General features: G+C 41.6%; 2 protein-coding genes across 8 annotated transcripts; one reads left to right on the top strand and one right to left on the bottom strand.

Moving 5' to 3' along the window:
- The first annotated feature begins 4,671 nt into the window (after positions 1 to 4,671).
- Positions 4,672 to 8,151, top strand: CUNH15orf48 (chromosome unknown C15orf48 homolog). The gene is made up of 4 exons (XM_037151799.2): positions 4,672 to 4,922; positions 5,067 to 5,152; positions 6,510 to 6,570; positions 7,781 to 8,151. The coding sequence occupies exons 1-4, from the start codon at positions 4,887 to 4,889 to the stop codon at positions 7,847 to 7,849; spliced, it is 252 nt and encodes an 83-aa protein (XP_037007694.1). The 5' UTR covers positions 4,672 to 4,886; the 3' UTR covers positions 7,850 to 8,151.
- Positions 8,152 to 23,390: 15,239 nt separating this feature from the next.
- On the bottom strand, positions 23,391 to 62,014 carry SLC30A4 (solute carrier family 30 member 4). Of its 7 annotated transcripts, none has more exons than XM_053670069.1 (8): positions 61,197 to 62,003; positions 56,315 to 56,461; positions 40,852 to 41,005; positions 39,014 to 39,215; positions 38,316 to 38,421; positions 37,394 to 37,528; positions 36,449 to 36,517; positions 23,391 to 23,447 (listed from the first exon to the last, which is right to left on the bottom strand). In XM_053670069.1, the coding sequence occupies exons 1-8, from the start codon at positions 61,585 to 61,587 to the stop codon at positions 23,404 to 23,406; spliced, it is 1,248 nt and encodes a 415-aa protein (XP_053526044.1). In that variant the 5' UTR covers positions 61,588 to 62,003; the 3' UTR covers positions 23,391 to 23,403. The 7 variants fall into 7 exon arrangements, with proteins under 7 accessions (XP_053526044.1, XP_037012351.1, XP_037012350.1 ...); XM_037156456.2 differs by lacking the exon at positions 23,391 to 23,447 and adding an exon at positions 32,197 to 32,620 and having other exon boundaries at positions 61,197 to 62,002; XM_037156455.2 differs by lacking the exon at positions 23,391 to 23,447 and having other exon boundaries at positions 32,197 to 36,517; positions 61,197 to 62,001.
- Positions 62,015 to 71,815: the final 9,801 nt, after the last annotated feature.

The following is a 71,815-nucleotide window of genomic DNA, read 5'->3' as shown; positions in this document are numbered from 1 at the left end:
ATTTTTCCCTTTTGTAAGTGTATTTTTTTAGGAGATAGATCACATGTACATTTTAATTTTCCTTTATCACAAAAATAATTAGAGTGCTAAAAAATACAGATAATCACAGAGAAAGCGCTTGGGTGTTGTTTAACCTTCCAGTCCCTTACACAGGTATAGATCAGATGATACTATGTACTTGCTTTTCTCACCTAGCAATACCTGGTAAGCATCTCACTGAGCCTTTCTTCACTCACAAGGTGCCCTAGCAGTTGTTGGAGTTAAGTGAATGAGACAGACAGGACCTACAGGTAAGCTGGAGCACAGGTCTCAGACAGGTCATGCAGTGAATTACATACAACCAGGAGTTGAGGGTATGATCAGACCGTAGTGCGTGAAATATACAAAGCCATAAATATTAAGTCGTTGGAAAGTTGTCTGTTTCTGACTGGAGCCAGGACACATTAGCAAAACCTTATCTTTTGGGGAATAATTATTTATAGATATGACATTGTAATTCATCTAAATTATTCTAACAAGCTGGTCCCTTGCTTTTGAGTAATGAGGCAAATGCCTAGAAAAACTTAGAATTCGACAGCTTTCATTCATCTTCTCTATCAGTTGATTTTGTAGGACAAGGCAGCCTTTAAGCTTTGCCAGCCCTGGGCCTGAGGCACCCTGGCCTGAACCCCTTAACTCTGACTCTAGCTGTAGGCCTCTTGTTTTTTCCCTGAAAAAGTTGAGCATATCAGGCTGGAAATTTAGTATCCACGTTTTGGTTAGAAGCTCAATTTTTATTTGAAAATGTCTGTTAAAATTGTAACTATAACCTCTTATCAAACCTTTGGAAGCCCGCTGAGGACAAAGCCATGTGTTTTCTCTCATTGGAATACTCAATAAGTGAGGAAATGAGATCAAGGATTTCTTTGACTCGGCTTTTTTCCCATTCACTTTTTTAAAGATTTTATTTATTTATCTTTAGAGGGGAAGGGAAGGAGAGAGGGATAGAAATACCAGTGTATGGTTGCCTCTTGTGTGTTCCCCGCTGGGAACTGGCCGGCAACCCAGGCATGTGCTCTGACTGGGAATTGAACTGCAGTTGCTTGGTTCGCAGGCCTGCGCTCAATCCACTGAGCTACACCAGCCAGGGCCCCATTTATTTTTTAAGTTAAGTTTACTGGGGTGACATTGGTCAATAATGAATTTCAGGTGTGCAACCTTACATCTGTATATTGTACTGCGTGCTCACCACCCACAGCTTAGTCTCCAGCCGTCACCACATATTTGACCCCCTTTACCCTCCTCATCCTCCCCCCACCTCAGTTCACCTTTGGTAACCACCTCTCCGTTGGCTCTGACTCAGTTTTCATGTGATTGAGGATGGCTCTGTGCAACTTCCAAAAGCTGTTCTTGGTTGGTGGGAAAACTGAAGCACTTCAGTTTCTAAGCGCCTGGGAAGTATGAATATCTTTCCTGGCACATGCAGCGCAAACTCCTTTCCGAGCCACTCTAAGATCCTTAAACAATAAAGTAGTACACCTCAGATATGCCAGCATTTAGCAGATCCAGTATTTGCTAAACCTGCTAACTAGGTAGCCATTGAAGAGTGGGCAGAAAGAATTTCAACAAAAAATATTTAATAAAAACATTTTTTTTCTCATCAAGCATGAGCTGAGCTGATTGAAGTCTAAGTTTAAATTCCTGGTGTGGGAACCAAGCAGTCATGACTCCATGTTTCTGAAAGCCTGAGTTGCAGCAATTAGAGAAGATTTCAGCAGTTTCTGGCAATTGAGGTGAAGAGGGGAAGCTCCAGGATTATGGGCTTTGGGGCAGCCACAAAGGGTGAAGCGTCCTGAGTGGGTTCCTTTGGTTTTATTTATTTATTTATTTTAGAGATTTTATTTACTTTTAGAGATGGGAAGGGAGGGAGAAAGAGGGAGAAAAACATCCACGTGAGACAGAAACATTGATGGGTTGCTTCTCGTACACTCCTGGTCCTGGGATGGAAACCGCAACTCAGGCATGCACCCTGACTGAGAATCAAATTGGTGACCTTTCTGGGACCACACCCAACCAACTGAGCCACACTGATCAGAGCTGGTTCCTTCTGGGTTCTGTGTGGGAGCTGTGCCTACTAGGCATCTTGGGAAAGACCAGATTATATACTGACCTTGTATCTCCCACAAATTCAGTAATCTGGGCATTAACTGAAGGCGGGGGAGGTGGGTTTCTGGGTGTAACTGCGATAGAAATAAGCAGATTTTAAAGGTTATATGGACACACTACATCTGTAACTATACATGCATCCAGTATGTGGATTTTAAAACACTTCCTGAACATTTTCAAACGCATGTAAAAATGGAATAGACCAGCAAACTCCCACATACTTAACTCTAGATTAAATACTATTTTGCTAAATTTGCTTTATTAGTTTTTTATTAAAGTGATTTAAAGTAAATTTCAGACATCACGTTTCTCTCTTAACTCTTTCCATATACATATATACACTCTTTAAAAAGGATTTTTTTTACATAACCATACCACCATTACCACGCCTAACAAAATTAACAACACTTAATATTTCATATCTAGTCTGTATTTATAGTTGCCCCCAAAATGTCTTTTGACAGTTGGTTTTTCTGTTCAAATAAATACCCTCACCTTTGATATGTTTGGCCAGATCCCCTTAGTCAGAATTAATCATCTGTTATTGGTACTAGATTATGCCTGGGGTTAGAATTCATGGGCACTACATTGTAAGAACCTTGAAGTAAGAGACTTGTGTCTTATTAATCCTTTGAATTTACTGTGCCCCTGTTCTCAGAACAATGCCTAGACTACTACAAAACTGTACTGCATTTCGAAAAGAAATAACATCAACAAAGCAGCACTCTGAATTTAAGGTCATTATACATTCTAAGATTTCTTCCTGTCTCGCACCTACCCTTCCTTCCTAGAAAAACTTACATTTAATTAATAAAACAAAGCTTTTTAAAGAATCTTATGAGAAAAGTGGCTTTAGAAATTCTGCCAAAGGAGCACTTAAAGGCTTCTTTAATTCAATTCAATACACACTAGGGAGAATTAAAGCTGAATTTTCTTAAGTATCTGATATGAATCAGACCAATAGGTAAATGTCTCCAGTTACAGCCCTGGGTTTACACAGTAAGAATCCTTGTCAGAGTAAGTGGGTGAGAAGCTACATTTATAATCTGTTTTATATAAAACATATCTTTGTGAATAATAGTTACTGTTTAATTGAGTATCTATTGTAAGCAATGCAGAATGCCATGTGATTTACTTATACATGTGTAAGTATTCTAACTCCCCCCCCCCCCAAACTTCCCCCTGAACTAGGTTTGTTCCACATTATAGGTATACAACCTGAGACTCATAAAGGTTAGGTAGTTTCTCAAAGTCAGTAGGCTAATTAAGTGGGGCAGGGGTGGGTTCTGACCTTAGGTCACAGGTGGCAAACACAAGGCCCTTGGGCCAAATCCGGCCCTCCACCTTGTTTTATCCTGCCTGGAACGTTGTTTCTACCCCACAGCTGTGCCAAGCTCTCACTTAACTGTTAAGGAGTAGTTACATTTATACAGTCCTAAAATTTCGCTTGGCCCTTTGAAGTTAACCCCCAGGCTGATGTGGATCCCCGTGAAAATGAATTTGACACCCCTGCCTCAGGAAGAATTACAATGGGGTTGAAAGAGAGCGACGTCTGGCTCTTTCCAGTGTACATCAAGATGTTTCCATTTTAACCTTAACTCATAGCTTGAACTTCAGACAGTTTTAAAATAACTGTTTTAAATAACTTTTTAAATTTGAGCTTGCGTGCTTGCTTAATTGCAGTAACTAGGAGTGGGGTGCACAAAGAACAGTGATGAGTGCCAGACAGACCTGGGTTCTGAAGACGGCTCTGCCACTTACTAGCTATGTGACTCGAGCATCTCTGAGCCTTAATAACATACTTTGCCTGCAGAAATGTCGAGATTTTGCCACAGGGCCTGGCACATGGCTCCTGTTTTAATGGAACTGTTGTTAACATTGTTTCCCTGGTTTTGCAGCCTTGCACAGACTGTGCAAGGTGAGGCTGGTAGCTTAGGGGTAAATTAAACAGGGATTTGAAGATGAAGCCAGCAGACTGGGTCGTCTCAGAAATGGACCTTATTCTAGAAACCGTTCCAGCTGATTCTTTTTGTTCTTCTTCACCCTTGACTTTTTTACGGGGAAAAAAATCGGGATAAAAAATTATTCTGGAAGGAACTTTACAACTAATGTGATTGGATTCATTATAATATAGCTGCCTGCACCTGGCAGCCTCCCCCTGTGGGGCCTCCGCTCCGCAGCTTCTTTTCCGGACCCCCTTTTAGCTGTGTTGGTTTTCACATGTGTCTGGTTTGCAGTTCCACTCCCTCGTAGACGCCTGGGATGGCTGGGCACCACCCAGAGGGTCAATGCTCAGCCTGGGCTCCCGCCGGTCGGCGGGTAAGAACCGCGGCAAACGGCAGGGGGCCCCCGGCGCCCGCATTTGGCTGCGCAGCGTCTGATGGGCACAGTGTCCTGTAGGGGGCGCCCTGGAGCAGGAGCCCCGCGAGGAAAGCGAGTCAGGTCCCGCACGTCCCCCACCCGACCCGTGACTGTGACCAGAACGCCCTGGCCAGGCCCTTCCGGCGGGCTGTGGTCAGTATATAAGGAGCGGAGGCCCGGGCTTCTTTTGGCTGTGGCCGTTAGCAGCGTCCGCGCGCGTCGCCCCGCCCCGCCCCGCCGCGCGGGTGAGCCGGCCCCAGGCTGCCCCCTGGAGTTCGTTGGCCTTTTTTGCCCACCAGGTTGGGTTCAAGGGGCTGAAGTTTTGGTCAATATCTTGGATTTTTTTTACTCTAGATTTGGCATTTTACGCTGAGGTCGTCATGAACTTTTTTCGACTCCTGATGAAAAAGAAGGAAGTAAGTATTTAAAGCAACTGAAAATCTTGACTCAGTGTTTTTAATTTTTAAAGACGAACAGGTGGTGCATAGCTATTCTGTGATAGGTCAGATATTTCACACTGAAACATGGGAATATTTACCCTCACCCTGTTCCTCCGCTAGCTTATTCCTTTGGTGATGATCATGACGGCGGCCGCGAGCGGAGCGACGTCTTTTGCTGCATATTCCCTTAAGAAGTCCGATGTGATGTAAGTAGACATTTATTATTAAAACGTTATTAGCAATGTTAGGATGATCACCTTCAGTTTATAAAATGTATGATATCGATTTCCTAGCTTCCCCCCAGGACAAGAATGCCAAACTGCGAAGTTGGAGTCAGGGCTAGAAAGCGTCCCGATAACAGAAGACTATTAAATTATGATATTTGTAAACTTAGTTTGTTCATTAATTCTAAATACTTTTTTATCCATTGTCCCCCCTTCTCCTGCAGCAAAGTTTGTTTTTTTTAACTTAAATTTTGATCATTTAACATTCTTAAATGATCTTTTGGGATATCCATCATAAAACTTATATAATCATTTTAATGATATTTTAAATTAAAAAAACATTTATTTTTTAGAGAGAGGGTAGGGAAAGAGAGAGAGGAGAGAAGCATCTATGTGTGAGAGAAATATGCCTCTCACACATCCCCAACTTGGGACCTGGCATAAAATCCGGGCATGTGCCCTGACAAGGAATTGAACTGGTGACCTTTCCATGGGTAGACCAGCGCTCAACCAACTGAGCCACACCAGCCAGGTATTTTATTTTACTTATTTACTTATTAAAGATTTTACTTATTTATTTTTAGAGAGGGGAGGAGAGGAAGAAAGAGACAGAGAGAGAGAAAGCAATGTGTGGTTACCTCTCATGCACCCATTACTGGGGACCTGGCCCACCACCCAGGCATGTGCCCTGAGTGGGAATCGAACCAGCAACCCTTTTGTTCACAGGCTGGCACTCAAGCCACTGAGCCACACCAGCCAGGGGTCAAATTTTGAAATTTTGATTTGCTAGAAAGATCTTTCCTAATGTGGTAGAGTTTATAGATTCAGTTATTTGCAATGAATCTAATGTCAGCTGTGGATATCAGGTAAAATACCATATATTGTGGAATATGAGGAACAGAGAAACTTGAAATGGAGACTGGCCCAGTGCAGGGCTAGAAAGGGCAGCTTTGGCAAGGGGGCCTAGGGCTCTGCAGTTCACCACCTGCACTGTTCAAGCCCAGCCCTTCCGTTGGTCCCAGAAACCAGGGCAAGGACATTTTTGCTTTCTGTTAGCCTGCATTTCTACCCCTATTGCTATTCAGCTTTTGAGAATATTCTCCAATCTAGCCCAATCAAGGGAATTCAGACCTCCTATGCTGCAGAGGAATTAATCCCTAATGTTTGAGTAAAACCTGTGAAGCCCCTTTAAGGAATCTTCCAGCACTTTCAGTTAACTAACAGATGAATCGCCTCAGTGTGCAGTCTGGGTCTGTCCCCAGCATGTTTATAGACCCAGTATCAGAGTTGGTTGAAATTCACCTACTTTTATGTTTAATCTGCTTTATTTTATTTGTAGCATTGATCGAAAAAATAATCCAGAACCTTGGGAAACTGTGGATCCTAATGTACCTCAAAAGGTATTTCTGAACTTAAAAAAGTTGTTTACATTTAGTCCAAGCCTTAGCATCGTTGCCAGCAAAACAGATTTAATACTTTCCACTTTTGGGGGCCGTTTAGTGTAGAATCAATAAGAATGCTGTAGAGTTGCAGAGATCTAGTTCAAATTCCTACTCTGTTATTCACAGGTGATTTTACAATCACCTCACCTGTGAATAATGGAGCAGGCTCTCAGTCTATAACAGGGGCACAATAATAGGGTTAAGAGGATTAAAGAAGATAAAATACATTGAGTCCTTTAGCATGGTGCCTGGCCTGTAGTAGACACTCAAATATTAACTTTTTTTCATAATCACAATATATTATCTCATTTTATCCTTTTATCTCATTACCTCATTTTATACTTATATAAATTTAATATAAGGTCTTTTGTAACACAGGAGTTCCTGAAAAACAGAAGAAGCATTCACTTCAAGCAAAAGTAGCTAATATTCACTTATTCTTTTGAGACTATTGCAAAGACTTCTTGTGTTTTAAATATTTTGGAAGTAATAAAGTTTAGTCTGTTAGACTGAACAATACTTAGGTCTGTCAGGAAAGCTATTTTTTTTTTAACAAAACTTTCAAATAACACAGTCTGGCTTGGTGAGGACATTTATAATCTTTTAAAGCTGCCTACATCTCATGGGTTCTGGAGGAACAGAGACTTGTGAGGATAAATGAGAATTTCTGAATGTGACTTCTTTGGATGTCGAGGAGTATCCATGGCTCTGTCCTTTTTCCCTTATTGTATCATTTAGATGCTTTGTACTTTTTGTGAGTAATCGGAATGAGGAAATTTTGTGTAGAGCTGCTGTCTGCCACATCCTGCACTCAGAGCATTATACATCCACTCATGGGGAGTGGGCTCGCTTTTTAAACTCAAAGTTCATGTGAAGCCATGGGAAATTTAAAATAAAAAGTTAAAGGAAAGAGGGGCAGAGATATGAGACCTTTCTCTCTGATCCTATAACCCCCAGGAATGCAAGGGGGTTTTGGAGGGATAGGGTGATGGAAACCAGCCTATTTTACTATCTTGTCCACATTTTAGAGATGGGAAGAGGTGATCCTTTGATTACAAATGTTACGGTGATGCCTTTTCTAAAGAGGAGCGTGGACAAACCCCCAAAGGGGATGTGAGGATAAAGGACAGATCCTAATGAATGATTTTATTTTGCTTTTTTATTTAAGCTTATAACAATCAACCAACAATGGAAGTCCATTGAAGAGCTGCAGAAGGTCCGAAGGGCAACCAAATGACCAGTCCTTCTTCTGAGGAGTGCTCGCTGAATCTAGTACTTCCTGTACAAACTACCGGGAGATGATGGACACCAGTATGTGGAAATGCTACCTTTTTAGGGCTTGCCTACATTTTTGGACTCTGGATAAAGAATTATAAAGGTAGTGCAGCGATAACCACATAATCTAAAAATAAGTTTGTTGTTGTACATTGGAATTTTGTATATTGAAATTTTTATGTTTATGATGCCTGGATGTTTTTCTTAAAGTGTGTGAAGATTTATAAATTAGATTATCTATAATAAAATGCCATTTGTGCACGATTTCCTAAAGATTAAATACATATTTAAATGGGGGAAGAAGTCTTGCTGAAGAAAAACACCTTTTAAAGCATAGCACTTTACCAGCCTGTGAACCAAAGAGTTGCCAGTTCAATTCCCAGTCAGGGCACATGCCTGGGTTGTTGGCCAGGTCCCCAGTAGGGGGTGCACAAGAGACAACCACACATTGATGTTTCTCTCCCTTTCTTCCCCTCTCTCTAAAAATAAACAGATTATTTTTTAAAATATTAAAAAATAAAGCATAACCCTTCATATTTTAATTAATATTCAGTACAAATTTCTGGGTACACTTTTCTTCCAAGTTTATTCATCTGCCAGAAAGTTATCGAGCATCTACTGTTAGCTTGGCACTGTTCAGGTGCAGGTAAGATAAAGCAATGAATAAAACCAACTTCTGGAGAGAGAGGAATAAAAAAGGTGGTGAGTGAAGGACAATGAAGAGACGGGGCAGAGACCTGCTGGAGGATTGCACCGGGATTCTGGTGCGAACAGGAATGTGAGGTATGTTGAGATTGGCCCTACAGAGGCTCCTGTGAGGACTGTGCTAAGGAGGATGAACAGCACCCTGCAGAGTCTGGGCCCCTCTCTATTCTGGCTGCTGGTGACCTGGAGACCAGAGGTGCAATCAAACCCAGCATGCCCCTGGGTTCCCCTTGGACTGTTCCATAAAATTGCTTTCTGTTCACTTTTTTAAACAATTGAGATATAATTCCAATACCATAGTATTCATCCACTTAAAGTACACAATTCAGTGGTTTTTAGTATATTCACAAAGTTTTACCACCATTTCTACCATCGAATTCCAGAACATTTTCATCACCTGCAAAGGACCCTGTACCTATTAGCAGTCATTGCCGATTCCTGACCCCAGCTCCAGGCAAACACTAATACAATGTATCTCTATGGATTTGCCCATTCTGCACATTTTATATAAATGAAATTACACATTATGTGGCCTTTGCATCTAGCTTCTTTAACTTAGCATAACGTCTTCAAGATTCATCCTTGTTGTGACATGTATCAGTATTTAATTTCTTTTTATGCTAATGTCCCACTGTATAGATAGAGCATGTTTAGTTTATCCATTGGCCGATGGACATTTGGATTGTTTCTACTTTTTGGCTTTGTGAATAGCCACATACAAGTTTTTGTCTAGCTATATATTTTTCTTTCAGGTACACACCTAGGTTTATTAACTCTTTTAGATAGAGGTGATAAATGCCTTTTTCTTAATTTCCCTCTGAATTTAATAGAAATTTAAGAGAAGGGCTAAACTCCCATTACCTTCACAACAATAAAAATTAACTAGAGGCTTGGCAGTTCTGCAGGGGTTCGGGCCCCAGGTGATCCCATCTGCTGCTTCCTTCTCACCTCACCTTCTCCAGATAAAAATCTCCAGTGGCTGATTTCCAGGAATTACTCACACCAGTTAGGAAGCACACTTCTTTGCTTAATCTCAAGTGCAGTGCATTACCGTTTAGGCAAATCAGAATGAACAGATGTCGTGGCTGGCCAGCTAGGAGAGCAGATTTGTGAAGGGTGACTGTGCCCTTCAACTTGGAAACGCAAACCTGCCTGAAATGCAGTGGCTTTAGGGGCGAGCATGTGACGGAAGGTGCTGTGCTGGCCGTTGGGAGGGACAAAGGCCAAGACACTTTAAGGTCAGAAGGTCAATTTTATTTTTGGTTGTATTCTTAGCATTTTTCCTGAATGTTTTATTTGAAATGTTTTCAAATACGCAGAGTTGAAAAGTGAGTACAAAAATACATTCTTTATCAATTAACATTTTTGCAAATTTGCTGTATCTCTGTATATTATGCTTTCTTAAAATGAATTCTTTGAAAATAAGTGACAGGCATCATAAAACTTTTTATGCCTAAGCGAAAGGACATGCTCACTGGCTGTAGTGCCATTATCATCTCTAAGAAGCTGAACATTCTTTCAGTAATATCACCTCCCATATATCCCATTCACATATTCTCTAACCGTAATGTCCTTTGTGACTACCATTAAGTCCACAATCCAAGGTTCCCCTGTTGTGAATACTTGACACAGGTGTGGTCATGAAAATGACTCCGAAGAAGCTCGTGTTGAACCATTTCCTCTTCAGAGTTTAATCTCTATAAGACTCTCCTGCATGTGCCCCGGGAACGTTAAAAATCTGAAATATGATAACATTCTCATGAAATTTAAATATCTCAAGAAGCTGTACAATTATTGAGCATTCACTATGTGGTGGGCATTGTGCTGGCCTCAAGGATCTGGTGTAGGAAAGGATGCGTTTGAGAGTGGCCGATGGGAAGATCTCAGGGGTAATTGGATGTGGCTGGGGGAAGTCCAAATGGCTCTGAGGTCTCTCACCTGATTGCTGGACCGGTGGTGGTGCCAAGACAGAATGTGGGAGGGAGAGAAATGGGGACTGTTCAAGGGAGGGGTGGATAAGGAAGGAAATGAGTTGGACTTTGGAATAGTTGCGTTGGAGAGCTACCTGGGTAGATTACTTCTGGAGAACTACAAAGAGGCGTGAGCTGTGGACGGTTCAAGGGATGGTGAAACCACAGCTTAAAGGAGATCGCCCACATAGGTGATCTCACTCCAGAAAAGACATAGTAATAATTATATGTTTGGTATACAATATAAAACATATCCTTAGGAAGAGATGTCCATTTCTTAGAAATCACTATATTAACACAAGCATATTGCATATGGTTTCCCATTCAAAAGTGATGGTGTGTGGTTTGAATAAGGAAAAAGGGTAAAGATCGTGACGAGTGGGATGAGTGTTTCTGGTGATTGTCCCTTAGCATGTGTTTCGCCCATGCTTAGAAAGCTGCCTTGGGTAATGACAGAATTTCCAGAAACTAGGGCTTTGGTTTTGCTTTTGTCTTGGCGGTGGCTTACTGTATTATTTGCCTGTGTGCATACTGCCTTAAAGTGAAAATTAGCATAAAATTAAGGAACACCCAAATTTTATAACTATTGCTCGTTCACCTTGTATGCCTAATATAACACACATATAATAAAATGCTACTAATTGGAGAGTGGGCATCCTGTGTAGAGAAATTAAACTCCACTTTTTCGTGTTCACATCAAGTAGCACAGGTGGGTTTTTCCCCAGTTGTGTGTCACCGTGAAGTTCAGAGCGCCCCTCAGCGTTTGGGAAGGCAGGTTAACCTGACGGGCTACTTCACACTGACTTTCTTACCTGACTTCTCCCTCTCAACGCAAGTGAGCGATGGGCTTGTGGCACAGGGCCAATGTGGCCTATTGCTTGCTTGTCATTTCGGAGGCAAGTTCACTGGGCCAACCACTGAACGTCTCTCAAATTTTAACTGTTTCAGACTTTACTGTAGTGGCACCATTGACATTTAAGTTACTTTTTAAATCAAGGTACCATTTATATGTACTAAAGTGAGCAGGTCTTAATTTTCCAGTTAGAAGAGTTTTGATAATTACTATCTGTGCCCATTACACCATGCAGAAGAAGCTACTGAGCATTTCAATCACCCCCGAAGTTTCTCTTGTGGCAACACTTAATTTTTAAATGAAAAACCACTGAATTGTTTATTTATACTTAAAGGGGTGAGTTTTAAGGTATGTGAATTATACTTCAAAAAGAAAAGAAAAAAGAACATGCTCCACATTTACGTGCTATCTCACCTCAACAAATAACAGGCTGGAATAATTTCCCCCCACTGTCTGAAGTAACCCCCACTCCTATGTGTTACAGTTGATTTAAATTTTTCCAAAATCAGGAAATTGGAAGTTGCTGAAGATGGTAAAAAACACACCGACAGGACCAGTTGGGAAGGGCTGACCATTCAGTCTGTTCACGTGGTGCCAACAAGAAGGTTCATTGTGAAGAGAACAAGGAGTGGCCTCCACGCACTGGGCTTACCTCGTGTCTGAGTGATGGGTGGACCACCACCCACAAAGGAAGGCGGAGTGCAGAGTGCCATAGCAACAAGTCTATTCCTGCAGTGAATCCTCCCCAGAGCAAGGGGAAATGCCCGTCCTGGCCGGGCCCTGGCTGCCTGACCTGAGGAGCAGTGGATTTATCAGGTGTGTAGGTAGATCATCTGCATTTGTGAACATCATTTCTCTGCAGAGATGACCCTAGCTCCACCCACACTGGGACAGATGGCGGTGGCTCTGCCAGTAACAAACAAATCTTACATTAATTTAGCTTCAGAGTTGACACATAGGCCAGGAGCAAGTGGACAGGTCAGCACCTGACTCCAGGCTGTCAGTCATGAACTAGGGGGCCTGGGCAAGTTTTCTAACTTCTTGGAATCTTATTTTGCAAAGAAGGTTCATCTCAGGGGCAAACTCTGAGGTAGGTTAATATTAAGAAATATTTGCAGAGATATTTCCCTTCTGCACTACTTCCTCATTGCTCTTCCTCTGGCCAGCTTGAAGCCAGGAGTGCAGCTTGCCTGGGGTGAGGGCTGAGATGCAAGAATGAACGATCCTACCCTAAGTGCAGTTTGGTGGAAGGGCAGTATCAGCACCACCCGGGAGTGATGGGGATTCTGGGACCACACCGAGACCTACTGAGTCAGGATCTCGGGTGTAGCGGGGGTCCAGGATTCTCTGTGTGTGTGTGTGTGTGTTTTGAAATCTTTTTAAAAAAAATTTTGTTGTTCAAGTACAGTTTTCCGCCTTTTCCCCCATCTCTCCCCCAACCCCAGCCATCCCCACCTCCCTCCCCTTATTCCACCCCACCTGGGTTTTGTCCATGTGTCCTTTGTAGTTGTTCCTGAAAACCTTTCACTTTTCCCCCCATTATCTCCTTCCCCCTCCCCTCTGATTATTGTCAGATTGTATTTAATTTCAATGTCTCTGGTTGTATTTTGCTTACTTTTTTGTTTTGTTGAGTAGGTTCCTGTTAAAGGTGAGATCATATGGTATTTGTGCAATACCATAAGCCACCTGGCTTATTTCACTCAGCATAATGCTCTCCAGTTCCATCCATGCTCTTGTGAAGGGTAGGAGCTCCTTCTTTCTTTCTGCTGCATAGAATTCCATTGTGTATATGTACCATAGCTTTTTGACCCATTCATTTACTAATGGGCACTTACATGACCTCTTCAGGTGCACGGCTAAAGTTTGGGAACATCTAGAACAAAGAAGTTTCAACATCGAGGCTTCACATCCCTCGCTGAGGTCACAGCCTGAGAGCATTATGCTCATGTATGCAGTGTGTTGGGAGAGAAAGGGTTTTCCTTTGGAGAACAAAGTTTGGGAAACTGAACACAAGAGTTTATGTTCTAAGCCGTTGGAGTTGGTAAGAATTTGTGATGATATAGTAGGTAACTATTTTTACATCTAAAAGGAAGAACAGTTTGATCAGTAGGAAGGAGAGAGGAGGAGAAGGGGCTGAGATGAGACCTTTGGCAACTTGCAGTGTTTTCAGTCTCCTATCAAAGACCCCAGGTGGCTTCCACTTGATGAGGTTTTACCAGGTCGGTCACTCTCTCCACAGCTTGAGGTGATAGACAACAGGCACAGTCTGAGGCACACACCTGAGGAGAAAAGCCAGGGCTGAGAGGCAGTTGTAGAGTCACTGACACCCCAAGTTATTGAGGGAGTAGAGATGGAAAGAAGCCAGCCAGGAGAGAGAAAGAATAGAGCGAAAAGCCAGAAGGCAGCTGAGGTGAGAGAAACACCAGGCACCCGGGGCCAGAGGGTTATTAAAAGCTAAGAGCCCTGAAAAGGGGAGAAGGTACCAGAGAGGCAAAGTGTCAGAGGGACCAGGGATCCATCGCCTAGTTCCTCATTGTTGACAGTTTTGTTTCTGTGCCTCCTCTGGCTGGTCTGAGGGTCCCTCCTCCAGGTCTGCCCTTGACCTTGCCCTGCACTGACCTGAGGGAGTGTTCTGCCTAGGGTTGCCCCCTGTGGACGGCAGAGGAGGTGGCTCTGAGGAGGGCATCCCCTCAGGGCCCCAAAGTCAGGGAAGGAGGGGGCCTGGGAGGTGCCTGGCTCCAGGGCCCTGCAGCGTTGGGCAATCTGGGTGTGTCTGTCCCTGTGGTCCCTGGAGAGCTGGCTCACTCACTCCGTCCCTCCTGGAAAACCACCTCAGCCACCCTGGGTGAGGTCAGTTTCAGTTTAAGCCGCTTTGTCTAAACAACAAAATTTCTCTTCCTATCTACCGGAAAACTTACACCAAAAAGTTTGTTGAGGTTGGCATTCAGAACTGGGCTGGCAAGAGATGTGAGTTTTCCTCTTGCTCTGAGGGACTGTAAACAACTCAGGCAGCCAAAGGTGCTCTGGGCTCCTTGTCTGTAGTGGACGGTGGATCCACAACATGCCAGCCTCCTCCTCACAGAAGCTTTCCCTGACTGCTCTTGCCTGTACTTCCACAGTCCTGTGGCCTTCTCCCTCACTGACCTCATCACAGTGCAGTTTCCCAAACGCACATCATTTCACGGGCATTTGGGAAATTGATTTCTTCTCCCACGCAGCTGGAGCTCCAGCAGGAGCTCTTTCCTCTCACCATTGAATTGCTAGCAGCTGGCACGTGCCTGGTACTCATATTTGTTGAATGAATGAAAACTTAAAAACCTTGAGATTAAGTATGCTGGTGGTCTATGATGGCACGAGCCTTTGCAAAAGAACTCGTATCTGGGTTTAATCATTCAGAAAATATTTAAGGAGCATCTGCTCTGGGCCTGTAGGTAACATGGGTGTTGCAGAACGCAGGCCCAGCTTCTGCTGCTACAAAAGCCGGTACTTATGAGGCAGGTGCTGATGTAAAGGCAGTGGTTTATTTAGATGGGCGACGCCTGTCTCAAAGCCCGTCTCCCTGGGAAGATGGGGGCGGGTCTCATGTCTCGGAGCCCATCTCCACATCTCAGTGGAGGCAGAGGTTGTTAGAAGGAGGGAAGAGGACACAGAACAGACAGATCAAGGAAGGGAGTTGAAAAGTTCTCTACGTGCAGACAAGCACAGTCCATTCTGATAAGGCAGGTGATGGTTTGTGTGCATCGTCCTGGTTCAGTCATCCTGGCTTCATGTCATCCTGATTTTACCGTTGAAGGCCAGCAAATCCCCCAGAGCTGGGGTGTCTGAGGGTCGGAGTCTGTATCTCTTGCAGTTACTTCATAGGATTCTCATACAACCATGCTGTTCATCTACAAGCCACATATTAGTCAGAGTCAGCACTGACAGAAATAATGTCAAAAGAATGGTGGGGGGGTTACAGTTTCCCACTGGTACATGTTCAAGGGGCTTACACGAAGGTAAAGAAAACAGGGTCTCTGCCCTTCAAAATAAATACGGGCTGTGGCAGCCCTGGTGTCTCATCCCATCCTTCTCCCTGTAAAGGGAGACGCTTCTCATATGGTCTCAGAGTGATGAAACCATAGGACTCATCCTGGCCCCCAAGATTAGAGCAACGGGCACCACCACCCTAAGCGATAGCTCAGGTGGTGAGATGGCTGTGGACTGTCTAGTCTTAGACTTGGGAGGCGGGAGGCTTCGGCACTGGAGGAGGTCTCAGAGCTGGCCGCAGGAGTCCTTCGCCCTGGACACCTACCCCGGGGGCTCAGCTCTGCTGGCTGGGGGAGGAGCCCACGATCTCCGCAGGGGAAAAGCTGGGGAGGATTCAGTGAAATGACACAACACCTCTGTGAGGAACAGGAAGTGCGGGGAATCCAGCCAATGGGGGGAGTGTCCTGCGCACCCCCACCCCCTCACTGCCAGCCTGCATCCCTCTGGGCTCCCCCCACCTTGCCGGCTCTCTGTGCTCCTGAGAGGTCAATGTTCCCCCTGGGCCAGAGAGCTGAGGTCACTGTCTGCTTTCAGTTCTGTCCCTGAGTCACTGGCTCTGGAGATCCTTGCTGTCCCTTGGAGCCTGTGTACGTGTGGGGCCCAGGGCAGCCGCCAGACGGTGAAGCTGGGAGTGTTCTTCCTGCTCTGCTGGCTCTGCCCACTGGGATCTGTAGGGCACGTGGTGGTTTCCGGTCCCTACCTTCTCATGCCAAGTCCAAGGCCTGCAGGCTGCCCACCCAGGACCCTCCTATCAGCTGTCTTCACTGTGACACAGGTGGCTTGGCTCCTCCATAGTGAAAGCTGGGCGGGGTCCTGGAAAACCCATGGCCCCTTGTGTGGAAACCATGGAATTTCCCCAGGAAGGTGTCTGTGGCAACTGCAAGGCCGCAGGAAGGTCACAGCTGGTGAGATGTCAAGAGAATTGGAGGAAGCAAAGCCCTGCCCACACTGTCTGGAGCCCCTCCCCAGGGGACAGGAAAGCTCCGCGACTCCGCCAGCTGGGAGTGTGTCCATGGCAGATGGGTCCCACCTTACACACTGGACCCCGGATTCCGCCGTTGGGAGCAGGCGCTCTCAGCCTTGGCAGCTCATCAGAAGCCCTGGCGCCCAGGCTGCACCCCAGAGTGACTGCATTGGAACCTGGGGGTGGGACCAGGGTGGGCGTCCGTGGCTGTGAAGCCCTCCAGGTGTTTGCAGATGATGCTGAGGGCCACTAATTAAGAAACTAAAACCCTTACACAGGCATACCTCGTATTGTGCGGTAGGTTCTAGACCACCACGATAAAGCGGCTGCCACCACAAAGCGAGCTGCAATCTTTCTGCCGGCGAAGGGTCTTGCCTTCAGTCTGTAAAAAATTGTGAAACACAAACGAGGTGTGCCTGTGGCAGATCTTTCTGTCTGGGCATGTGGGACCTGTCTCTGTTACTTACTAGTTGTGTCATTGCAAGTCTCTCCACTTCTACCAGCGCCAATCTCCTTACCTGTAAAGTGGGAGTAATAATGAAGGGGCCCACCTGTAGGGCCAACGTAGGATTGAAGGCGATGATCTGCTTGCAACAGCTGCAGTCAAGCAGTGCTGGCCATTCGCTTAGAACTCCTACTCTTCACGGCCTTGCCTGTGCCTCCAGAACAGACTCCTTGTGTCTGCTCCAGCTCTCAGCCCCTAGGACTTACGGCACACAGAACTTGCACAGAGCGGCACTCGATAAACATTTGTGGGATAAGTGAATTGGAAGGGGCTCCTTGTGTAATGTTAAGACTTGCTCTAATTTAGCTCTGGAATGAGACCAGAGTCCATATATTGGTTTCATTTGGCAATTATCCCCACCCCCCTTTTTTGGAGTGTCTGTATATCCTGAGAAGTTGAAGAGTTGAGTGTTATGAAGGAGTTGAGGGTCTAGTGGGGACACAGATTCATGGCCTTTTATTATGCTGTGAAGTTGGCACAGAAGCTCTGCAGACCCACCGAGGAGGAGGAGGCTGTTGTGTGGAGAAGCATCGAAGGGCTTCTGAGGCAAAGGAAAGAGACTCTACGAAGCCGGGAGGCTGGGGGGGCCGTGGTACGAAAGGAGGATGGGGCGATGTGGCGGGGGACAGCGTGGGGTCCGGAGAGGTGGGAGGTGGAGCTGGGCAGACAGGTCATATCCAGAACAGAAGAGGCTTTTCAGGGATGGGCTGAAAGCTCCAGGCTTTATCCTGTCAGCAGGGAGAATGCAGTCATGTTTGTGAGCCAGAAAGGTAAACAGAGCACACCTGTGCTTAGTTTCCTTTAAGGCTGGCCTGGCAGACACTCCTCACCCAGGTGAGTCCTGACGCCTGTCACTGTGCCGTCCTCCTCCCCGTCCCCACCTGGGAGAGGCCTGTGGAGCAGGGTCAAGCTCTGTCCCCATTTCTGGGTCAGAAGGGCAGGTAACCGAGAGCCGGTGTACAGGAAGGTGTTTGCTGGAGGCACACCTTTCCGGTTTAAACCAGCTGGAAATTTGGGGCCGCTCAGGAAAAACAGGTGAATAGCAGGGCTGGTGGAAGGGCCCTGGGGCTGACTGAGTCAGGCGACCGGTGTTTTCTAAAGCACTTCATTCCTTCTCAGAACCCCAGTTTCATCAGCTGTAAACTGAAGGGGGTAGACTAGGTGATCTTTCAATTTTATGGTTCCAGGAAATGAGGACCCTCAGGGCAGCAGTGTGGGGTTTTGTGGATCAGCTGCTGAGGGTGGGGCCTCCCAGACAGAATGAAACTCAGATCTGGCCTGTGCTGCAGGCCCAGGCAGCCTCCCCTTGCCCTTGCCCTTGCCCTTGCCCTTGCCCAGGTGAGATTTGTGGACCATGGGAGGTGGGGGAGTAGAGTTCCCCAGACCCAGTGGGGAGAGCTCCAGATTCCTGGCCAGGATGCAGTCCGACTGCTACCAGTACCCCCACGCCCCCCACCAAATGGGCGTGCTGTGCCTCTCTTCCCCAGCAATATGTAGCCCACAGGAGCCAAAGGCAGGAGCAGATACCCGCTCCAGAGGTGGGCGGGAGGTGAGAGTGGGAGGTCAGCCAGGGATTTGGACAGAGGGCCCAGAGGAAAGATGGCAACCCCAGCAAAGACGTGGGGGCAGCTGGGTCCGCTTCACCTGGGCAGCCACACCTTAGCCCTGTGACCTGGAGGCCAGCCCCCTCTAGTCACAGTCACCTGAAAGCCCTCAGGTTCTCACATGCCCTTGTTTTAAGAAACCTTTTCCTGCCTTTATTAGCACTCTGCTCCAGGCTTTTCTGAGTGTATGAAATTGACGTACATACGTTTGTAATTAAAACTTTCAATGCAAATGCATACACATGGATTAAGAGGGCCTAGGGGTGACTCGCACAGCAAACATTCATGGAGGGTTTACAGTGCCAAGGCCCACGCTAGGCCTGGAGGACACAGGGCCTGTCCGCGCTCTCACAGCGGTGAGAGCGGAACCCCACGGGATCACGGAACCCCACGGGATCACGAGGAGGGTCAGGGAAGACCCCAGGAGGAGAGAGACCCCTGAGGGAGACCTGGACGGCGTGGGCGGGGCCAGAAGGCAGGTGCTGGGAGCAGTAGACTGTGGTCAAAACAGGAAGTCCACAAGGAAATGTTCCTGCTGCGCTCAGGGAAGACTCATTTGCATAAACGTCATTAACATACGCATCCTTGCTAGACCCGGAGCTGGAGGACAGGGAACCCTGTGCATTACGCTCTCCCTTGATTCCCGTGCTAGCACAGTACCTAGCACACAGTGAGCATTCCATTCAATTGGTGTTAAGTGTACACATAAATGAGAAGTAATTCTGCGTTAATGTGAGTTCGATCAGAAAGGGCCGTGAAGCCAGGCCAGCGAGCGCGGGTGTTATCCTACGGACAACAGGGACCACGGGAGGTTTCCAGGTCGTGACTTGGTCCGTTTCGGGCTCTGAGACTCCCTTTTTGGCTCCGGTGTGGAGACTGGCGGGAGACAGGGTCCAGGTGGCCGAGGGTGGTGACTTAGACTCCAGCTGTGGCTGTGCACTGAGGGGACCGCACAGATTTGAGAGTTTAAGGAAGTGTACCCGGGGTCCAGGGAGTGGGTGAGTGGAGGCACGAAGGGAGGGAGACTGAGGCACAGGGAGGGTGCACGTGGCCTGGTCCGGCAGGCTTACCACCAGGGTCCTGGAGGGCTGTGCACACGTTCCATCGTGGTCCTCATCTCGGGCCCTCGTTAGGATCCATCCTCTCTACATGTGACTGTCCCCTACTAGGCGTGACCCCCGAGGGCCGGGCCATGGCCACCTTTGTGTTTCTCCTGCCCAGCACAGTGTCTGGCAGGTAGCAACTGCTCATTAGGTGTTTAATGACAAATTCTGGTTGGAAGTTGTATATAAAACTTAAAGTGTGGGTGATATTATTTATGAAATACAATGTCACAGGCATCTTTCAAAACATAGGTCACATGAAAGAAAAATCATTTGTGGTCAGAGACTTGGGAAGTGGGATGTGGGAGGGGAGGGAGGGGAGGGAGGGGAGGGAGGGGCTCCCCTGAGCTGTGAGGCCTGCCCACCAGCAGGCCAGCCTGGCTCAGGGCTGTCTCTCCCTGAGGCGGGAGCCTGTGGGAGCAGCAGGTTTGGAGGACTAGGTGATAAGTTTGGTCACCTATGGGACAACTGCTTGAGACAGAAATTGGTGTGTCACCAGCAACAGAAGATTCTGGAAACCTGAGGTGTGAATAAAAAGATGCAGGGTGAGTGTGTGGCAGGATTTGGGGAGGAGGGCTGGAATGCCCCAGAAAAAAGCGCTTTTGCAGAGAGGCAGAAGAGTGAGTCAGGGAGGACTGTGGACACTTCCAGACAGCGAGGCCTGTGGCTGCCTCTCTCTTCCCTCCTCCCTCCTCATGACCCCATTACTGTCGTCAGAGAGAGGCACCAGCTGGGGAGCCTGCGCTGGAACCCCAGCTTCCCAGGTTCAAGTGCGGGTGCATGGCTCACTTCCCTTTGTGGTCACTAGGATGCGACATTCTGTGGTTCCCCAGTGTCTCCACAGGCTGGCCTCCTGGACTGCTGTGCTCTCTCTTCAGCACCGTCACTTATTTTATTTCTGCTTATTACCTTGTTACCCTCCACACCCTGGCTCTTCTCCCCTGAATTTCTCCAGGTAGTCTTGCCTACCAGTGACTGAGCCAGGCTCTTTCTTCCTGCTGTGCCTATGGGCATGGGCAGTCAAGGGTATTGGCCAGTTTCCTCCCTGCTTCACCTTGCCACTCACCCTCTGGCCTGGCTGAGAAAAAGGTCCAGAGCTGGCCAAAGTGGAGGGTGGAGGACACCGAGGGCTGGCTGTCCTCCCAGCCATTACACGGCCGGGTTCTGTTGGGAACCGCTCTGCCTAGTTTCAGTTGTAACCGCCTTCCTATGGCTAAGGCTGAGTGAGCAACCTCTGGACTTTGAGCCACTAAGGAGATAAAGCTTATCTCTGGCAGCAGCACTGCTTGTGCTTCCTCCCCTGCCCCCAACGCTTGGTGGGTTAGTCAGAGATGGGTAAGACCCCTCAGAGGAGGGGCAACCTAAGCCAGACACGATCACCCGGGAGGCCTTCAAGGAAGGACTTGGGGGGCTGCAACAAAGAGGGGGAGATGGACCCTTGCCTCCTGGGTATTCTGACATAGTCTGAGTCCCCATTTCTGTCTGGGAGAAGTGCTTCCTGGCTCTAATCCACTTAAGCCTAAAAATTTATGACTGGGAAGGCAGTGCAGCTCTTTGGCGGCTAGAGCAGGTTTGGGGTGATCAGGCATGAGAAAGAATTCACAAAGTCCTGTGAAGCCTGCTTTGCTAAGAGTGCTTTCATTCATATGATAAGGGTCCGAGGAAGAAATGAGTATGTCTCCCAAAGTTTCTGCAACTCCCTTACCTGACAGACACTGACTCAGACTAAGCCCTCAGATTTCTTTGAAATGTTATCCATTGTTTGATCCTTAACACCTGACATTGACTGATGAGCTTTACCTGTATTCCTGTGTATTACAACCCAATAAAAGCCATTGAAGAAGAGGTTCTTGGTCCTTCTTCTGTGAGAAATTGACCACCTCTCCTCCCCAAGCAGATCATGTCTTGGCAGTTTTATTTTCATCGGTGGCAGATGGGGGGACTTGCTGGCAAAGTTGCCCCCACAGGGTTCCGTCGCCGGGTAAGGTACAGAGTGCGTTGTTGAAAGTAACAGGAACTTGGGGGCAGAAAGCCCTGATTGGTGGTGTGTATTGATTTCTGTGGTGTGAATGTTCCCATGTGACCACTTTCAGGTGGCTGAGGATGATTCCCTAGTTCAGAACTGGGATAACTTTGGGGTGGCCAAAAAGTCCATTTAGTTTTGTCCATAAAATAAAAGACACATTTTTTCATTTTCACCAATAACTTTATTGATTTGGATATTTGGAGTATGTCAGCTAGTTCCTGCTTTTGGCTTCTAGTGGGTAGAGGCCAGGGGTGCTGCTAAACATCTCCCAATGCATAAGACAGCCCTACAGCAAAGAATTATTTAGCCAAAGTGTCAGTAGTACCAAGAAACTTCACAAACCAGTTTTGACAGGCTTGATGTAACAGTACCTTCTCCACACACTGTGCAAATTTGTTTTTTTTTGCATTGTAGTTGTGTTTTTTACCTTTCTTTGAAATAATAAAACACAATATGCCAAAAATATTGCATATCTTTTCCATCTTCAATATTAAAATGGCTGCAGAAAAAGTCACCAATTTTGATAAGCTTTTAAAAATGCACACTGATGTGACAGCTGTCACAATGCAGTTTAATAAAATTGTTTTGACTGGAGTTACAGACAACTAAGCAGTACCAGAGCCAGCTTATGGAAAAAAACTGAATGAACTTTTTGGCCAACCCAATATTTCCTTCATGCAGAAACAGTACATATAGACAGCCTCAAGACCATATGTAATTATAAAATGTAGTAAAAAAAACGAAGTAGGAAGTGATGCATTTTGAGTATTTGTTGCTTTTTAAAACTATACCTTATTTTCTAACAAGGTTTAATAATTTACATTTTAAAACAATGGCTGCTTAACAACTAACTGCTTTGCAAAGTTCCTAAAACTCTACCAATTAGCTCTTGCAAGCTCTGTGGGCTGTCTCCAGCAGACCGTGGAGTGCACCTGGGCCAGGAGGAAAGGGGAGGTTCCAAACCCCCCAGTTTAGGGGATGACATTTACACTGATGAGCACTCTCACCTGGTGTCCTTTCCTACCTGACTTTGGGCCCTGTCAGTCTGTGCAAGGGATGCGCAGCAAGCCTCAGCATCCCCATCCGTAGTCACACCCAGGAGAAGCAGAGCCTGGCCCCCGGCCCCCCTCCTGCCCAGCAGACATGCACTTCCCTGAGCCTGCCCAGGCCCTGCCTGTAGGTGTCTCCCCTGGCAACCCCCAGAGCCAGGAAGCTTTAGTGGTGCAATGTCTTTCGCCTTTTGAAGATGTGAAATCTTGTGAGGAACTTCCACATAGCGCAGAAAGTGGGTTTACCCAATCACCTCCAATGAAGAAAACAAAAGCAAACAAAGCCTCTTTCTGAGCCTTTATTTCATGGGCTGCAAGGGGGGGGGGCAGTGCTGGGTGTGAACACATGTGGGACAGAAGAGAGCTTCAGGGGTGCAATTCAACCTGGAGTTATTTCTGAACAGTGAGAATGAAAAGCACCAAGAAGTTCATGCGACACATTTTAAATGAGCCAGTCCTTGTGCTAGGTCTTGGGGACGTTGGAAGTGGTGACTCAGAGCAGTGAAGCTCTAGCTTGACATTCTTGTTGATGACCTCGGTGATAATTGCCTTTCACCCACACTCCAAATATACCTCGGGTCCTGGTTTACGTCTTTCCTGCAAGTAGAGGTTCCTTCACTCTGCTCACAATCACAGCTCAGCACGAGCTGACTCTCACACCGGCCCCTCCTCATTCCCTCCTGGGGTCCTTACCTACTGGAGTCGTTACCTCTACCTATAGTACTGGGTTGGCCAAAAAGTCCATTTAGATTTATCTGCAAAACAAAAGACACATTTTTTATTTTCACCAATAACTTTCTTGATTTGGATATTTGGAGTATGTCAGCTATCTCCTGCTATTGGCTTTCAGTGGGTAGAGGCCAGGGGTGCTGCTAAACATCTCCCCAGTCATCAGACAGCCCCATAGTGAGGAATTATTTGGCTAAAGTGTCAATAGTACCAAGAAACTTCACAAACCACTTTTGACATGTTCAATCAGTCACAGCACCTTCTCCATACACTGCACAAATCTTTCTTTTGCATTTCAGCTGCAATTTTACCTTCTTGAAATAATAAAGCACAATAAGTTGAAAATGTTGCTTATTTTCTTCCATCTTCAATATTAAAATGGCTGCACAAAAAACTCACCAATGTGATGTTTTTTAAGAAATGCACTTTGATATATGACAGATGTCACAATACAGTCTAACAAAATTGTTTTGATTGGAGTTAAAGACAACCAAGCATCACCGGAGCCATTGTACAGAAAAGACTAAATGAACTTTTTTGGCCAGCGCAACACATCTGAATTCTCCCCGGAGTCTTCCTTTGAGTGTGGGGTTTATGTGCTCTGATTTCTAAGCTCAAGAAGGCTAAGACCTTGTCACTCATACACTCACTCATTCGGTGGGGAGGAGGTTAGTGGAGGAGGAAGGAGGATGGACCATCTTAGTTGGGGGCCAACTCAGGGGAGCATCCACCCTGAGTCTGTTACAGAGCAGGAGTTCATCCAGCTGGTGCTAGCAGAGCTAAACATTAGACACGAAGAATGCAGTGGAGAAATATTGGCTATTTTATTATGAATGGCACCACCCAGGAGAATGGGAAGTTCTGAGGTCTGTTTCGTTATCCCTCTGTCTAGTTTCATGGGAAAGTAGTCAAGGGGTCGGTCCACCTTAGTGCTCAGGAGCTGAAACAACTTAGGTCAAGGACCCTTGGTCTCCAGCTGAGGCAGGCTGCTTGCTGGTCACCTCAAACATGTTGACCTTACACACACCATTTTTCCATCCCAACAACTGGGGTTGGTTTCCCACTAGTTTTCTAAGGCTCACCAAAATCAGTTTTAAGCAATCACAAAATGTAATTAATGAAAACAAAACCAAAAAGAGGAATCAGGAAAAGGCGGAGGAAAAATAGTTATACCCCCTGACCAAACCCCTGTTCACCTCTCCTTGCAGCCTGTGCTAGTGGGCACCTCACTGTTGTCCAAATGTATGCTAGTTACTCTCTTCTTCCATCCACCTGCAGGTGAGTCTCGGAGGGAATTCCCATGGATTCTGCTTGATGCCCTGTCTACCTTCCCTCACCTGGCTCTCCTGCCTCCAGGTAAAGAAAGACATTTTCATTCCTTCATTCCGAGAAAAAAAAGATTACGTGTTGTTCCCACCAAGAGACCCAGTTCTATGTGTATTCTATCTAGCTACATAATGGTTTAAAGTTTGATTTCTCACTCTTTAATATTGTTTGTTTGCAAACTATTCGGGGAGATTTAGGGGAAATCCAGGCACCACCCATGGTATGGCTAAGGAGCAAGGGTGGGGTGCCATCTTCTGGTCATTTTTGAGTATAACAAAATTGAATTTGTTCGAGCCCCCTGTTTGTAGAAGTGAAAATGAGTTGATATTTAAAGTTAAAGGTGGAAAAGGTGGTGCGTGCAACAACACGGGTAATAAGAAAGGATTTGTGTCAAAATCTAAAGAAATTTTATAAGCTAATATAAAAACTCAGTAAAAAAGAGGAGTATAATAGAGGATATATTGAGTCAGCCAAAATCTGTTTAGTTTTTTCCATAAAAGATGCATTTTTCATTTTCACCAATAACTTTATTAATTTGGGTATTTTGAGCATGTTGGCTATCTCCCACTTTTGGCTTCTAGTGGGTAGAGGCCAGTGGTGCTGCTGAACATCTTCCAATGCATAAGACAGCCTCACAGCAAAGAATTATTTGGCCAAAATGTCAATAGTACCAAGAAACTTCACAAACCACTTTTGACATGTTTAATCAGTCACGGCACCTTCTCCCTACACTGCACAAATTATTTTTTGCATTTCAGTTGTCTTTTTACCTTTCTCAAAATAATAAAGCACAATACACTAAATATTGCTTCTTTTCTTCTATTTTCAATATTAAATGGCATCACAAAAATTCATCAATTTTGATATGGTTTTAAAAAATGCACACTGATATGACAACTGTCACAATACAGTCTAATAAAATTGTTTCTAATGAAGCTATCAAGTACTACTAGAGCCAACGTATGGAAAAAAATAAACAAACCTTTTGGTTATCCTGATACGATGGACAATGAATTTATGGAAGGTGGTCAACTTTTTAATCTTAGAGACTCAGGGGATGAGAAGTAGTGGAGGACTACTAGCTCTTTAAAAAAGTCTCTCAGGTAATTCAGATATTACCCACTAGGGGGAGGTCTTTTGTTTCTTTTTAATTTGCATCAGGGAAATGCAGGTGTAAAACCACAATGAGGTCTGGTCTTTCCTGAATAAAAGACTGACAATGCCAAGTTGGCAAAAATGTCAGGAAATGGGTGTTTTCATATACTGCTGGTGGGGGTACAAATTGATACAACATTGAAAACTCGTTCACCACTATCTAGAGACAGAAATGGGACCTGAAATGAGAAAGACTTCTGAGGCTGGTAATGCTACACTTCTTGACCTGGGTATGTTTACTTTATGATAACTTATCTTTGATTTGACCACTTAAAATATACCTAACAGTTGTAAAGTAAAAAAATTAAAAAGTCAAAGGTGGAAAAATAAAGTGGAATTCCTGAGCAGAACAATAGGTTTAGCGAGTAAACAGAAACTCAGGAAAGGAGAAAAGCAGGTGTGAGCTGAAACATATCGCTACATAGTTCAGATTCTTTCTTCCCCTAAGGGTCTGCCTGTCTTTCTTCACCCTCAGAATTCTTGCCCTGTGTACACATTTCGTTTCAACTTTTTCCCCTGCTTCAATGATCTTCATAGGGAATAATAACTTAAAGGGCTGAAATATGTTCAGGGCTTTTAGGAGAGCACCAGTGACTTTAGGGAAGATAGTTGGGTCAAATGGAGGCAGTGAAATCGAGTACTATTCTGGAGCCTCAATTAAGAAAGAGTAAACTTTGGGCTACTCTTTCACCAAGCACACATGTAATTATGTAAAGTTGAGTGATCCTAAACTATCATACTTCCATTACTTTTACACACCTGTTACTTAAAATGTTGCTTGTAATTTTAACTACATTAGTCTACATTGGTTCCTTTTTGTATTAACACATTTACTAGTTTTACTAACTATACTTAAGAGTTGTCTGTGATCTTCTAGTCCTGTGGTGCAATTCTACCGCTCTGACTTTGGGCAAGTCACTGAACTTCTCCTGGTTCATTTCTTCATTTGCAAATAAAGATTATAATGTTCTCCAGGGTACCATCTCAAGATTAAATAATACATCTAAAGGGCACAGCACAGTATCTGAAATGCAATAGGGCTCAGTAGATTGTAACAATGATTATTTCCTCCCTAAACCAAAAGTGGACTGTAGTTTGAAATGGTTGACACATGGGAGGCAGGATAGTGGTGGTGGAGAGGATGGAACTGTGGGTGGAGAAGCAAGCAGTTCCCAGATTAAAAGGGTTTTGTATGTCATGACCAAGAAAACGGACTTTATCCTACAGGCCACAGCTTCTTAAGCCATCCATGATGTGAGTGTAAGGGTGAGGTTATGGCCCAAGATATTCCCCCCAAACTAATATTGTTTCATTTCCTGTTTAATTTTAAAAACAGATAGGAATTTTGCATTAAATAATATTTTATTGATTATGCCATTACAGTTGTCCTATTCCCCCCTTCATTCCCCTCCACCCTGCACACCCCTCCCCCACCATTCCCCCCCTTTAGTTTATGTCCATGTGTCACAAGTTCTTTAGATTCTATATTTCCCATACTATCTTGCCCTCCCCCTGTCTATTTTCTACCTACCGTTTATGCTACTTATTTTCTGTACCTTCTTCCCCCTTCTCCTCCTCCCACTCCCCTGTTGCTAACCCTCCATGTGATCTTCATTTCTATAGTTCTGCTCCTGATCTAGCTGTCCTCTTAGTTTGCTTTTGTTTTAGGTGTGGTTGTTCATAAGTGTGAGTTTGCTGTTCTTTCACTGTTCACCTTTTTTATCTTCTTTTTCTTAGATAAGTCCCTTTAACTTTTCATATAATAAGGGCTTGGTGATGATGCACTCCTTGAACTTGACCTTATCTGAGAAGCACTTTATCTGCCCTTCCATTCTAAATGAAAGCTTTGCTGGATAGAGTAATCTTGGATGTAGGTCTTTGGATTTCATGACTTGGAATATTCTTTCCAGCCCCTTCTTGCCTGTAAGGTGTCTTTTGAGAAATCAGCTGACAGTCTGATGGGAACTCCTTTGTAGCTGAGGGTCCCCTTATCTCTTGCTGCTTCTAGGATTCTCTCCTTCATTTTAATCTTGGCTAATATAATGATGATGTGCCTTGGTGTGTTCCTTCCTGGGTCCAACTTCTTTGGGACTCTCTGAGCTTCCTGGATTTCCTGGAAGTCTATTGCCTTTGCCAGATTGGGGAAATTCTCCTTTATTATTTGTTCAAATAAGTTTTCCACTTGTCGCTCTTCCCCTTCCCCTTCTGGTACCCCTATAATTTAGATGTTGAAATGTTTAAAGATGTCCTGGAGGTTCCTAAGCCTCTCCTCATTTTTTGAATTCTTGTTTCTTCATCCTTTTCTGTTTGGTCATTTTTTCTTCCTTCTGGTCCACTCCCTTGATCTGAGTCCCAATTTCCTTTCCATCACTATTGGTTTCCTGTGCATTTCCTTTCATTTCAATTAGTTTAGCCTTCATATGTTCCTCTAATTTGTGACTAAAATCAACCAGTTCTGTGAGGATCCTGATCACCAGTGTTTTAAACTGTACATCTGATAGGTTGGCCATCTCTTGGTCACTTAGAATTATTGGCTCTGGGGCTCTGAGCTGTTCTTCTGCTTGATCCATAATGTTTTGGTCTGTTCGCACCTGTTACGTATGAGGGGTGGAGCCTTAGGTGTTCACCTAGGTGGGGCAACCCAGTGGCTGGGTTGTGATGCTGTATGTATTGGTGGGGTCAGAGAGGGGCAATAGCAGTTCCCTCTGCTGCTTCCTGCAAGCTGCTGGGGCCTGTGCGGTCTGTCTCACTACTTGCTCCTTCGCTTGGTTTATCTGCCGGTGAATGTGTCATCGCGGTTGGTCAGCCAGCTGCCTTGTGCCCTCACTGGGGGTCCGCCCGTTGCTACCCCACACCTGGGATCCACCAACGGCTGCCTGTGCTCCTGGGTCAGTCCAGGGTATCTTTCCTGCCCGACCCTGCTCCACTGCTGGCTCCATCTCTCTTACCAGTCTGGCTGAAAGGTTCGTTGTTGTAGGACTTCCATACAGTTCAATTTTCTGCGTTTTAGTTGTGTTTTTATTACTAAAACTTTGTTGTCTTTAAACTTGGTTGTGCGAGGAGGCACAATGTTTCCACCTATACCTCCATCTTGGCCAGAAATCTCAGGAATTTTGCGTTTTATTCTATAATGTGTTCAGTGGGAGGGAGGTGACCTTCAAAGGTCAATTCCTGGTTGAATAAAATGGATGGCATTTGGGAGTGGTCTCAATCCACTTGAGAGAAAACCATGTCTAGTCATCAAGCCAACTTTTTGAGATGTCCCAGGTTCAGTCTCATGGTGGGTTAAAGATGAGAATAATTCTGAAATCAAATATATATATTGATGGCCAAACATTATAAATTCTGCAATACTTTTCCTTAGGGATTTAAAAAAATCCTGGACCTTGGAAAATGTCCTTACACAAAAAAGCAAAGAGAGGGTGAAATAGGCTTGTGTCTGATTATTCTGAAGCTCCGGTCATCCTGAGACTGGTGAGGAGCCTGTCAGATCCAGGCTGTCCCTGTGGCTTCCCCAGGCGAGTATGATGGATTAGTGAGCAGAGGGCAGGAAGCTCCGGTCTTCACTACGCTTTGTCGTGCCTTGACCGAGGTCAGACATCGACTGTCATCACCGTTCGGAGGCAATATCCCCGTGACCGTTTACCTGTCAGCAGGTTTCCTCTGGAAGGGGGGTGGGGCAGAGATGACAGAGGAGGGTGGGGTCATGAGTCAGTCCTAGGAAAGTCGAGGGAACAGGTGTCTGTCTTGTTTTAGGGCTGGCCTTGCTCTCATGTGGTCTATTGAACATTTCTTACTTTTTAAAAAATGATTTTTTAAATTTATTCCCAGAGGGAGGGGAAGGGAAGGAGAAAGAGGGGGAGAGAAACATCAGTGTGTGGCTGCCTCTCACACACCCCCACTGGGGACCTGGCCCTGACTGGGAATCGCGAGCCCTTGGCTCACAGGCATACGCTCAATCCACTGAGCCACACCAGCCAGGGCTAAAACTTTCCTACTTACAAAAAATCCTACTCTCTTACCAAGAAATAGCTCAATATATTTTGGAGAAAAACCAACCCCTTCACATTTTTTCCCATAGTGTCAGCATTTTGTTAAAGTGAACAAGTGTTTTAACCCCTCCCCCCCCAAAAAAAACAATGTGCAAAAACTGGCAAGTGAAACACAGACAATAGGAATTTAAAAGTGTCACCAGAACAAGTTTTTGAAAAGTCGAGGACCGCAGACATGAAAGCTATTTGGTAACTTACAGAGTATAATCTTTGTTTTATTGGGTGACAACCATAGGGCAAACTTTACAGTTTATTCTTTAAAAGTCACATGAGAGCCTTAAACCACAATGCTGCTAGAAAATGACAGGATTTTTGGTGATAGTTCACTGCGGCTGAATTTTTACGCCGCCTAATCTTAAACACATAGAGATGACATCTCATCACAAGGCTTCAGACTTCCTCTTTACGCTCAGTCTATTTTATAGCTAACAGCAATGATGATAGATCATAGTTGAAACTGAATTATGACAAAACATAATTCTAGTAATATATTAAATAAAGGCAAAAGTTTAGCATAAACAAAGCTTGCAAGGCTGTTACCTTTTATTTTAGCATCTGACATGAGCCAAAAAAATGACACATCAAAAAGCAGTAGAGCCCGGTGGATAAACAACATGCAGCATCTCTTTATGTGCTACAAAGTAGTAACTTTGTTTTACTACTATTTTCAAAAATAGTTGTCTTTTCCTAGGTAACTAGAAAACTTAAAAAAAAACATTATTTTAAAAGCCTCACAACCAATTTTCATCTTATTTAGCAGATAAAATGTTATTTTTCATTTGTGAGCTTTCAGTTGGCACAAACTACATAAGGTACTCAACATACATACATACATTTTTATTTCCTTTAGTTTTGTTACAACTTTAGTGAAAAATTCCAAAATCAAGGGAATAAAGCTTTATGATGAAAAGCATTGTTAATTGATGCTGGTGATCATGGTGTTCTGGGTAGATAGAAAGCTGCTTTGCTAGTGAACGTCAGGTGTAGCATATGGTACACAGGTAATATTTGAAATCTTGCTACTCCTCTCCTATACTTCTTCCCCAAACTCCAAGGGGGATAAAGAAAAGAAAAAAGGTCAAGGGAAGAAAAGAACCTTTGCTGACTTGGGTAGCTCAGAGGCCCCAGTCCAGCAACCTCTCAGTGGGCTCTCGAAGGGCTTGCTGCACCTACGTGTGCGGCGGCGATAGCCTTCGATGGCGACACCAGTCGCGGCCAACCTTCCCCTACGCAGGGGCCGATGGCACAGGCTTCATACTTGTGTAACTACTCTGCCAACTGCAGGATCACAGCGGCCGGACAATCCATGATCACATGAGTGTGGCTCTGTTTAAGTAACACTTTATTTACAGACTTTGACATTTAAAGTTCATAGGATTTTCACATTGTAAAATATTATTATTTTCAAAAAACCATTTAAAAATGTAAAAACCATTCTCAGTTCTTTGGGCCACACAAGACAGGCTACAGGCCCGACTTGGCCTGTGAGGCACGGTTTGCCCACCCCTATCCCCCCCGGCTGCGCCTTGGTCCTCACCCATCTTTCTTCCTTGGGCGTTTTCTTTCCTTTCTGCCAGTGTTGCTGGGGCTGGAGGGACATTAAAAGTGACTGATAGGAATTTTAAAAAATGAAGGTTCTTTTTTTTTTGGGGGAAATCTGAGGATAAATTCTTTTTTTTTTTTTTAAATTTTATTTAGTTACTTTTCAAGTACATTTTTTTTTCTCTTCCCCCCCCCCGTCTCCTCCCTCCCTCCCATTCCCCCCCCCCAAGTCCTCATCTCTGTGTCTTTCATACTTGTTCCTCAAAATCCCTCCCCCTTTTTCCCCTTAAGTTCCCTTCCCTCTCCCCTCTGGTCGCTGCCCACTTGTTCTCTATTTCAGCGTCTTTGTTTTTATTCTGTTTGCTTGTTTGTTTTATTCTTTAGCTTCCTGTCAAAGGTGAGATCATATGGTATTTGTCCTTCAATGCCTGGCCTATTTCACTTAGCATAATGCTTTCCAGTTCCATCCATGAAGGTTCTTTTAATATCTTTTATCCTATCTGATTTTTTCAGGCTCATTTCTTAAACACCTAAGGGGGTGTTGTAACCTGAATTACAGAACTGGATAGGTTGTCTACTTCCTAGTGCTTTTCTTTTTAGGAAGATTATGTGTTAAGGCCTACTACTATTACTGAACCAATTAAAAAATGTGGAAATTTAATTTAAGGGACTGAACCTTTCTATTTTAATAAACCACATGGCAAAACAATACTTTATTTAATAAATGTACAGGAAATTACAATTTAAAAGTTGCAAATACAGTACATATACATATACTATACTTTGATTTTAAATTACATGGACGAACACCAGCTTCGAAAACTTTCTAAAATCAATCATATGCAAAATACTGGTTTCTGAAGGGGTAGATGTAAAAGTATATACAATTTCTTAAAACTGTGATATGGCTTACTTAATAACACGTGTTCACACGGGGAAGCACAGCTTTCCAGACACACAGCACCTTCCAGCACAAAGCAGATGCACTGGCACAGTCCAATGTTCTGTTGCAGTCATTTCAGCAGGTGTTTAATTGCAGTATTTAAATTGACGCTGTCAGAGGAAGCCTCCATAAATGTTTCCCAGTCTTGCAGAAAATCAGAAACCATTGGTAGGTCCTCCCACTGTGATTAGAAGAATGGGTTAAACCCTCTGTCAGCCAGAACTCAGTGCCGGGCCGGCCCGAATGCACAGACACAGTCAACACTGCGGAACTCCCAGTCTCTTCTCTCCAAGTTCAGTGCTCCGGCCACCACCACCACCAATATCCCTGACTGCTGATCTGTGAAACAAACCTGAACCCCTGCCTGGGGGGACTCACCTAACAGATCTGCAGTCCAAGTCTGCAAATGGTATTTTGGTTAGAAAGACATCAAGCTTACTCAGTGACTTGGAGATCAGACCTGCCTCCTCTCAACACAGGTGTCACTATCCATTTGTGACTAATACCCAAATGGCTCATGAGTTCAGTGTGGTTGAAAGACAAACTGAACCAAGTGAATTAATCTTATACCTATGAACATATTCTGTAACTCTAAATTTACTATATGTAAGGTATAGTCAACAAAAAATTTGCCTAAAAGCTTATTTTAAAGGGGCTCAGATTCTGTAAGAATACCTTATTCTTTATGATGGACTCATTAATCTAAATGTATACAAAGAAAATAAATTTCACTAATTGTGCTTGCTTCGGAAGCGAATGATGGTCTCCCTGGAGCAGTGGGAGTGGCCACTGGGGACGCACAGCCCAGAGCCGCACTAGCAGGGACTGGCGCGTGCGGCTGCGCAGCTCTCGTGGTCAGTTTGTGTCACCCATATTCAGTGTGCAGGGGACCTGGATCAGGAACAGCCAGCTGGTAAAAAGAAGGTTTTCCTCACCTAGAAACACTTTTATAAGACAGTGCACCCTTTTATGAGTGGTGCATTGTCTCTGAAAGATGGTTTCTGCTCACATTAAAATAAAAGGGAAGCTTGTGTCTATGTCTATTCTGGGAAAATTCTACCCAAGATGAACACTGTGTGTGGGGACAGCCGGTTCGAGAGACTGAACCAGAATACTGAGACTCCTAAGATCAGGAAATTTTGTTTTAGAAAATGTCAATAAAGCATCCAACACTGGAAAAGAAACAGAAAAATAAGAAATCCAGTGAGCTGGCAAATAATACTGTTGGGAGCTGTGAAAATCTGGGCTCATGTTACAGGAGCTTAGCTAATGGAGAGTGTATGTGGGAATTGCAGTCACTTCTGGTTCTGAATTTCAAAGTTCTCTGAAATATGCCTCCTTCAACTGCATTCCCCACACTGTACTTCTAAGGCAGCACAGTCATCCACAAACAATAGGCCTTTTCCTAAAATAAAACAGAAGGCTACATCTGGCCAGAGTTGTGAAACACTGGTTTAGGTATACAACTAACTTTGATCATTTGCAAATGTTAATTAAAACATGTTGCACTGAAAAGCTGCCCAGTTTTTATGTTATGATCTGTTCTCCCAGTCGCAGAATGAACCGTGGTGCACAGAAAGCCCTTCCTCTGAGAGCTGGCTGAGGAGGGGAGCCAGGGGTGGCCCGTGTGGCGGAGGACAGACTGAAGGCTGTGTCACAAGCTGGGCAGTCCCTGTTTGCATCTGCTAGGTTCACACCTTTCTCGGCAGCTTTTGTCAAGATACAAAAAGTTAAAACTGTCAGTTATCAATCTCACAAGCCCAGTAAAGTACAAAATCTGTAGTTCTTGCTACAAGAATAAAAACACAGGAAACTTTGTGTACTTCATTTAAATAGAACTCAATAATTAAGATTCACAAAAGTTTTCAGTGTTTATGCATTTTACAAAGTGATCCTTTTTAATCCTGAAATGGATTTTAGACTTTTACCCAATAACTTTTCAAGGAACAGGTCGATGTGAAAAGTGAGACACACCTACTTTAGACAAAGGATTGGTGCTGAGAAACAAGCTTGGCAGACGTGGGAAAGGACTGCAGACAGGGGAGCACCCACTGCCACACGCTGCGTACGCTCCTCCTTTCTCTTGCTAGGGACACAAAGTCAACAAATGCCCGGATGTGCACTGGCATGCTTCTCATTTATTCTTACTTGCCTTCTATATTGAAGAGTATTTTTTATTTAAACAGTTTATATGCTCCTGAAATTTCTGAAAAATTCAAATCATTATTTTAAATGGATTTACAATAAGAATTCCACAAAATTTTCAATTCAATTCAACCAACACTGGGCTTTATTAGGTACCATTAACCTTCATCAGCTCTTTTGTTGGATACCATCAACTCTTAACAACTTTTTAGGTAAATCAAGGTTTTGTCTTAGGGTTACTAATAGTGAGATACTTGGTAGGAAGATGAAATCTGTTTCATAATCTTCACTATGTTTTAAGTCATCTGCTTGTCTCAGATTTCATTTCACAACCTGTCTGGGACATTGTTATTTTACTCTGATTCTCTGCTGAAACTGGATTATTAAGGTGCACAAAGATAACAGCAAAACCAACAGTTGCAAAATGAAGCATGAATATTCACAACTGTTTAATACAACTGTTATTAATTAGGTTGTCTTCTCTTTAGAGACTTTTAACCTCCTACCACACAGATTTAATGTCCCTCCTACTCCAGGGCTTTAAAACACACACACACACACACACACACACACACACACACGTAAAAACCCTTAAAGGTTTTGTCTCCCCAGAGTAATATTTTTACCTAATCCCTTTTGGCATTCCTGCTATGATATTATTAGAAAACCTCAAAATTCTATCTTATGGTTTCCGCAGTCCATGGAGAACCCCCAGCCCATTAAACAGAAATTCTCCCTGGGGGGACGATGTTAATCCACGTGTGAGAGGTGGGTATCCCAGACTGAACCTTGGCCCCCAGAGCTCCACCCTGCAAGGGCACACACAGATTAGCTGGCACGGAGGCAGGAAGAAAGGTACCAAGCAAATTTCCTGTATAAAACATAAGGTAGTTCTAAAGAGGACGGGGCATCTGTTTATATTTTGCAGTCTCATGCTGTTCTTAAGATAAATTCCATGAACAATAAAAGTAATTTCAAGAAGACTTAAATCTGAAACTTTATACCCCATCCTTGCACCTATAATTTGTTTAAATTATCATATAGTAATTTCAGTTTAAGACTAACTTCTGTAATTCAGAATAATACTGAAAATGTTTCCTAAGCAATTTAATGACAGTGACAAAAATTTGGTTCTGATAAGATTACAAATAACCAAAAGTGTTAAATTTGAGATTCAAAACCCTATAACGTTTGGAAAAACTTGTTTATAAGGTATAACAACAACATTAAGACTTATTTGTGAAATAAAACATTTCTGAAACACTAAGGAATACATGCTTATTCCACTCTGGATAATTATTAGTACTTTCTGAAATACGTTGAGAAATAATTTCTGTAAAAAGAGTTGGGTGTCCAATTCTAGAAGCTGAGTGTCAAGATTATGTTTTTAAAAATTCAGTTTTCTAGCATGGCTTGATATAAAATGGGCTTTAAAAAGGGTTTTTGAATGCAAATACAGAATTCTTGATGCTTCCTTTATGACACACACTGTGCTGTAATTAACGAAGTGTGGTCTGGGATTGTCTTCTCTGAGGTATCCGCGGAGTCACATCTCGTCCTGTAAACAATGCTGGGAAACATCTTCATCTACAGATCATGGTGAAGTCTCATTTCACCATCGACAGAGACTGGCACTCGCAGGCTGGTTGGCTGCGGGACCGGAGCGTGGTCTGGACACAGCTGTCGGGGATCCCATTCTCTCACTCAGGTGTGCATTTATTGCTCTCACATCTGTGACTGCAGGGTGAATAAGGCAATCGTCCCCCAAACATCTTAGATTAGGAACCGGAACTCTGACAGTTTGCACAAGTTCTGTCCACTTCTTGCCTGTAACTCTGAAGCTGCACAGTACATTTATACATACCAAACGTGCTCAGTAGTAAATGCTTGGCTCTGGACTGCACTTCCTCCCACTTAGATGAACTTCCAGGAACTGCAACATCAAGAAAATATTGTCACTATTCATTGTGCACCACGCATTACTGAATAATGCACAGGGAACAACAACCTTAGTAGACTGTGAACATATTTTTATTAGTTTGATTTCTACCCTCTTGAAGTCATTCTGTTAGAGAAGTGTGTCAGTTTACAAAGCTAGATAGGCTTCTCATTGTCCCAATCTCTTTAGTCCACTCTCAGGTAGAGAAAGAGATCTAGGCATTAATTATAAGTCTTTCATCTTTTGTACTTAAAAAAGAAACCTCATGTATGTATTATTTTGATAAAAAGTAAAAAGCAGCCATCTGTGAAATAATTTACAGAAATAAAAACATAGGCTCTAGCTTTTCGTATATAGAAAAAAACATGGCAAATATACTTAATGCCTTTCTTTTTTTAAATCCTCACTCATGGATATGTTTTATTGATTTTATAGAGTGGGGGGTGGGGGCAGAGAAAGAGAGATGTGAGAGGAAAACATCAACATGAAAGAGAGACATCAATCGGCTGCCCCCCTCACATGCCCCGACTGGGTATTAAACCCACAACCTAAGTGTGTGCCCTGTCGGAGGTCAAACTCCCAACCTTTTGGTGGGGTGATGCTCCAGCCAACTGAGCCACCTGGCCAGGGCCTATACTTAATGCCTTTAATCTGAAGGCAAAAGTCTATTTGTAAGGTTTCATCTCAAAGAGAGAAAAAATTACTGATCCGCTATAAACACTGATCTGCAACTCACTCTTTTGAAGAGCCCACACCTCCCTTACAACAACTCTTTCCAGCAGAAAAGTCTTCCTATTTAACTATAAGCACAGATGTTTAATTCCAAAGACAGAAGCCCACCCACCCCAGTATTCACTGTCAGCCACATACTTAGCTGTATGTGTACGATGGCCATGGGTTTTCCTGAAGTGAGAGACCAGACATTTAAATCCTCCACTGAATGAACATCTTCTATTTTCATCAAGGCTTCTTTGATATAATCTACATTCAAATGCCTTGGTACACCTATTAATTCAGAACATATCAATTATAAGTAAAGTTTATTTTGTAAAAAAAGTTGTACAATACTGGTAGAAATTAAAAACAAACAACAACTAGCTTTGCCAAATTCATTTCACTTTAAAATATATTAATACTTTTAAGATAAACCATGCACACATATAGCAGGATATACACAAAAGGCTAATAAATATTTTAGAACTGTTCATTTCACTAGAAAGGAATGCTAATCAATCCAGAATACTTCACTTAACAAATAAGCTAGGATGGACAAAAAAAAAAAGAAAGAAAGAAAAAGGAGCATCTGATGATGATTAACCGACTGTTGAGAACTTATATTTACATGCTTATCCATAATATTAGTAAGGCAGGGATACAGAAAGTATAACAAAGTAGCAAGTTAAATTGAAGTTAAGAAATTAATAAATAAATTACTAAACATACTTGCGTTAGAATCAAGAGTTTCATTCTTGTCCTCGTGCCTTAGTTTGTTAGCAGCATGGCTTTAGCCAAGTTATGCTACCTCTCTGAACCTCGGTTTTCTTTTTGGTAAACGGGGACAATACGTCTGCCTTTCCTTCTTTTCTTAGCTATTCTAAGGGTCAAGCGGGTAACATGCAGGAGAGAGCCTGGGTTCATATACATCATGCATACGTAAGGTGGTGTTTCTGTAGCCTGGTAGGTATCAGTCAACAAGAAAAGACGTGGCTCCTGCCCTCGAGTGTCCCCTCCCGCCACCAATCTGACTTAGGGGAGTAATAAATCCACAATGGGGAGATGAGTGAGATCTTACCTTCTAGTATTATAACTATGGTGTCCCATATGATGCGAAACGTTGTAAAAGCCACGAGTAAGGAAAATACGTATGTACAGATGGGATCAGCGATCTTGTATTCTGGCTGTGAGAGGACAGACCAACATTGTGTGGTTAAATATCGACAGACGTGGAACAGACTGTGAAGCACAGTCAGGCCCACTCTGTGGCCTGTTCTTCAGCAGGACTGAGAACACTGTTGAAACTTGGATACTGCGACTGAGAAACTCTTTCGGAGATTATTTACGTATCTTTCCTCATGGGATCTATTTTCAGAAGTCGAATGGTTTGTTCTATTATTTTCCTCTGTGCCTTCTCTAAATCTTCCACCCAGAACCACAGGATATCAGAGCTCAAAGGACTTTTAGAAGTCACCCCTGAGATTTAAGCCCCCCCTGCCCCATTTTAAAGAGGAGGGAGATCAAGTGTAGAGTTGTGGGACAGTGACAAAGCTTAAACTTGAGTTCTCCGGAGAAGGCACTACCAAAGCCGGTTACACATAAGTTACCTCGTGATGTGATAACTATTGTGCTTAGTGCTGACAAAAGAGCGACACGGACTGGTGGCTCAGCTAGGCCTGCCCCTGGGGTCCACTATACTGATCGAAGAAAATCACCTTTAGTTTTAGTGTTGAAATTAAATGTATTTCAAAATAGAAAAATTAGCAATCATATTACCTTGAATCGTATGATGTATGCAGCTATTAGCACACCAACACTTTGAACCAAATCCCCCAAAGCGTGAACAAACGCTGCTCTCACTGCCAAGCTGTCCTGCCCGTGGTGGTGTCCACATCCAGAACCTGTGGTAGGAGAATTTGAAGGCAGGGAGTGGGAATGGGCATGATGGTGACCAGACTGGTTCAACAGAAACCCCATTCTGTTAAAAATAAAAGAAAACATTATTATTCTTCCTAATGCTATTGATAAAAAATACTTGTGACTAACCAGACATGAATGAGGCAACATGGAACTCATTCATTTACTAAATACTTGAGCACTTTTTATGCATCAGGGACTACGTTAGGTGCTGGAGTCAAAAGAGTGAATGAGAGACAGATCCCTATCTCCATAAAGCTTCTGTGCCAGTAGGGAAGGCAGAGGCATTAACAAACAAATTCCCAATGCACTGCTGGGCCATGAGAATACTTTGAAGAAAAAAGTAAAGTGCTGCAAGAGGAGAGAGAGTGATGTGGAGAGCAGTCAGGGAGGCACTCTGCTCAGATTCCATCTGAGCAGAGACTTGAACGAAGTCCAGAAGCAAGGGGTGGTGGAAGTGTTCAGGGAAGAAGCAGGCCAGGGCAAAGGCCCTGAGATGCAAATGTGTTCTATGTGCTTAAAAAAAAAAAGCAGGGCAGCCATTTTGGCTAGAATAAAGTGAGTGGTAAGCCAGTGGTGAGTTGGAGTGGTACATAGGATCTTATTAAAGTGGACAGCAAGGACTTTTGATTTTATTCTAAGTATGAATGGAAGCCACTAGACAGGGACTAGCAAACCACAGTCCGTGGACTATGTATACTTTTTGTTTTTGTAAACAAACTTTTTTGTACGGTCTGTTTTTATAAATAAACTAAAAAAAATCCTTACCCAAGATATGCTTATTGATTTTAGAGAGAGCAAAGGAGGGCAAGAGGGAGGGAGAGAGAGAGGTGGAGAGAGAGATCAGTGGGCGGTCTCTCGTATGTACCTGGACAAGGGATTGAAACTGCATTCTAGGTATGTGCCCCAACTGAGGATGGAACCTGCAAACTTTTGGTGTGCGGGACAATGTTCCAACCAGCCAAGTCACCCAGCCAGGACAGTAAATAAAGTTTTACTGGAATACAGCCCATAATGAATGTGGGCTGCTTTTGTTCTATAACAGGAGAGTAGTTGCCAAGAAACTGTATGGCTCTGAAGTCCTAAATATTTACTATCTGGCCCTTTACAAGGGTCATAGTTTATAGGAAAAAAGTTGATCGTTTAAAAAATCTCAACATAAAAATATTTAAAAAATTAAATTAAAAAAACTTTGTCCTACTTAAATTCCTGATTATTAGTCAAACTTCATCATATCTGAGCAAACTAATGAGGAATTTATCATTTCAACAGTGTTTTATTAACACTTGTAAGAAAAACCAATGTACTATATAATCTACAAATATATGAAAATATCACTATTACTAAATGCATGTATAACAGTCTCTAAGTTCACACTATTTGAGAATACTGATGTGAGAACAATGTAGAGTGTACGCTATTACAATGGTGGATACGTGTCATTATGCATTTGTCCAAACCCATTAGTATAAACCATGGACTTTGGGTGGCTGTGCTGTGTCGGTGTAGGTTCATCAGCTGTAACAACGCAGCCCTCTAGTGCTGCGGGATGTTGATATTGGGGGGGCTGTGCACCTGTGGGGGCAGGAGGTGTTTGGCAAGTCTCTGTACCTTCCTCTTAATGTTGCTGGGGACCTAAAACTGCTCTAAAAAGTAAAGCCTATTAAATTTGTTTAAAAAAAACCCACAGAGCTTACATTATGTTAACGGCAACTCCAACAGCTGCAGTAATAAGCATGATATCTCCATTTATTTCATAGTTCATGTGGACAGTTCTTTGGACAGCTTCATACAGGAGGAATCCCATAAGTATATACACCAACAGCACACTAATCATAGCTGATAAAACCTCTGAAGGGAAATATATGAAAAACAAGTGTATTTGCAGAATGGTTATTATACCTTACAAAAACTAAATACTGTACAACCTTTTACTTATTTATATCTCCTTTCCTTTAAGAAGATAAAAGCAGTATATCATTTTTGTCATATTTTTCTTTAAATTAAAAAATAGTTTAATATAGAACATTTAAAAAAAATGATGTATAATGACATATAAATAAGTTTACATTAGTTTCAGATATACTATATATATGTATAATACAAATTTACTTATTTATTAAAACGGTTTAGTAGTTTGATCTGAATCCCCCACCAATTCACTCCCACCACTCCCCACCTTCCCCTCATCTCTTTAGGGTCAAATTATGTATATTTATAGACCACACACACGGGAAAAACTGAAAAAAATATTTGTAACATACATAATGACAGACTAATTTCCTAACAGACGAGTACACTTAACAAATCATAACAAAGTGAACAACCCATTGGAAAAATGAATGAAGGTCATAAATAGTAATATACAGAAAATAACAGAAATGGCCAATTTACCAAAATAGAAGAAATTCAATATGAATAAAATTTCCTTAGGCCCTTACTAAATTGGCAAAGATTGATAAGTTGGATAATAGCCAGAATCAGCAAGGACAAACTGGTGGAAGAATCAAATCAGACTATCTTTCTGGAGAGCAGCAAGCAAAACTAGTCACAAGTTAAAATGCACATGCTCCTGGATTCCAGGAGTCGATCTGGTGAAAACGCACCATGAGATGCAAAGACGCCTGGAAGGGTTTTCACTGCAGCTTTGTTGGCAGTGCCAAAAACATCTAGAGACAAATGTTCACCAGTAAGGAACTTAATGGATAAATTATGATAGACACATGTAATGGGACGCCATACAACCATTTATGTATAAAAAAAGAAAAAATAGGCAAATTGAACTATAAGAAAGACAGATAAGAAAGTGTTACATCTGGAAGTGGGACTAGGAGCTTGGAGAATTTATTTTTCACTTTATTCTTTTTGGTAATGTTTGAAAAATTTTAAGTTTTTTAAAATTTATTTTATTTATTTAATTTTTAGAGACAGGGGAAGGGAAGGAGAAAGAGAGGGAGAGAAACAGCAATGTGTGGTTGCCTCTCATGTCCCCTACTGGGGACCTGGCCTGCAACCCAGGCATGTGCCCTGAATGGGAATTGAACCAGCGACCCTTTGCTTCACAGGCCCATGCTCAATCTGTTGAGCTACACCAGCCAGGACTGAAATGTTTTAAGTTTTTAACCACAAACATGTATTACCTTGAGATTAAATAAAAGCAAACACATTTTTATGTATGCAAGTGTGCATGAGTGTGCTCTGACCCAATAATTCCTCTTCCAGGAATGACATATACGCTCATGCCAACCAAATTGCACATGTGCAACACAAGGCATGTTCTGAAGCTATTCCTCAAGCCCTGTTTACAACATCATTTGAAACCAATAAAAAAGTGATTAGTAGAGGCCTTGTAATGTGGAATACTATGCAGCTGTACAAAACGAACAAGGCTCTTTATGTTCTGATAAGGAATAATCTCCAAAATACAGAGTTAAGTGAAAAAGGTGAAGTGCATAACTGTGCATAGTGTTACCATTTGTGTGAAAAAGATAAAAGAATATATAGAACTAATGATCTGCACATCCAATTTCTGGAATGATACATAAAATGCTGGTAAAAAACTGGTTATAAGGAGATTAGACTGAGGAGACAGGATGACTTTGAACTATATATACTTTTATACCATACGACTTTCAACCATGTGAGAAATAATTTTATATCTTTTCAAAATAACAAAAATAGGCAATGTGAAATATATATTAAAATAATTAACCAATATTATATAAAACAAGTGTTGACACTCAAAACAAGAAAATACTTTTAAAGAAAAATTTTCCTTTAGAGACAACAGACGTTAATCCTATTAAGTGTTAACAGGAGGAAAAATCTGGAAAACTGTAATCTGGGTCAACTCATAGCTGAAAGGTTCCAGGCAGTTCAAGTACTGGCCTTTGATACACTTTTATTCCAACCTATAAATTACAAGACAGGAAAATTATCTAGAAGTTATGACCTGTCTCCTGAAGACATCTCATCAATTTAGATGAAACTCCAATAAAATCTTGTGCCTTAACAAAGAGATGTTGGGATAAAACAAAAAACACAATTACCACTTGAAACCACAGTACACCTATTCCTGACATGCTAATAATGATCACACCTCAAAAGAGGCACAGGGCTGAAGGAGACAGAGAAAAGACCAGCTGAAATACACAAAGCGGTGGAGAGACAACCATATCAAGTCCAGACTTTAAGCTCGTAGAGGACACAACCAGGTTACATTGCATGTCCTACGTACCATAGCACTCAGTGGGGTGGCTGCCAAGCAGCAGCTACTCAAATACTTATGATAAATTTTTAGAATGAAGATAGGTTGAGCATGCTAAGATAAAAGGGAATGCAAATTAAGGTTAAGCTAAATATGAATAATAGGTTACTGCAGTCACCCATTATCTGCAGTTTCCCTTTCTGTGGTTTCAGTTACCTACCAACAACCTCGGTCTGAAAATATTAAATGGGGAATTCAGGTATAAACAATTCGTAAGTTTTAAATTGTGCACCATTCTTAGTACGATGCACTCTCACACTGTCCCACTCTGCCCCACCTGAGACGTGAATGACCCCTTTGCCCAAATGGCTGTGCTGTCTGTATGAGCTCCCTGACCGTCAGTCACTCAGCAGTCCTCTTCCTTCTCAGACCGGTTATCAGACATGCAGAGAGAGACCGCATTCATGTACCTTTTATCATAGTATATTGTTACGACTGTTCTACTTTATTATTATTTATTGTTGTTACTCTCTTGCTGTGCCTAATTTATAAGTTAAACTTTATTATAGGTAAGTATATATAGGGTTTGATACTATCCACAGTTTTAGGCATCCACTGGGGGTCTTGGAATATAGCCCCTGCAGATAAGGGGGGACTACTGTATTTATTAAATGCTTCAAAACAAAAAGTAAGTAGGTTAAAAAGAGAAGAAGCTAAATACAAGGCAGAAAACACATGAATTTCTTAAGTTATAGCTGCTGATAGTAAAATATACATATAGGTAATGTAAAGAAAAAAGAAAAAATTAAAAAATGTAAACTGTAAAGTCTCATGTACTAGTGCTCAGGAAAAGTGAACTTTAATTCTCTTTAAAATTGTTATTTAAAAAATACCAATCCTTCTCACACTCTTCCAAAAAAAGAAAATGTTAAGGTTGAACTAGCAGTTAAACCACCACAGTTTTTAAGATGCCTTAATTAAATTTTTACATATGGAATTATAAGGCAATACACTTTACATTTATATTCATAGCTATTCAATTAATGATAGAGAGATTTGATTGCTTATGCAAATCTATAATCAATAATTAAAAATACTTTCAAACCCCCTTTATTAAGTTGAATACAGTTTCCAGTTTTCCCACAACAGTCTCAATTTCTGCCTTTGTCCTAGAATAATTATTAAAAGTGCCCCATTTTAGCCCTGATCAGGTGGCTCAGTTGATGGGAGCATCATCTCACATACCAAAAAGTTGCGGGTTCAATTCCTGGTCAGGGCACATACCTAGGTTGCAGGTGATCCCGGTCTGGGCCAAGTATGGGAGGCAACTGATTGATTTTTTTTTCCTCACGTTAATGTTTCTTTCTTCTTTCTTTTTTTTAATCTATCCCCCACTCCTTTCCTCTCTCTCACATCAATGTTTCCCTCCCTCCCCCTCTTCCCTTCTCTCTCTCTCAAATCAATAAACATATGGTAAGAATTAATTTTTTAAAAAGTGCCCCATTTCACTCTGAAAAGTGTCCTGGTTTGGATGATGTTATATAGTTACCCTAGTAGGCCTGCCAGATAAAATTCTGGATGCCCAGTTAAATTGGCATTTCAGATAAAAAACCAAATAATATTTTAGTATAAGCATGTCCTATGCAGTGTTTCAGACAAAATGAGCATGTGTGTTATGCACACACTAAAATGGGTGAGCCCACAGCCCAGTGATAATTCACCTAAACACTCAAAATCACCTTTTCATGAACTTTCAGGTATGGCAAAACCATCCTCAGATAAAGTAAAATGAAAGTCAAACTAAAACATAAATACAATTCTTTGGCAAGGAGGATTTCTACCCTTAGAAGGCCCACTAGGAACTGAAAATGCAGTTTCGCACAACACAGTAGCATAAAAAGGATCCCAAGGCCTGCCCACAGTTAAGAGTAATGGAATTCAGCTGATTCCTAGAGATTCTCAAAGGACATATTGGGATCCTGCTATCAATGCTATCATCCCTTTTGCAGCAGCAATTAATTAAGGAATATGCCTCACAGCTAGTTCCCTTTTCAAAAAGCAGAGACATTCATCTGTTAGTTTTTATTCTAATCACCCACAAAAACATCTTCAAGCCAGAAAACTGATAAAGGCAAAAGTGGAAAACACCCAAAATTTTAAGTTGATTTTTAGGGCTGAGATTTATAATTGAGAAGTATAAGGCACATATAACACTATATAGCTGAAAATGCTAATAGTAAATAGTAATATGGCTATTTACTCTGATAATAAGAACAAAAAGTTCTTTTATTGTGAGTAAATTAAACTTTGGTGAAATATGAATAGGACTAGTGTTTAAATTTTTGCCCTAGTATTTTTAACATGATGGAATGCAGATAAACATAGGCAAGATGTACTTTCTCCCCACAAAGTTTAACAGAGAGGGAAGTTTTCAATCAACAATGAAATTATGACTTGCTCCAATCTTCTCATTCTTGCTTTGGGTTGCTCTTTGTTCACATAATGTACAATAAAGTTTTTCAAGACAAAGGAGTACATAACATGTCCATCTCTTTCCTTTTCTAGAGCAGACACGGGAACTTGCACAATGGAAACCCTCGATTTCTGTGAAAGTTACTACCCCATTAGCTTTAGGTAAACTTGACCGAATGGAAATTTAGCAAAAATGAAAAACTCTTGAAAGAGATTTTTATGGAAATACTAGAAAACCTAGTATTATAGTAGTTCTAACATATTTTGTTACTTTATAAACAAAGAAATCACTGCACTTGGCTGAACTGTAGCTTTGGAGGAGGGGGTAAGATAAATGAATGTGTTTTTTTTTTGTTATAGTATCATTTGGGTCTTTTTATTCAGCTGAAATATAAATAAATGTTTATGGTCAATAATCTAATAGAGACCAAAACAAAACACACCGTGAATTTCACACACAATGTGAACAAACAGTTTTGAATAGCCAATAAATGGTAACAAAAAATTAAGTGGGGGAGAACAGATGATTATTAAGTTTTGCTAGTACTATAAAATATAAAAAATGTTTACTGTACATTTTAACACATCTATAAATTGCCAAAACTACAGGTTTTCAAGGTTCATAAGAAAAAGGAGAGTTCTTTTCTGTCTTTGTTATTCTCCATCACAGTACCTTATTCTTTCTCTTTAGAGCGTTTAATACAATTTGTAATTATGTTGTGTTTGTGTAACATATTTACTGCCTGTCTCTCCATACTATGCTATTGTTCGTTCACTTAATGGGTAACTACTGAGTGCCTAAGCAGTGAATGAGCAACAATTTGCTTCAACTGCGTAAAACCACACTCAGTCCAAGCATATTTGCTTTTTCATGAGTGTTGCTCAGAGGCACTGACCTGCCTTAAGTATTAACTTTGCTAATGCTTTGATGCCAATGAATACATTTCCCTTAAATTATGTAACACTTGTCTTTCTATTGCCTCAAAGAACTATATACAGCACACATCTAAAGACAGATTTCAGAGGTTTATAAAAATCAATTGGGAGGGAAAGTGGAGATACCTTTTCTCTTCTACTACCTTTTCTGCCATTTCTCTTTCCTACCTCCTTCCAATAGAAGATAGGAAGGAAACAGAAAAATCTGTGAGCTGTATTGGATTTGCCTAGGATTCCAAATTAATATTTGTATTTCAACTCAGCTACAGACAACTCTATGGCACTCAGGCTAAAGACATCATATAGGATTTTCAGGGGCCCACTCTTGCCACCAGAATGTCAAGCTAAACTGAAAAGTTTGTCTTTGGACCCTCTCATCTCCTATTCTAAATAATCTACTATTTTCTGCCTTCTTACCACTCCCTTGATCCATACCCAAGGTGCCCTGAGTCCTCCGAGGTGACTTTTGACTATGCTACAATTGACCACTTCACTCATGTCTTCTGCCTCAATAAAAACTATAAATTCTAGGAAGTACCTGTTCTTTTCCTATAGATGTTCATGTGATATGAATTAATTCTTATTAAGATGTAAATAATGAGTAGGCACAACTCTTGTCAGGGATGGAAGTTGTTAAAATGGATCAGTAACTAGAGAGAAGAAATGTTTTTGGCTGCATGTATGGGGGAAGAGATTTTTTAGCTGAATACTTTCTGCTCCTTTAACATCAGGTAATAAAATAACAAACTATATAGAATTAGCATTAAAATCATATGCCTGCCCAAGACCAACAATCATCTAGCCAGATATGCCAAGGCCTCTGCTCAGTAGAACTACACACTGTTACAAAAGACTCCTACACTGTCACCTTGCCATTAGCCTAGGCTGATGATTTGCGTTACCAAAGTATGTGCTGTGCTTATTTCAAATACAGACAACTCCGCTTGCTAGAGTCCTTTCACATGTTCACTATCTTTAATCCATGCAGCCTCTGCCACCCAAGAACTGAGAGAAAAACCATACAAATAAAGTTGATTACACTCATAATCCACAGAGAAGGATAAACGAAAGCAAGCACAGGGATGGGACTGTATTCTGTAGAACAGCAGGTCCCCTTGGACAGGGAGATGGTGCCATTCCTCCTAAGGAGTAGTGGTATTTCTCCCACAGTGTGGTCTCATTAAGTGCTAAGTTTTGTTGACTTCCAGAATAAGATGGCATACCTGCAGAAAAATAAGTGCAGGCATTTAAAAATAACTCACATATGGTTTCTACCCGTCTCCCTTGTCCCACAAAAGAGCTGCCATTGTAGCTCCCTGAAAGGAATAAAGCAATGAAAAGAAAAAGAAAAACCTGAATGATTTTACACAATCTGAGTTCACAAGAAAGAAAGGGAAATACCGACAGAGTGGAACTGATTCCTGGGACAGCCACTTGGGCCTGCCCTTCAAATCTACAACCACCTTTCTCTCAACTTGACTGAATGATTTTGCTAAAATAAATTTTGTTGTATTGCCAAAAATGTTACTAAAGACCTGAATCAAAGAGCACATCTTTTAAAATTGTTATTTAACCATCAGGTTGACTCACCTCACTTTTCTTCTACTACCTAGCTGAGATAGTTAGGCTGAGAGAATAAGAATTCTCATTGTGGGGAGAAAGGAAGGCAGGCACGGGTCGACTGACAGAGATCAAAAGTCTGGGTAAGATCATATACTGGCAAGTAGAAGAGGGAAGGAAAGGACGACTGAACCTAACATTTGTTGGATATTTACTCAGTGCCGGGTACCTAACAAGGTACCTTACCTTATTATGTTTTATAATTCTTCAATACAAGTATTATCATCCTTATTTTACAGAAGAAACTCATACTTTGAGAAATTAAATTAGTTTCCAAAAGGCCCTATAGCCAGTAAAACTGCAGATTTCAGATTTGAACCAAAGACAACCACAAAACTCTAACAGTGGTAAGTACCCAAACAAATAAGACTGGCCCCTGACTAAGGAAGAAGAATCTTGTAATTTCTTAATTAGTCAAAAGGTCCTATAGGTCAGGCTGTACCACCCAGCTATGTTATGGATCAAACAAATTTGAGTCTAGTTTGTGAAAATGACCACAGTTTTAGAATTATAGATTAAGTGTTTTTAAGTCCCAAATATTTTAATCCCCAAATTTCAAAAATACCTGTACTCCCAGTTTGCAAACTGATTTGATTTACCCCAAAGGATTTAAGGATCAGGAGCTATATATACTATTATCTATTTCACAGTTTTCATATCCTTATTTATTCAGCCTGAATTTGCAACAATTTGATTAATAATCTCATATAAAGCATTTACTAGTGTCAGATACACAAAGTTTAATATTATCTATTCCTGTTCTTACTTAATTCATGGTCCAGAAGGAGACCCAGTTGTATAAAAATAACTATACAAATGTGATAAATGCTATTATAGACATATAAAGTGTTATGAGAAAACAAAAAGGAAATAAATTAAGAAAATGACACTACTGTCTGACTATTATTCACAGATACACCTCCAGGTCTTATAGGGTATGCTGCTTTTTGCATCAGAAAGGATGGCAGAGAGCAGGATATGAACATATATAGTATATACTGGCTTATACTTACAAAAAGAAATGCTGCGAGGGTAGACCAGAAAGTAATTGATGTTTAAAGGTTTTACTTATATATTTTTAGAGAGAGGGGAAGGGAGAGAGAAGAGAGGGAAAGAAACGTCCATGTGTGGTTGCCTTTCATGCGCATCCCTGCTGGGGACCTTGCCCAAAACCCAGGCATGTGCCCTGACTGGGAATCAAACCAGCGACCCTTCGGTTTGCAGGCTGGCACTCAATCCACTGAGCCACACTAGCTAGGGCAAGACACTAATTTAAATGGTTACTCATAAGCAGTGGGGTGGGAGGCTGGGTTGGAGGGGACAGAATGAAAGGAAGACTTCTCTACAAATCTTTAAAAAATAATTTTAACTTTTGCAATATGTTTTACATATTTACAAAATAAATCAACAAAGAAAAAACCAACCTGTCCTACCCCCTATGCCATCAAAACAAACAAAATTAACAGTGGTAACAAACCAGAAGTTTCCTAGGGGGATTCCTTCCCCAACTCTGGGTATTGGAGGCCACAAGAGGAACGTTATTTAAATGTGTCCAATGTAAACACACCTTCCCCGACAGAACTTCCGGATTACTTGTGAAGCAGTGGTCATTTGCAGAACACAGGACAGCCACTGCTTTGGTTTACAGCTTTATTCAATTCTACATATCTTTTTTGTCTTTTTCATGCTCCACAAGTTACCATTATGTTTTTCTTCCATTACTTCCATCACTACTACAAAGAACAGAATAAGTGAAATAAGTTCTATATCTAGATAGAGCCTCATAAGATTGTATAATATACAAAGAAGATCCCAGAGGGCCCTTCTACTGTGAAGGCTGAGTCCCCTTCTCAGCTCTGGAAAATATTCATCTATCTATATCTTAATTGTCTTCCTTTTATGTTTTAAAATAATTAAAATATTTAGATAAAATTCACATAATCTAAAATTTACCAGTTTAACAACTTTAAAGTGTACAATTCGTTGGCTTTTAGTATAAGCACAAGGTTATGCAACAATCACCACTAACTCTAGAATGTGCTCATGAGCTCAAAAAGAAACTCTATACTCATTAAGCAGTCACTCCCTTTTATTTCTTAAGTTCTCTTGTTCTGAGGATCTTAATAGTATTACTTTGAACCCCCTAGATTGCTCTTTTGTAGTTTTTAACTTTTTCCTCCTGTTTTTATCTTTTTGTTCTATATTGTGAGAGACTTTCTTGATTATATTTTCTAGTCCTATTGGAAAAATTTTTTAATTTCAGCAATATTTTAGTTTCAAAAAACTTTTTCTTATGTTTTTCAAAATATTTGTTTTATTGTTTGAGTATATTAATAAGATAACTTAAAACATAACTTAAATATGTTCCTCAAATTACCTCTCTTTTCTCTAAAACCAAGTTTTCTATTAGTTTTGTTCATTTTCTTTCATGCTGCTGGTTTTTCTCACTTGTCAAAAAATCTTTGGTTGTCCATTCACATTTAGTGCAGAAGAACAGTGCAGAACTTTTATCCTTGTAAAAAGAAAATGCCAGAAGGATAAGCCATCAACTAATAAAAATGGTTACTAATAAGGGGTGTAGGGCAGTGCAGCCTAGCACAAGATTATTATTGTACTGTAGTTTAGGGTGGGTCGGTGGGGAACCAAGCTGTAAGGCTGTGGAACCCTGATTCTAGTATGAAAAAGACTTCTTCTGGAGAATCAATATCTACACTAGAAGCCTCAGCTTTCCCCAATACCTTGTTCAATTTCTTTCTAGAAGAACTATTTTACAGTGGGGAAAATGCAGGCTGCTTAAGTGGAGGTGGGGGTGGGAAGGAAGGTAGGAGCAAAGTGGAGCAAATAGGAAATATTTATAGTCACTTAATTAATTTTCCTTGTTTTCAGCTCCAGTTCTCGCTTCTGATCATCTCCGTCCGAGCCTTCTTTGGAGATCTGTTGGGCTGATCCAGTTCCTGGCTCAGTGTACTCTAAGGCTTGTTTTTTCTTGGCTTGTTTTTTCCTTCAATCCCCTCCCATCTATTTCCTAACTTCCAGAGATTTCTGGACATTTCTTGTTTACCAGTGACCCATCCATTTGCTTCTCTTTGTTGTTCTGGTACTTTTTATTTCACTGGATTCTCAGGAGAGACTGGACTCAAATGATGATCCACCGTCTTGAACTTTAGCACTTTTAAGGAAAGAAAAAGTTCTAACTTCCTGTAGAAATTTTCAGAAACACAATAGGACCAGTCAGTTCTATTTTCTCTCATTTTTTTTCATAGTGCTTATCATCTATAAGTACACAAAGTGACTATCTGGATAAATACTAAGTATAGTCAAACCTCGGTTCTCTAATGTCTTGGTTCTTGAACAATTCAGTTCTCGACCAATATGTTAATGGGAAAAATGTCTCAGTTGTCTAACTGAACTTTGGGTGTTCATTCTCTGACAACCCTTTCATTCTGATACCTGTATGATCAGTCACTTGTCTCTCAGGTGAAAAAGGAAATTTGGTTTTCAAACAAATTGCTTCTTGAACAGTTTTCTGGAAAGAGGTAAATTTGAGAACCAAGGTTCCACTGTACTTCTTTGATATTTAATAGAATTTTCACAATTACTAGTTTTTAACTTAAATGCAGGACTTTTATGTCCTGTTACTGCATGTTTATGGGGTGGAGTTCCACTGTCATCATTAGAGTTCCAAGGGGTCTATATCCTAAAAGAGGTTAAAAACCACAGAACTATTAAATGAAACATACTCTCTCAAATAATGCTAGAGGGTAAAAGTCCTCATTCCATGATGCTGTTTTAGACCTTAAAATGCAGGTGTTTAAACCACAAAAAAATTAAAGTTTGAGAATAATTTTAAACTTGATAAAAAAACTCCAGGTCAATCAATTTAAAAATGAATATATGTTAGAAAGTAGTGGGGTTTCCTCTAGGAACACATCCAAATGCATTATGCGGTGGCTTTAACAATGACAGAAAACTGCACTCAGTGCTCTGGCTCTCTTGTGCAGCAGTTGAGAGTGCTGAGGTGTGAGGCACTAGATAATTTCCCAACCAGATGGCTTGGACAGCTATTCAACTATTCAACTACAGTGTCAAGTTATATACTAGAAGATCCAGTGATTACATTTTAGAAGACCTAGACGTTGAGTTAATATTAGGCTAAAAAGGAGCAATGAAGGGGAGGAACTGATAGATACATTAGCCAAGAGTGTTAGTGTCTCCACAAAATAAAATGACAATATGTTAATTCCGGTTCTTTAAGACAGGTTTTGCTGAAGCCACCTAAATGTCAAGTTTTGGGTTCTAAGCAAATGACATGTGGACATAGGACACTTCATATAAAAGTCCAGGCAATTATCTTATACATAATTTTTAAATAAGCAAAAAATTAAAAACAGTAAGACAGCAAGAAATGATTACAATGATTGTATATGATTACATATGATTTAACCTCTTAGCTAAATATTAATATTTGTTAAAAATATAAAAATAAAATATGTGCATTAAAACATGATAAAGAAGACTTTATTCAATGGGGGAAGAAGTTATTGAGATATGCATAGGGACCACTGCAATGGAACTCTGCAGTTGGGGAGAGAGTTTGGGCTCAACTCTGAATATTCTATGGGCAAGTAGGAATTTATAGACAAGAAGCAGGGTGGAGTCTGTGTATAGAAAATTACTAAGAGGAAATAGGAGTAAGGGGGATTCTGGTTAAACTGAACTAACAGAATTCTTGCTGAAGACAGATCATTGCTTGAGGGTAACCCATCAGATATTGAGAGTGGGAGGTTCTGTTAAATTGCCTTACGCAACGTTCTTGCTAAAATTAGATAGTACAAGGAAGTGCACAGGTGGGCTTCCGAGAAGAATCAGGAGATTTGACTAAAATCTGGTCAAGCAAAGATCTCTGCCGGCATTCACAGAATTATGTTGATTAAATGGCTTCAATGAAGGTCAGCCACAGTGTATACTCATATGTGATATATATTATAGTAATGCTTAAAATCTGGGCTATAGTAGCCTTGGTTGGAATAACCTAAGTGAAAGAAAGAAGCTAATGTTCATTAATTAATTAAACCCACATGGTTTTGCTTGGTTCAATAAATAGAAGATGAATTTTTTTCCGATGACATCTTCAGGAAGTAGGGAACACATTTAAAAATTAATGATTACCAAATAATTTTTTAAATTGTATTTTATTGATTATGCTATTACAGTTGTCCCAATTTTACCCCCCTTCTACCTCTCCGCTAAGCTCCTCCCACTCCCTCAGGCAATCCTCATATCAATGTTCATGTCCATGGGTCATGTGTACAAGTTCTCTGGCTACTCCATTTCCTATTCTGTACTTTACATCCCCATGGCTATTCTGTAACTACCTATTTGTATTTCTTAATCCCCTCACCCCCATCCCATCTGGCAACCATCAAAACACTCTCCATATCCATGATTCTGTCTCTGTTCTTGTTTGCCTAGTTTGTTTTTTAGATTCAACTGCTGACAATGTTGCATTTTTTGCCATTTTGTTGTTCATAGTTTTGATCTCTTTTTCTTAACATTTCATATAATAATGGAATGGTGATAATGAACTCCTTTAGTTTTTTCATGTCTGGGAAGCTCTTTATTTGTCCCCCGATTCTAAGTGATAGCTTTGCTGGGTAGAGCAATCATGTCTGTAGGCCCCTGCTTTTCATGATTTGGAATATTTCTTCCCCCTCCCTTTTAGCCTACAAAGTTTCTTTTGAGAAATCAGCTGAAAGTCTTATGGGGACTCCCTTGTAGATAACTTCTTTCTCCTTACTACTTTTAAGATTCCTTATCTTTAACCTTTGGCATTTTAATTATGATGTGTCTTGGAGGGGGCCTCTTTGTGTCCATCTTGTTTGGGACTCTCTGTGCTTCCTAGACTTTTATGTCTATTTCCTTCACCAAATTAAATAAGTTTTCTTTCATTATTTTTGAAATAACTTCCAATATCTTGCTCTTTCTCTTCTTCTGGCATGCCTATGATGTGAATGTTGGAATGCTTAAAGTTGTCCCAGAGGTTGCTTACACTATGCTCATTTCTTTGGATTCTCTTTTCTTCTTGTTTTGATTGGTTGTTTTTGCTTTCTTATATTCCAAACCATTGATTTGATTCTTGGCTTCATTCACTCTATAGTTGTTTCCCTGTAAATTATATTTTATTTAAATTGGTGTATACTTCATTTCTGATTGGATTTTTTTTATGCTGTTGGGGTCCTCACTAAAGTCCTTGAGCAACCTTATATAACCAGTGTTTTGAACTCTGCATCGGATAGACTGCTTATCTCCATTTTGTTTAGTTCTTTTTCTTCTGTACTTTTGATCTGTTCTTTCATTTGGGCCATGATTTTTTTTTTTTTTGGTCTCTTCATTTTGGCAGCCTCCCTGTATTTGTTTCTATATTAGGTTGAGCTGTCTTGATAGCATGGCCTAATGTAGTTGTTCTGTAGTGTCCAGTGGCACAACCTCCCCTATTACCCAAGCTGGGTACTTACTCAAGGTGTGTCCTTTGTGTGGGCTGAGTACACTGTCCACTGTTGAATCTTGGTTGCTGTAGGCAGGTCAATGTGAGGGATTTTCCCAGGTCAGTCAGTTACAAGAAATGGCTGTGACCACTAACTACCAACCTCCACCCTCTGTGGAGGATCAGTTGTGCAGGGGCAGGGTGGTGGTACTCTAACGTGGTTTATAGCTTTCCACTGGCTGTGCAAACCCTGGGGTTTCTCAGGGTGGTGCAGGCCAAGAGCAGCCCCCACCTGTGTTTTTCCTGAGACCATTCTGTCAGTGCTATAAAGCAGTCTGAGATGGCTGCTACTTGTGCTAGGCTTGGAGATTTCCAGGTGATGCCAAGCTGTGAACCTAGGCTGGCTGCTGTTAGTGTTGTGCCTGGGGCCCCTTAGCAAGAGGTAAGGGGGCTGGGTATCACTGAGGCCAGCTTTTGCTTGTTTGAGAGAATTTAGGAAGTTGTGAAGCATGAGCCAAGACCAGCCATTCGTATGGAAAAATTACTGTTAACAGCTGTAAATTGGGTAGGACAGAGCCTCAGGGGATTGCCAGGGCAGGGCAAAGTGTGTTAGCCAGGTTGAAGGAGTTTCAGATATGATCCCCACCTACTGGCTCTGTAGCTCTGTCCCTGTTTTTGTCTGGGAAAAACCTGTCCCCCCAGCTCTCATTTTGATGCTAGACACTTCAGTTCCTCCCAGTATGTCACTGGTGCCTTTTAAGCTGCTACTCCAGTGCTGGAGCTCAGATGCAGTGAGTCTGAATAAGTTTGTGTGTATGTTCTTTAAGTGGAACTGCTTGAGACTCCAGAAGTTTCTCCCACCAACTCAATCCCCATGGGTTTTTGCATCCAGAAGCTATGGAGACTCATCTTCCTGTCTTGGAACCCTGGGCTGAGGGTCCTGGTGTGGGGCTAGGACTCCTTGCTCCTGAGATATCACTCTCAAATTTTTATCCACTCCACGTGGATATGGGACCAGCCCATTCCATGTCTCCACCTCTCCTGCCAGGTTAGATGGATGTGGTTTCTTTAATTCTGTAGTTGTCAGACTTCCTTTCCACTTGATTTCTCCTGTTTATGAGTGATGTTTGTTCTATCTTTTAGTTATAAAATTGATGTGGTTGTGAGAGGAGGTGAGCCGCATTTACTTAAGCCACTGTCTTGACTGGAAGTCCCTCTATCGTATGATCTTATATGTGTAAAGCGTTTAGCTGACTGGGCTGAATGTACAAGGGGAGATATGCATCTGAATAAATCCTGTTCACCTATTTTTATTTGCTTTGTTCATCTGCTTCAATAGAACTTATTACCAGAAAGATTTAAGTTAATGAAAGGTTATATATAGTTCATTGTTGTCTTACCATAAAATCTTTTAAACTAAAAAACTCTCTCAATTACCTACCTAAGCGATGAAATCCGAAGGTGAATCTTTTGGTTGGTGATTTTGAAGACAGCCACAAAGCAAGCAGGGTCAGTATAATAGCACTTAGGTCAGTTAACATATGAAGAGCATCTGTCATGATTGCTAGGCTATTTGCAATGTATCCACCTTAGAGTAAGGATGAGAGGGAAGAAGGAATGAGTTAACTAAAATAACAAATGTAAGCAATCAAGCCAGAAATATGTAACATCCTACAAAACATGAGCTAACTAAATCTTTATCCTATTTTATGTGAAACATTAAATATGCACATATTTTTATAGTGAGAATGTCCATTTCTATGTACAGATTCTCTGAGGAGTCAATGACCTTAAAAAGTTAAGAACCACTGACTGCCTTGGCTGGTGTAGCTCCGTGGATTGAGCGTGGGCCTGTGAACCAAAGGATTGTGGTTGGATTCCCAGTCAGGGCACATGCTTGGGTTGCAGACCAGTTCCCAGCAGGGAATACATGAGAAGCAACCATACATTGATATTTCTCTCCCTCTCTCCTTCCCTTCCCCTCTAAGGATAAATAAAGAAAATCTTAAAAAAAAAAAAAAAGAAAAAGTTAAGAACCACTAAACTTGCAGGGTAAAACATGTAAGTTTTGGGTTTTAGCATTACAGCTTTTACTCAACCAACTAAGTCCACTATGAGACAGTGAAATTAATAAGCACAATATCTAAACACAATAAAGCTAAAGTAGGTATTCACTTGTTTGGGAGGGTGTGAACATAAAATTAAACTGAATAAACTCATAAAATGTACATTAGTTCTAAATAAAAGATAAAAATACCAGATATACACAGTAATATCTCCTAATAGAGGGATAAAAGAGATACACAATTACCTTAGTTTATCTTCTTACTTTTCTGTGGAGTTAAAAATTTCACTTCTCTTTAAGTGAAAAAAATTTTTAATGTTTTTGTTGTTGAAAACCTTTAAACAAACACCTGAATTTCTTTTTTAAAGCAGGCCCTTCTTGTTTCATGGAGTACAAGATCTTATCTCTGTGGGCACTAATTATATTAGCACATTATTATGTCTGACTGTGTCTTAAATGGGTTTTGACTACAGTTCCTTCTGGTAGCCTTCCTCTTTACCCACACTTCTAGGGGTATCTGCTGCAACCAATTCTGGGCCTAATTAGGATCATCTAGTACAGTAGTTCTCAACAGTGGTCCTCAGATCAGCAGTATCAGCATCTCCTGCGAACGTGTTAGAAATACAAATTCACAGACCCTATCCCAGAACTACTTAATTAGAAACTCTGGCCCAGTAATTTATGTTTGAATAAGTTCTCCAGGTGTTTTTCATGCTTTAGGTTGGTTCTTGGCTTTCCCTACTAATTGCTTAGGGGGTGGCTTTCCTGGGTCTATTAAATCACTCACCTCTTTTATCAATTTCCTTTCTAGTTTCCCAAATTTGTGTTGCTATTGTCCCCTCTCCAGTTTTCTACATCTTTGTAGAGATTATATATATATAAATGCCTTCACTGTAAGTTTAAGAGAGGCTTCAGGAGAGAGTACAATTAAATGCATGAGTTCATTTGCCATCTTTACCTGGAGGTCTGTTTGCATTCACTTTTTAACCTTTTTCACTTCCAATAAAAATTCAGTTATTAAACCCCAAGAATATTTTAGTCCTCATCTTACTGGACCTCTTGAAGCTTCAACTTATTTATTGACGCTTTGTAATACTCCCTTTTCTTGGATTCTGGGATACTTGGATTCTTGGATTCTTGGTTTGTTTTCTGCCTGACTTTTAAAATGGGAGTTCCTCCAGACTTGGGCTTTCAAGGTGATGTTTTCCATTCTTATGGCATTACATATTATATCTCTACCTTGACCTCTCTTCTGAACTATACTCATATGCTCACTAGACATCTTTACTCAGCTATTTCACATACATATTATATCATGTTTAAAACATTATAACATGTTTATAGCATGTCTAAATGCTGCTCTGTATTTTATCCCTACTTCAGAAATGAAATAAATTCCCATATACCCAATTGCTTAGGTGAGAAACTTCAGAATTATTCCTGATACTGTTCTCCCATCAACCCCCACATCCACACCACTAGCCAAGTTTGTCATTGTTACCTCTAGAATGTTTCTCAATCAGTACACTTTTCCCCACCCATTTTGGTCCAGGCCATAATCATCTCTTATCTGGACCTCTACAATAGTTTACTTGCTTCCATTCTTGTATTCTCCAATCCAGTCTCCAAATAAAAGCCAGAGTAATCTTTTAAAAAGACAAATCCCATCATGTCACTCTCTGCTTAAAAGCCTTCACTGACTTCCCATTGTATTTAGAATGAAAAACTGCATTCATTTTAATACAATCTACCAGGACCTGCCTGATGTGGTACCCATGCCTCTTTCCCTCCTGCTTTCTACAGTCCAACCTAACTGACCTTCCTTTTAGGTCCTTTTAAAAGGTCCATTTTAGGACCTGTATAAATGCTGTTCTTTTCACTTGGAAAATTCCTCTACTCCATTTGAGTCCTACTATGGAATAACTCCTACTATTCTTTTTTTAAAATTTTAACTGTACCTGGCTCATACATAAAGTATGTCTCACTGGTTACTATGTCTTATAGTACCTTGCTGTTTTTCTTCTTAGTACTTAAGACCATTTGAATTCTAAATTTACTTGTGTGTTTATTTAACATTTGTGTCTTCCATTAGATTAAATGCTTCAGATAGTAGGGATCATAACACTTCTGTTCTCCATTGTATAGCCAGAACACATAGCACAGTGCTTGACATATAGTAACTACTCAAAAAATACTTACTGAACGGAAGAATGGACCTTGTCTAAGGTCTCAGAGCAAGATAGTGGCAAAGCCAGATTCAAAATCATCTCCTCTTTTAGTATTCAAATTACTTCATTTAAAAAATTATTTCATGCTTACAAAAAGTGCTTTATTTCTAGATTCTTCTGACATACTTTAATAAATGCTGTACTACATACAATTTAATTCTATATTACATTCTAAACACTATTGTTAATGTCTATACTAAGTACTAGCATCTGTGTTGTTTAATAAAAGATTTTTGTATTTCAAAATAAAGTCAGTATTTGAAAGAAAATATGCATTGTGGTTTTCACAAAACATTTGCCAAATGAAAGATTTTTAAAATAGTTGAGTCAGGACAATTATATCTTAATAATTCTCACTTTGGCAAAATAAATTCTAAGTTAATTTTACTTACAATTTTACTTAGGGGAAAATTGTGATTTTTAACTTCAAATACTAAATATTAACAAAAAATCACTAAGTCTATATAACTCAATATTGTAATTATGTGAATTTGCATAAGTCATTGACTCTTAGTCTGCTAACACCATGCCTTATCTGGCCACAGCTTCACTCCCATCTTTTAATTTCCTCACAGCTTAAGCATTTATAATTCCCTAACACAATAAAAATGAATTCAACAGCAAATTAATGAGTATCTACTCTTCGCCAATCATTGTTCTAGGTGCTGGGAATTCAGCTTGTATTTCAATACAAGAAAGACAGATATTAAACAAGTAAATATACAAAAAAGATAACCTCAGATGTTGAGGGCTTTTAAAGCTGGGGAGGGAACAAGGGAGAAGAAAGGTGTACTTTAGTTAATCAGATAAGGTCTCTTGGAGGAGTCCTTTGAGAGACACCAATAACAAGAAACCTGCCAAGAGGAGATTTGGGAAAAGGCAATCCACATAAAGCAGTATTTTTCAAACTGCAGATCCCGCTCTATTTGTGGGCCATGAAATCAACTAAGTGGGGTGGGACCACAATTGCTAAAATATTAAAACACATCATATGAAATAAAATGTTTCAGTTATACATATATTTACATATATGTGTGTACATATGCATATGTATGATGCACACCTACACAAGCCACAATGTTAATTGTTTCTTACTCTAGTGATGTCAAAAACATTTGAAAACCACTGAGATAGAGGGACCAGCCAGTGTGAAGGCCTTTAAGGGCAGGAAAAAGCTTTTGAGTTGAGGCCAGCTTGGCTGAAGTGATCAGTGGGGAGGAGTGATATGAAATGAGGTAGGACATGTATACAACTCTCAGACATTTACCCTCCCACCACCACCTTAAATCTGGATTGCCACCTCTGTCCTTGTCACGTTTCATTATTAAGAGACAACATGGGAAAACCAACCCCCTGCTTTAATGTCACTTTGTAAATGGCTGCTAAGATAAATTAGCAGTTACACCAAAGTGACTGTGAAATTAATCTCTAAACAATGAAAAAATAAAACCAAGTTCATAATCTCTGGGGAGCCATTTTCTGGTTCCTTTCAGATCCTCCTTATAATGAATAACTTTCAGGTTAGTTGGTAGTATTTAATACTGCAAATCTCTTGGATATAAATCCAGTGGAAAATAGTATAAAGAGACCACATAAGTTAAACGTACAGAAAAAATCAAGAGACTGGGACTGGAGATGGGACTCTACCATTAACTATGTAATTTCCTTACAACTAATTTAACCTCTCTGGGCCCTTAGATTCCTTATGTGAAAAAGAAGGTGGAGCAGGTGTTCACTCAGATCCCTCCAAACTGTAAAATTGTGTGATTCTAAGTATCTTTAGATTCATGCACTATTTTAACCTGGTGTTTTATCACAATTCTTTTTTTTAAAAGAGGAAGTTACACAATATACAATAAATTTATGTTGTACTTAGATTGAGCTGCACTTTGAAACTGTGGCCTTTTAACATGACAAGAGATCAGTATCTCGATAAATAACCAGCTTCACGAAAAGAAAGTTTCAATCTCGACTCATGTATCTAAAGCTTGACAAATGGAAATGGCAAGTGAGTTGGTAACACAACTCACCTACGAGTTCTCCAATCATGAAAAGCAAGTACAGAACGGCAGCAATGGTCAGTCTGGTTTTCACTTTTCTCTGCTTCAGCAACTCCCTCCGTTTGCTGCAGTTGTCACAGGGGTCCACCTTCAAACTCAGCTGACTGTTGGTCAAGGGTAAGTCCTGGTCCAGCAAGGAATCATCGTCGGCCTGGAGGGCCAGGTGCGCCCCGTTAATAGGCCTTTCCGGGGTTTCAGAACCGTCATCTGCCACCACAACTCGAAGTTTGTTAAACCGAGAAAGCCCCTCGTCCCCTGCCTCGTCTGAGAAGTCAAAGGCGCTGGTGTCATTTAAAAAGAGCGGCGCATCATCTTTCCGCAGCAGAGATTTGAGGCGCTTCCACGCACCGGATCCGGCCATGGCAGAGGCTGCGCTGCCGCGGCACCGAACGGCTCCGGGCAGGCGGACGGCCGGCGGGCTCCTGCTTCAAGGGGGCGCCAGCTCCCGATGGCCCGGCCGCGCGTCCCTCCCCATCCCGTGGAAAACGAAACGCGTCCTAAATTAAAGGCGCTCCATCAGAGCCCACAAGTTCCGAAGCTCCGGGCGGCACTGGGCGCAGGGCCAGCTAGGAGGCGCCGAGGCTCCGCGAGGGGGCGGCGCGTTTCTCTGGGGAGCCACCGAAGGGCGGCCGCGCTCATCTCCCCGCCCCCGGCAGGCTCGGCGGGTCCGGCTCGCTCAGCTCGGCCCGGAGCCGCGGGGTACGCGGCTGAGCTCTCCGCTGCAGCGCCCGCAGCTCCAGGCTGGCTCCACGGGTCTGACAGGTTCGGGGCCGGGCGCCCGCGGCCGTCGCCTCTCCCCGCCCAGCGCGAGACCGCGCGCGTGCGCCGGAGCGGCCGCGGGCGGGCGCGTGAGCGAGGGGTAGACGCGGGGACGCGCAGGCCGCGGCGCGCGGTGGGGTTCCGCCTGGAGCCGGGCAGGGGCGCGCGCAGCGCCCGGCCGCGCCCCCCCCCCCCTCCGGCTCCCGCGCCAACCGCTGGTCCCGCCCGGCCTCTGTCCGAGGGACGCTCACAGACAAGCTCCAACCCCGCCTGGCCCTTCCACTGGCCGTCCTTGTGGGACAGCTGCGGCCGGGTCCGCGGGTTCACTGGGTAGAATCGAACCCTCCCGTCTGCGCCGAGAGTTCGCTCCACCGAAGGAGGGAAAAACCTTGCGATGGTTGTCGGTTTAGGATGCCCTGTGGACAACCAGTTTAGCCCTTTCCATCAAGCAGCTTTTCTCTCCCGAGTTGCTGCCTCTCTGGCAAAATTTGCTGCACAGGCGGATCAACTTGGAGAGGGCGAGGCTTCTGGTTGTCAGCAGTTCTGTCTCCTAATATATATTTACTATTGTTTTTTCAGCAAATATGTGTTCTCTGTGTGCTCACTCCACATTCCCTTTGCCTCCAAGTATTCACAATACGGACTAAACCCAAGCACAGAAAATCTAGTAGAAGGATCTAAGTCTGGCCTTTAATTCTTCTGTTTAAACAGAAGAAGGCTGGTTATGGAATGAGAAAAGGTTTCTAATGTTATTGGAATGGCTTCTAATGTTAATGGAATGATAAAAGGCTTCTAATGTTACTGGAATGGCAATTGCTCCGTGCGCCCCCCCCCCCTTCGCTGTCCCTACCTCCATCGTGATTCCCTGGATGGGTTTTTGGGAATTAAACTTATGTGCAAAATTTTGTGGGTATGTATATTATCTTGAGTAAGTCCCTTGTGCTTCATTATATTCTCAAATGGGGTTAAATCTCAAATAAGATTAAAAACAACAACGAAAGAGGGTCAGGAGAAATCATTGTATAGTTCAAGCACCCAGCTCCTACTTGGAGTTGAATTATAGTGCAAGCTCCTATTTATCCAGTATTAATCAATGTTGTCTTTTGACAACGGTCTACATGGATCACCACATTTCAAGTTTCAAAAAATATAATGAAACGTCACATGAAACAATCATTTTCCTCTGAAGATTCAGACGATGCTTTAGAATTTTGCATGTCTCAGAAGCAAAAACACCAACTGCTTTTTCACTTCTGAAAGCCCACAATATTCTCATAGAGCTGCACCCATGAGAGTCAGGTTAGGGAACGATCAGAGATTTCATGGTTCCCCAGACCTAGAATATTCAATAATCAGGGCACTTAGGTCATTATCAGCAGAAGGTGAAGAGCTTACTGAAGTTTGCTTTCCTAACTCCAAATATCTTTATCCATTGATTGGGAGTAGTTATTTGTTGTTTTTAATTTATTATAGTGCATGATATTCTACTGAGAGATACAAGTGAATAAAGCAGATAAACCAGGAGTATGATAGCTATCTTTTTAGTGTAAATTCTTTAAATGAGAGTCCATTTAAAGAAAGAGTTAGATGTTTCCAAGAAAAGTTGAGTCAGCAGCATGGATTTTTAAAAAAAATTACAATAAACTTTGTTGGGAAGTTCTGCATTCCAATGTAACTATCTTGTATAACTGGGTCCCTAAAGAGAGTGGTGGGATGACAACAAAAACTCCATGGGGATTTTAAACTACGTTAAATAATTCTGGGATACACTTCACCTGAAAAGGTAGAGCTTAGTTCCCCCTCCCATTGAGTGTGGTCTGCGCTTATGAGTACCTTATGGCCCATAATGAACAGAATCTGGCAGAAGTGACAATGTATGACTAGTAAGACTAGGTCATAAAAGGCATTGCAGCTGCCTTCTTGTTCTCTACTATCACTTGTACTAGAGGAAGCCAGAGCTACCCTGCCATGAGGAACTCAGGCAGTCCCATGGAAAGGCCTGGGTGTTGAAGAACCCAGGCGTCCTGCCGACAGCCATGTGAGTGAGTCATACTGGGAGTGGATCTCCCCAGATAAGCCTTCAGATGACTGCAGTCTGGGTGATGTTGACTGAAACCTCATGAGAGATCCTGAGCAGAACTACCCAGGGAAGCCAACCCAGATGACCCCACAGACTGTGAGATAATAAATGTGTATTGTTTTAATATGGTAAGTTTAGGGGTCATTTGTTATAGAGCAGTAGATAACTACTGTATTTTTGGACCATAAGATGCACCTAGGTTTTAGAGGAGGAAAATAGGAAAAAAATTTGCAAAATATGTGGTAAAATATTTAATAACATAAATAACATAATATTTCACCAATGTAAATGTAAACAACAGCAGCATTAACAACCATTATTCCTCCCAAATTTTTGTGGGGGCAGGGGGGTGCATCTTATAGTCTGAAAAATACGGTACCATACTTTATAACAACTTCCCTTTGTACTAGGAAAGATACTTTTCTTATTCTTTAATCACAGGGACTGTTGTTCCTAGGCCTGCCCTTGAGTTAGTGGCATGATTGTCATTGAGCTTTAAAATGGGCGAAATAAATAAACTTTTGTGAATAGTCTTGGAATGTAACCACTATTTGCAAACTTATTTCTATGTATTCAGAGTTTATAACAGTAGATAAATGAACTTTTGAAATATAACCATTTATAATCTGGGCACTGCCTGCAGTTCTGCTAGCTATTGCTCAATATACCATTCTCTTAAAAGATTTTATAAGAGACTTCATATCTCTTTTTAGTATGAGGAGTTTTTTTCATGGGCAAATGAAAACATTGTCAACCATTTAGCCTATCTCTTAATCAGGTGACCCAAAAATACACAGATTGTTTAGGTAATACCAGAGGCCTGCCAGTTCAACTGCAAGACACATACCTCAGGGCAATTAACTGCAATAGAGGCAAATAGATCCTCGTCCAGGAATTTCTTGGAACAAATGGCAGTACTACAAATTATGCTACAGTTAACATTTACTTAAGGCGTGTTTATGTGTCAGACACTATGTAAGGACCCTTAAGTTAATTAGCTCATGTAATCCTTACAGCCTCACTTTGAAGAAGGAAATGATTCAAAGCATGGGTCTTGGAATCAGACTGCTTGTATTTGAATCGTGGCTTTATCATTTACAGTCATATACTGGTAATCTCTGGCAAACTATTTAACCTCTCTGTGCTTCAATTTTCTTACCTACTAAATGGTGACAATAGCATCTGCTTCACAGAGCCTTGGTTAGGATTAAATGAGATAATGTATGCAAAGCATATGAAACTTAGCATATGTAGTTCTTAGCACATAGTATGGGTTCAATCAATGCCAGCTATTTAAAAAAATTTTTTATTTATTGATTTGAGAGACAGAAATAGAAAGACAGACATTGATTTGTTGTTCCATTTATTTATGCATTCATTGGTTGGTTATTGTAGGTGCCCTGACTGGGAACCTGTAACTTTGGTGTATCAGGCTGATGCTGTAACCAACTGAGCTATCTAATTGGGGCCAACTATTTTTTAAGTAGATGAAGACATAAAATCTCAGGGACATTAAAACTTGGCCAGTGTTGTGCAGCTAGCAAACAGTAGGAACACAACTCCAGAGCAGTTTGGTTTCAGAACTCAAGCTCTTAACCATTATTCTATACTGTCCCCCTTGGCTTCTTTCTGTACAAATGGAATGATTTGCAGAAAGCATCTTGACTTTTTGGAGGTATGCTAGGAGATATCCCTATTTCATATATCAAAGATTTGCCAACACCTTGAGACCTTAGCATCATCTTGTAAAATCCCTCTTGGAAATGAAGGGGAAAAAGTGGATTTTTTAAAAATTGAAGGTGGAAAAAGGTGCTATTTAGTTGGCAGGTTCAAATGCTGCATATTTTCCATCTTGGGAACTCCTTTCTCCATTGGAGTATGTAGGTTTCCATAAGATGTTGTTGGAATGTGTACTCTCCTTTTTTTCAAGCAGGAATGAAAGCAGTTGGTGCATATGAACAAGGGTTAGTAATGTGATACACAACTATAGTAAATGTCATAATTTCTTCCTTCTATGTATTACTGTGGTAACAGAGTAGCTACAGATTCAGTTTAACCCCTTCTCCAGGAGAGGGGAAGAAGGACCTGAAGTAGATAAGAGAATTGCCCAAGAACTGACAAATCACCTTCTTGGATAGGAAGGAGTTAAAGGAGATCTCGGTCTTGGAAGTCCATATACCCTGTCAGACAAACCAAACTGTGGGCTGAAACCTACTAAATGAAGTTTATTGTTTTCATACTTTTGTCTTCCCTTAGTTTTAAAAGTTAACATTCCTTTTTGAATTTCATGAGGAAATTCCATACTGTTTTCCACAGGGGCTGCACCAGTCTGCATTCCCACCCAAAGTGCACAAGTGTTCCCTTTTCTCCACATCCTCGCCAACACTTGTTCGTTGTTTTATTGGTGATAGTTACTCTGTCAGATGTGAAGTTATATCTTGTTGTTTTACTTTGCATTTCTCTGATGACTGGTGATGTTGAGAATCTTTTCTCATGTCTATTGGCCCTTTGTATGTCTTCTCTGGAGAAATGTCTATTCAGGTCCTCTGCCCATTTTTAAATTGGATTGTTGTTGTTTGGTTTGAGTTGTACGAGTTCTTTATGAATTTTGGATCTTAACCTCTTATGTCATATATCATTGGCTAATAGCTTCTTCCATTTCAGTAGTAGGTTGTCTTTTCATTTTGTTGAAGATCTTCTTTGCTGTGCAAAACCTTTTTAGTTTGATGCGGTCCCATTTGTTTATTTTTTCTTTTGTTTCCCTTGCCTGAGGAGATGTGTCAGAAACAATATTGCTAAGAGAGATGTCATAGATTTTACTGTTTATGTTTTCTTCTAGGAGTTTTATGGATTCAAGTCTCACAATGAAGTCTTTAATCTATTTTGAGTTTATTCTTGTATATGTATAGTAAAGTGGTCTAGATTCATTTTTTGGTATATATCTATCTAATTTTTTCCAACACAATTTACTGATAGACTATCTTTGCCCCACTGTATATTCTCACTTCCTTCAGTGATTTTACTTCTGGGTATGTATCAGAGAAACCCAAAACACTAATTTGAAAGAACATATGCACCTTTATGTTGATAGCAGTATTATTTACAACAGCCAAGATGTGAAAGCAACCCAAGTTGCCCATGAAAGATGAGTGGGTAAAAAAGCTGTGGTGCATATATATAATGGAATATTACTTGGTCATAAAAAGTAGTGAAATCTTACCATTTGTCATAGCCTGGATAGACCCAAAGGGTGTTATATTAAGTGAAATAAATCATTGGGGGAAAAATACTATATGATTTCACTTATGTGTGGAATCTAAAGAACAAAATAAACAGACAAACAAAATTGAAACAGACTCAGATATAGAGAACAGACTTTCGGGGGGGGGAAGGGGGATTGGGAGACTGGGTGAAAAAGGTGAAGGGATTAAGAAGTACAGATTGGTTGTTACAAAGTAGTCATGGAGGTGTAAAGCACAGCATGGGGAATCTAGTCAATGGTATTTTAGTGACTATGTATGGTGCCAGGAGGGTACTTGAAATATCAAGGGGGACCACTTTGTTGTCCACCTGAGACTAATACAAAATAATATTGAAGACCATAATTGAAAAGAAAGATAAGAAAAAAGAACCCCTCCCCCACAAAAGTAAACATTTCTATGGGTTTCTCTAACTATGTGGCCGAAAAGAGAAATGAATAGGTGGTCCCGCTGGACCACCTATTATTTAAGCACTGAGCACAGTAGTGCTGGAGTCTGGAGATGGTAACTGGGCTGGGGGAACTTAAAGATGAAGGTGAAAGGCTGACTTTGGAAACATTTTGGGAGTGCTTCATCACAGACAGGAGCACCACAAGAGAACTTGGAGAATTTGGTTAGCTGCTCACTTTGCCATCCAGTCATTGTGATTCCCAGCAGTGCACTATTGCTGAGCTCATTTTCTTGTCTGTAAAAAATGGAAAATAATATTTGCCCTACCTATTTCATAGGGATGCTATACAAATGAGATTTTGTATGTGAAAGCATTCCCTTACCTACTTTCCTAGAGTTATTAAAGACCATGCCATCTACCCAAACTGCAAAGCCAAGGTATGGGCAAATGCTGGTCTTCAAGACTCCTCCAATTGTACACGTCCCTTCTTAGGACGGCTAAATTCCAGTCCTTGGTTTATTAACAGCATGTTCTGGCTTATTTAGCCTTTTAGGTCATCACCATGCACATTACTGTAATTATTACTTCATTTCTATCCAAAGCTGTTTTCACGTCCGCAGCACCTAACATTGTACTCGTAAAGCCCTGCAGATATGCATGGATTAATACACGAAAACATTTTAATCACAAAGTTAATCTATAATTTTAAATTTCCCTCTAACAAACATTTCTGTTTCTTAAGCTGGTGTGTAAGGTCATTTCTCAGAAGTTCTTAGTAGTGAGGTCATTTTGTCTCATGATAATTGGAAATTATTAATACACTAATAGTCGGTTTATATTTATACCAGACTTATTTTAAAGAAGTTAATAACATGTATGAATTAAGCCAGAACAGGGAAGCAACTGCAGACAAAGTGACTCTTTTGTGGCCTCTAACAACTGGTGGCTTTAAACAAGGAACGCCATTGTGTAAGAATTCCCTCCCAGGGTTACTGTGAGGATTAATTAAAATCTGCAGTATTTTGAATTTTTCTCAGAATTCTTTAATAACTAAGGATGGCAGTAATTTTTTAGAAGTATCTTTCTACTGGTCCTCCCTGTAACAAGCTCACCCACTCTTTAACTCCCTAATTCCCCTGGAGCAAAAATCCCAAGACTAGGCCAACCTAAATTATCTTTAATGGCTTTGAACCTGCTACCAGATCACATGACTGATATTTAGTGCACTGATCACAAAGATCTTTGTGTATGATTTACGTGACACAACAATGCCTCGTAATCACTGTGCACCATGGTAGTTAAATATAAATTACTATAATCATTACAGCTGCTTTTAATTGACCAACAAAGTTTTACTCTTTGTTATTTATATTTTAATAACTCACATTCTGCTCATGTGCAAATAGGGTTTAAGGCAGCTTTCCCTTTAATAGTTCTCCATTAACTCCAAACATTGTAAATGTTGAAAGTTTTACCCGATACCAGCTACTGGTTTAATCCTCATTCTATATGCATAGCAATACACACAGACACTAGATAAAAGACAGATGACTTTGATTTAATTCTCTAATAGCTGTTTCCTTAGGAACTCCTCCTCCTCAGTCTCCTATCTCTTCTGATCCTAACTTGGTGCCCAGTGACTCCATGGGCCAGCCCATGCTGGCCCCTTCCCTGACCCAGAAGGAGCCGTTCTGAGTATTCTGAGTGGTGGGCATGAGGCAGCAGATACTCTGGAGACGACCCAGGTGAGGTCTGGGGAACAGTAGGATAAGAGACCCATTGTAAATGAGGAACCTGACTGGCAGGTGACCAACTGTCCTGGTTTGCTTCGGACAGAGGGGTTTCCAGGACATGGGACTTTCAGTTCACTAGGATGAGTTTACCTCTCAGCAAGAATAAATTGTAAACCCTGATGGTGGCTGAGTCTTTGCTGGGCAAGGGAGAGAATCTTTCCTGGGAAAGACAGCTTGCTGCTCCTGGGTCCTCCAGCAAACTGGGCTGCATGTTCTCAGAGAATTCTGTGGACACGACTCCCATTACATTGAAATGGAGGAGGTCAGAGGTGTTCAAGAGGGAGGCCAGCCACACCCAGGTAGGGCCCCAAAGGCCACAACCCTGTTGGAGTCACCAAGGTCCCAGGTGACTTCTGTAGCTTTGCAGGTACAGAAACTACACCTGAGGATCAGGTTAGGGGAATCCATGCCAAACTGCTCTGAGAGACTGAGTCAATTACCGTGTGGTTGATATGTTAGTTATCCTGGGGGAATGCATCTTTCCGGTTTCCCTGCATGCCCCCTTCACAGGACCAGTTACCTTAGAACTAGAGCAAAGGTGACTGGGAGTTAAATGACATTGTTCTGGCCTCATGACCTTTTCTGGCCTTTTGTCTTCTGTTTGTCTGTTGAGGTGTTCTTCCTCATGCTCAGGATCTGGCTAACTCCCATTCTGCATTCAAACCCTGGAGATTCTGCCAAACCTTCTCCTTCTCTTCTGCTTCTTCTTTATCCCTCATTCCCTTTTTCTTCCCTCCCCCTATTCTTTCTTTATTTAACAAATATTATTTGAATGCTTATAATATTCAGTCATGAAACCAGGCACTGGATCTATAGTGTTGAATAAGACAAAGTCTGGATGATATCCCATCCCTCGGTAGTCCTGTATACACATCCCACAGTCTTCATCTTTATTACTAATTTTTCCCTGGGTTATATGAAGACAATTGATACCTATATCCACATATAGTTTTTAAGTGAAAGTGCAAAACAGTATAGCCTTTTTGTCTCAGTTGTGTTTTTGTCTAGTCTTCCTGAAATCATTTCCTAGGCCCTGTCAGTTGCAATCTGCAGATAAACAACTTCATCCATTGTGTACTGATTTTTATAGTCTAGGGCAGGAAATTTGCTTCATATTACTCTAGCTGCCTTTAGTTTTCCTAGTTGTGCTTTGTTCTGAGTTGCGACCTCACAGCTCAGAGCCTTGTTTTCATTTTATAAATAGTTTGGATATTTTTATCACAGAGTGCATTACTTTGCACTCGTTCCCACTAAAGCTCATTTGTCAGTTGTCTGACCATGTGGTCAGATTTCTAGGCTCTTCTGACTAGCCCAGCAAACTTTTTCTGTAAAGGGCCAGGCAACAATACCAGTTTTACAGCAATACCCTGGTGTCGGTCACAGTCACTCAACTCTGCTGTTGTGTTGTGAAAACAACCATAGATGATAGTAAGCAATGAGCATGGCTGTGTTCCCATAAAACTTTACTTATGGACCCTGAAGTGTGAACTTCATATAATATTCATTGTCATAAATATTAGTGTCCTTTTGATTGTCCCCCAACCATCACACAAATGTGAAAATCGCTTTCATCTTGTGGCCACACAAACACAGGCCCAGGCTGGATTTGGCTCGAGGGCTATAGTTTGCTGATGCTGACCTACAGCCATCTTTAGTTGGATGTGTGGTTCAGATAGTACTGCATACATACTTCCTCCTTCAGATCATGCACACAAATCTTAGTGAGCCCCATCCTAGCACAGGTGCTTGAGGCTCTTTACTTGGTTCCATGAATCCCTGCTTCCCAACATACTCTTCAAGCAGCTTAAGTTAGACAGCCCAACTGTCCTCACAAAGGTGGGATGTAGCTGGGGACCCACAAGCCACCAGAAGGCTCTGCTTTGTGGTTCTCACACCTCCCAGTGGCTCCTGTTAAAACACCTGGGGATTTTCAGAATGGAAATCTTCACCCTGTCCCTCACCTGAGCTGTAGGCACTCTGAACTTGCCTCCTTTGATCTTGGACTCTGATCACAACCATCGAAAGTGTTGTTGCCTCATTTAAAATGCTTTTCTTTACCACTCCTTTACCTAGTTAATTCTAGGTAAATTCTAGACCCACTCCCCCATGGCACCCATCATGCCCCAAGTCTAGAGGAGTCCATTGGTTACATGCATCATGTCTCACTTTGAAATTTTATCTTTATTAGTGGCATTGTTTGACTAATGGCTGCCCCTACCCTCAGACTCTGCATTCCATGAGAGGAGGAGACTGTGTCTTTATTGACTCTGTATCTCCTGCACCTGGCCCTGTGCTCAGCACACAGT

Source organism: Artibeus jamaicensis, unplaced genomic scaffold, assembly GCF_021234435.1.
Source record: "Artibeus jamaicensis isolate MK-2021 breed Jamaican fruit bat unplaced genomic scaffold, CSHL_Jam_final contig_548, whole genome shotgun sequence".
In the NCBI taxonomy this organism is placed as follows: domain Eukaryota; kingdom Metazoa; phylum Chordata; class Mammalia; order Chiroptera; family Phyllostomidae; genus Artibeus; species Artibeus jamaicensis.
The sequence above is the reverse complement of the archived record's forward strand: the minus strand, read 5'-3'. Positions and strand labels throughout refer to the sequence as shown.

Excerpts from the sequence above, each read along its gene's own strand:
- CUNH15orf48 (XM_037151799.2), top strand. The coding sequence starts at position 4,887 with ATGAACTTTTTTCGACTCCTGATGAAAAAGAAGGAA. Across the intron at positions 5,153-6,509 it reads CTTAAGAAGTCCGATGTGAT|CATTGATCGAAAAAATAATC; the intron begins GTAAGTAGACAT and ends TTTTATTTGTAG. Across the intron at positions 6,571-7,780 it reads ATCCTAATGTACCTCAAAAG|CTTATAACAATCAACCAACA; the intron begins GTATTTCTGAAC and ends TTTTTATTTAAG.
- SLC30A4 (XM_037156455.2), bottom strand. The coding sequence starts at position 61,587 with ATGGCCGGATCCGGTGCGTGGAAGCGCCTCAAATCTCTGCTGCGGAAA. Across the intron at positions 39,216-40,851 it reads GGAGTTGCCGTTAACATAAT|AATGGGGTTTCTGTTGAACC; the intron begins GTAAGCTCTGTG and ends TATTTTTAACAG. Across the intron at positions 37,529-38,315 it reads CATAGTTATAATACTAGAAG|GTGTACCAAGGCATTTGAAT; the intron begins GTAAGATCTCAC and ends CTGAATTAATAG.